General features: G+C 41.5%; 4 protein-coding genes across 5 annotated transcripts in view; 3 read left to right on the top strand and 1 right to left on the bottom strand.

The window, feature by feature from the left end:
- LOC102217120 (protein FAM177A1-like) overlaps nucleotides 1-2,333 on the top strand; it is a 2,941-nt gene extending 608 nt beyond the window's left edge. Inside the window, exons 3-5 of one of the 2 annotated variants that reach the window (XM_005810892.3) lie at nucleotides 1-36; nucleotides 1,059-1,156; nucleotides 1,240-2,333. The exon at nucleotides 1-36 is cut by the window's left edge and continues 31 nt beyond it. In XM_005810892.3, coding sequence (XP_005810949.1) covers nucleotides 1-36; nucleotides 1,059-1,156; nucleotides 1,240-1,458 — 353 coding nt within the window. In that variant the 3' untranslated portion in view covers nucleotides 1,459-2,333. The remainder of the gene's footprint in view (nucleotides 37-1,058; nucleotides 1,157-1,239) is intronic. The other variant, XM_005810891.3, reaches the window with a different exon arrangement.
- Nucleotides 2,334-29,232: 26,899 nt separating this feature from the next.
- Nucleotides 29,233-34,473, top strand: LOC102217550 (proteasome subunit alpha type-6). The gene is made up of 7 exons (XM_005810893.3): nucleotides 29,233-29,415; nucleotides 29,938-30,032; nucleotides 30,130-30,211; nucleotides 32,301-32,456; nucleotides 32,547-32,725; nucleotides 32,972-33,066; nucleotides 34,244-34,473. The coding sequence occupies exons 1-7, from the start codon at nucleotides 29,340-29,342 to the stop codon at nucleotides 34,299-34,301; spliced, it is 741 nt and encodes a 246-aa protein (XP_005810950.1). The 5' UTR covers nucleotides 29,233-29,339; the 3' UTR covers nucleotides 34,302-34,473.
- Nucleotides 34,474-35,490: 1,017 nt separating this feature from the next.
- Nucleotides 35,491-37,844, bottom strand: LOC102217801 (NF-kappa-B inhibitor alpha-like). Its single transcript, XM_005810894.3, has 6 exons — nucleotides 37,561-37,844; nucleotides 36,860-36,965; nucleotides 36,551-36,758; nucleotides 36,373-36,461; nucleotides 36,019-36,279; nucleotides 35,491-35,910 (listed from the first exon to the last, which is right to left on the bottom strand). The coding sequence occupies exons 1-6, from the start codon at nucleotides 37,770-37,772 to the stop codon at nucleotides 35,881-35,883; spliced, it is 906 nt and encodes a 301-aa protein (XP_005810951.1). The 5' UTR covers nucleotides 37,773-37,844; the 3' UTR covers nucleotides 35,491-35,880.
- Nucleotides 37,845-52,969: 15,125 nt separating this feature from the next.
- On the top strand, nucleotides 52,970-60,347 carry LOC102221180 (breast cancer metastasis-suppressor 1-like protein-A). The gene is made up of 10 exons (XM_005816356.3): nucleotides 52,970-53,256; nucleotides 53,466-53,556; nucleotides 53,894-54,021; nucleotides 54,104-54,183; nucleotides 54,292-54,388; nucleotides 54,983-55,072; nucleotides 55,166-55,230; nucleotides 55,305-55,344; nucleotides 55,474-55,603; nucleotides 59,043-60,347. Exons 1-10 carry the CDS (start codon nucleotides 53,121-53,123, stop codon nucleotides 59,158-59,160), a joined length of 975 nt encoding a protein of 324 aa, XP_005816413.1. The 5' UTR covers nucleotides 52,970-53,120; the 3' UTR covers nucleotides 59,161-60,347.
- Nucleotides 60,348-70,634: the final 10,287 nt, after the last annotated feature.

The following is a 70,634-nucleotide window of genomic DNA, read 5'->3' as shown; positions in this document are numbered from 1 at the left end:
TCCACATGTGGAGAGCTGCCACGTCCACCATTTCAGGTTTGCAGTGGCTTTAATACAACTATCCAGTACACATTCCTGTTGAAGAAAGATGTTCCTTTCTTAATTGTTTTTTAATAGATGTATATAATCAGCTTACAACCAAGGCCAGGGGTGGATTTAGGAAGCTGTAGGCCCCTGGGCAAAAGTCAGTTTTGGTGCCATAACCACACCAGCGTTTTAATAGTTTTGGGATTTATTTTGTTTTTGTTTTGTTTGTCTAATTCTAAGTCTTTTGAGTGTGTTTGCTAATTTTTTATGAGTTATTTCACCATATAGTTTTTAGTGGTCATATTAGTAGTTTTAGTTTGTTTCATTCTTTGGGTAATATTCAAGTGCAGAATTCAAAAAGGTCAAAGCATTGTGATTTGGTGTACGCTGATGCTCAACAGAAGATAAAATTTCCAAATAAATGCATTTAATCATTGCTGAACAACCCACTGATTGGCATTTTCTCCCAACTTTTGCTGTCGCCATTTTGCGGACTAGCGTAAATGTCGCTAGGAAGAGTGTGCAGGGCAGTAATTTGCCGATAGCTGACGTAAAACTGTGGATGATCAGTTCTAAAGGCTAATAAGTCGGTTCATGAACACAAAAATGTTTAAGTATGTTTCAGTTATGTAAACGCACAGTATAATTGTATAGTTAGCTCTCTTTTTTTCCCTCTGTTGAATAGTTTTTATATATTTACGTTAACAAAAATGTTTTCTCAATTTCAGTTTTTGTTATTCCGATGCTTTTAGTTAACTACAGCAACCTTGACCCACACAAGTTTCTTTTACACATTCAAGTCACAGTATGTTGATAATTGGCCAGTTAAATACCAACTCGCTGGTATTGGGAAAAGTTAGTTGATTACAGAACGGCTGTAATCAACATGACGGCTTTCTCTTAAAACAAAGTGTACAAAAACATCATCTCTCCTGTGGTGACAATATGGTACCATTGACATTGTTACAGAAGTAAGGACAAAAATGATACTGGCTTGTATTTTGTCAACATTTAGTTGTTTTATATTGCAGCCTGCGACTATCTTGGGGAGAGGATGGCATCCCTGTTCGGAATAACATCGGCAAAGTACCAGTACGCCATTGACGAATACAACAGGATAAAGAAAGAGGTGACGCCGGAGCGCTTTGAGGAAATGCTGTCTTCATTTGTTGTCTCAGCCGTCCTAACAGCACTCCTCCCTGCGTCCTCCAGAAAGAGGAGGAGGCTGAGGAGAACCGACTGTCGGAAGAAGCGGAGCAGACCTTCGACCAGCTAGAGGCGAAGGGCGAGCCAATCGCATCGGCGGAGGCGCAGGAGGAGGAGCAGCAGGCGGCGGCGTCCGCTCGCCCCGACGCGACCCGTCAGCTGGAGAACGAGAGTCCGGTGGGTCCGAACACGATCACCGTCCCGGTTGTCGTCACCGCGACCTAACCCTTCCCGAGAGAGAGGACATTTTAGTGTTTGTTCGTCAGTAAAGAAAAGAACATCACCAAGCTGTTTGGTTTGTGTATAACACGGCTTTTAATGGGCAGATCGGATTGGACAGGTGGGGGCGCGTCAATGTGGGAAATCGGAAACCTTTAAACACATGCAGTCGGGCAGATTTTAGGGAATAAACGCCACTGTAGGTTGCTACAGCAACCCTCCACTCTATGCTATACAGGGAGGACAAAGTGTTGCTCCCCTGTGCCTCAGATTGACCACACAGTGCCTAAACCACCCATACAGCCAGTGCCAGATGTGGGCTGAGCATCTGTTTAACCCTGACCTGATGACCCTGAGGACGGTTTACGTTACCCACCTCAAGGTTTAGCAGCCGCTCGCGTCTACGTCTGTTAGCGCTGATGTCCTGGATCCACCTGGCTGCACCAAAGAGCTGGCCGTTTTAACGTTCCTTCACCTCGTGTCCATATGCATGCTGTATGTAGACGTGTTTTAATATTACATGTTCAGGCTTGTGTTGCACTTACTGTCTGTGGAAGCACTGAGCACATTAAATGGTGGCTACATTTTAGCCACAGGGTAGGCTAACATTTAGCTAAAAAGAAATGGTGACAAGTGGGTGTAAGGGTTGTGTGTTGCTGTTTCATCTGCTTTATTTACTGTGAACATTAAAACAATCTTGTGTAATCTTATGGGTAAACAAATTATGACACTAAGTCTGTTTAAGGACCTACAAAGTTACATTTTTAACCACTTGTAAGCAGTTTTTTACACTTATTTATTTTCTTAACTTATTAAGCTGTTAATTTGAACATTTTCTATTGTTTTTGTAACATGACAATAAACTGTTAACTGATTTTTTTTTTTGTTTACCCATGACTCTCTTTTTAAGTTTTGACAGTTGTCTGCACAACTCCGTGTGTATAAAATTAAAATCTTAAAATGTCTAATATTCAGAAAGAAATGTAAGTAGTCTTTAATGTTTTATTTGTATTTATTAATCAGTGACAGTATCTGAACACATTAATCTTTACAAAAACAGATTCTTTACATCAGATTTAGCTTAGAAGGCAGGGCATAATTTTGGAATATCTGAGAGGTTACATTAATATTGTAAATATTGTCGTGGCAGGATTATTCTACCGTATGTTTGAGTCGCGCGCAGACATCTTCATTGCGTTCTGTTACTCGAGGCTAGCTGCTAATGTATTCATGCTAGCTAGCCAGCTAGCTTTTCTGCGTCTGTCACGGGTTAAGAGCAAATTTTCTCACTGGTTGACGGACCGACGTTTGTTTACGCCACTGGCCCACTTCTGTTGCTAGCGCATACAAAGCTAGGCGCATTATGTGGAAAAAAAAATGCCCCCAAAGAACAACTACTCTAGCTTAGCACTATAAATTTGATTTGCTGAGACCTACAGATACCCTGTTCACATGGAGACGTGGGCTTTATCTTACCAACGTCACTCGTCTCAGCCATGCTTCGCTTGTGTGCTTGTTCAAAGACTTGGTGCTGCTGTGCAGCATGATTGATGTGAGGGCTTGCTTTGTCAGTGGCAACAAAAGAGGCTGTGTCACTGTGTGCGCAGACTGGCCTGAGGTCAGGGACCCTGTCCGCCCGCCGTACAATGAATCCATTCTGAGTGCAGCGTGGGTTTCTGCGTGCCACGACGACCTCCTCAGCAGTCCTAACCTCGCCGCTGTGGACATGCAGCGATGCTTTAACTCCACTCTGCAGTGAGTCACGGTCCAACAATAGGTAGAGTACTGGCTTTGAAAGACGAGCTGGCATCTACAGCTCTTAGGAAGAACTCTCTCCCTTTTCAAACGCATAAACCAGGGAGAACCACATTATTGATAGGTGTGGCTTCTAGCGGTTAGCGCCTCAACCGCTGGCAAATCCCACTGGTTTGCTAACTTTTCAACTTCTACTAAGGACTGACTCCATCTTGTTGAGCCTCCAGTAAAACGTATGAGATATTAAAATTAGTATCCCTGCAGAGTTTCCCGTCTTCATCCCTGCAATGATCCACCAACCTTCCCTTCGAAAACTGACTAAAGTCTTTGCATGTTTGGTTTAGTTATGTGAACAACTGTTCCAGGTTGACGGCGTACAGAATCCAACTTTCTGCTGTGCTTCTCCAAAGTCTTCTTGCTATATACAGTCATATTCATTAAATATGCATTTCTCACCTGTCTTTATGGTAATAGGAAGCAAATGAACAGACGGCAGAAACATTCCTGTTGGACAATCAGCTGCACTATGGCTGATCTTAGGCATTTATCCGATAAGACTGAAAAACATGATGCCATTTTTGCATTTCGTCTCCAGAAAGCAAACACTTCAAAGACACCAAATCTTACCAAGTGTTTCTGGTCTACTTTCTACTGAAAATGGTCAACTTGAAATAAGACAAGCTTCTAAGCTGGATGTTTCAGATTTGTGTTTTTGTTTATGAGCAGCAGTGAAACCTGTGAACGCCATACATCATCCGTGGTTCTGTTAATGAAATCCTTCATGTTTGCTTGGTTTTTGCGTTTCATTACTTTTGAGTTATGTACATATTTATTTTTGTTTCCGCTCTCAAAGTCTGAGGCGCCGTCACTGCGGTCTCAATCTAAGATTTTGTTTTTGCAAATTAATGAACTCTATTTTTTTTTGTATTTTTTGAGGGAGCCTTAATTTTAAAATTTATTTTGAAAATTTTAGCCCCCTGTTGCTTTCATACCCCCAAATAAAATTGATAGGAATTAACTACCTTCTACGACAGAGGATTAGGGACATACTAATAAAAAATAAAGTCATAAAATTGTGAGACTAAAGTTATAAAAAATACCAGGATAAAACTTGACTTGTAGCTTTCAGAAGTCACATCTTTAGTAAATAAATTCAGAGACGTGCCCTGATAGACACTAGATGGCGCCAATGCACCTGCTCTTTTTTCCACTGGACAAAAAAAAAAAGCCCTTCTGAAATAATTGCTTTTTTTTCCTTTCGTCCTTTTGCAGTGCTTGCTGTGAGCCCTAAGCTAGCGATTCCAGATTTTAAATTCTATATCACAAAACCATGGATTATTTTTCTACACACTGAGCACAAAGCAATTTTCTTTTCTTTTTTTTTTTTAGTATTCTGTTCCTTTCTTTATGGAAAATTATATGAAGAAAATTGTACAAAATTAACGTTGAATGTTGCAACATAAGTTTCATGCTGGTGCTTATTATTAGGTCATGTCTTACGCTTTCTGTCATGTCCTGCATGACGTGTGCGGCTGCCTTTCTCAAAAGGCCTTTTACTGGTAAAATAAAAGGTCTAAACCCGTTTAAATACAGGCAATATTTATAACAAACGGGGTAGAATCCACATAAAACTTAAAATTCAGTTTAGTCCAGGTTAATCGATTGTTTTAGTCTAATCTAATACGATTATTCAGCGATACAGAATCAAACCAGCCATAGTTTTATGCTGTCAGATCTTTATTAAGTCCCTCAGATTCAGCAAAGCGACATTTCACAGCAAGTTGTAAAAGAGGCAAGTACCGCAACCAGCCCACAAGAGGGCAGTATCGTCTTAGATAGGAAAACTCACAGTGCTCCACTTCATGCAAGGACTTCAGTGTGTAAATACACCCGCATATATAGTGTTATACTACAAAACAATGATAGCAGTTTGTTTCACTGCTCATCAGTAAACTAAGCATACAATTAAACACGTATAGAAGTCTCTCTTTTTTTTCTGCAGGAAAGGGAAGCTTAAGTCATTCTAGATTCAAAACATTATTAAAAGAAGACATTCAGTTTGCAAATTCTTTAAAAATGTTTGCATTAAAAATCAGATTTGGGTTCTCTAACATCTGTTTCTAAGTCAGTTGATACATATTGTCCTATTCACAGTGAAATTAAAGAGAAAGCAAAAAGCATGGTTATTAAAAGAAACGTACTTTGTGTTGTACTTAATATTTTCCATTGTAGAAAATTTTAATTTGTTAGAAATTTGCAATAATTAAAGAAAAAAAAAAAAAGTCTGCATTTGCATCGGCCATCGGTTGCGGTGGGCCGCATTCACACCGCCCACGTTTAGTCCGCCTTAATCCAACACCGGTTTGTTTGCCTCTAAGGTCCAGTTCGGTTGCGGAGGTGTGAATGTGCATTTGGTTTCTGATGCAGACCGAAAAAGTCAAGTCTGGTTCACCTAAAAACACCAAGGTCTCGGATTGGTTGTAGTGAATTCTGTCGAATGCATATGTGAACGCCAAGCGTACCAGAGATCGTTCCAAAAGCAGCAAGTGTGCTATAGTGCAGGGCATTTTGGGGTAACTACAACCACAACAAACTCGAGGCTCTAGAGCTAATGGAAGAAATGGCTTGTGGTTTTTCACCAACGACATTTCGTGAAGAAGGACGTAGCTCTCAGTGTCGCCTTCAGAGGTTTTCATGTTGTTTTGGTTCTTGGCGCAGCGCCACCACAGATGAGGAGGGGTTTTAATCGTTTGACACAATGTAGTGCGAAAGAGAACCTCGGCAGCTGAAAATGTCACAAATGTTGCAATTTTGGTCTCCAACCGAAGCGAGTCTACGGAAAACACCCAGAGTCAAACGGCCGCACTTTGGACCCCCCTGGTTTAGTCAGGCCTGGAAACCTCTGAGCTATTTCCTTCCACTTCAAGTACAAAGACAAAAACGGCTCCCCTGGAATGGGAGAAACCCCTTGGTGGTCTGTGTATCTGGCCCCACAAAGTGGAAGACCAGAAAGGAAACTGACTGACCAACCGATGCAGCATCCAGGAAGTGTGAGACACACGGCAGTCATCGGACAATCCCTGATTACGAGGGAAAATCCGGAGTCTGAGGATTCACAATGCCGTTCCTTGTGAGTCCTCCGGTCCGTCCCGGAGCTATGGATGCAGGCACGTGCATCCACAATCGCACGGCTACGCATCTGCATGCATTAGAAAGAGTCGTTTTTATCGCCCCCCGGCAACCCCGGTCCGCCTTCAGAGTGTCCACGCGTCGCACTCCAGCTCTCCGCTGCTCGGTGCATACCTGACATTTTTGTTGGTTTTGAACCGTGGGGGCTGGGATTAAGGGTGTTAAGTGAAGCAACGTTTTCACTTCAGATTTAGTCAGAGGTTTTAAAGAGGTCTAACCACAAGCGCTAAAAATGTTCTCCAGCCCACCTGACTAGCATATGTGCTGCTTCGTCTGATCTGTGAATAACAGAGGGGGGATTTCGATAAATTTACTCACTCTAAGCTGCAAAAGCACAAAACCTTGCTAAAGTATTTTTGGTCTAGTTTCTAGTGCAAATGTCCCAGTGCACTTGAAATAAGACAAATTTAACTTACAAGTAACTTTTCAGTAAGATAAGGGAGCTTGTTTTCCTTAACCTTGATGAAAAGGTGCCACTTCCACTGGCAGTTTGTGTCACTTACACAGTGGCTTGCAAAAGTATCCACACCCCTTGAGCTTTTGCATAGTTTGTCACGACCACAAATACAAATATATTTCATTGGAATTTAAGCAGAAAGACAAACACAAAGTGGTATAGAACCGTGATGCAGAAAGAATATTATACATGATTCAAAACGGTTTTTACAACAAAAAGAAGCTGAAAGGTGCAGCAAACTAAGCTTTTCTCTGAGTGCAACCAGTTGTCTTAGGAAGTTGCCTGATGGTTGCTAATGACTAAATAGAGTAGCTTGGCAAAAATGTCTTGTTATAAGTGGAATAATCTGCCAGTGGAACTCGTACATCTTTATCAATATTAAGAATTATCGACTTAAAACAAGCTAATACATCTTGCAGCTAGTTTTGTCTTATTTCGAGCGTCCCAAGATGTTTGCACTAAAAACTAGGCCAGAAACACTTGGTGATATTGAACGTATTTGCTGTGTAGAGTGACTCGGACCTTACTTGGAGACATTCTGCCCCGCGGGGACCTTTCTGCACCCGCCTGGTTACGGGCGTGCGGGAGGGACGCCGGAGGTCGTCGAGGGTCAGCGGCTCTTTAAGAAACAGCTGCCAGAGTGTGAGAGGCGGGGACGTGTGCTAATGGAAAAAGAAGTCAGAGGGGGTTAAAGGAGCAGATAGAAGAAGATGGGTGGTGGGTTGGAGCGCGGTGGGTTGATGAGAACAGCAGCAGCCCCTTTGATGTGGGCCTCGGCTAGGCTGAGAGCGCCTAAGACGACGCAGACTCGCTGAGGGAAGGGGATTTCCAGCACCAGCGCTGCCTGGGCTCAGTCTCACCCCCTTTTAGTCTGCGCTTCCTTTGTGGGCTTAAAAGCACACAGAGTCTCTGCAGCCAGAGGCTCCTCACTCTCTCTAACATCAGGGTATGGAACTAAAATGAGGTTCCACTGGTTGCGTCCAATGCAGGTCTTGGCATTGCAGCATCGGTTTCTGGATTTCAGACGCACCAAATTTCATTGCACAAGTGCAAATGCACCTTTGGTAAATTGATTTCTGTGTGTGTGTGTTTGCATGAATGTGCTTCAACTCATCAGCAACGGTTGCTGCAGAGAGGGAACCTTCGCCGCTTTGCGACAAAACTGCATCAAACATCCTCGAAGCTGAGGGTCCCGGCGGTTTGCGTGCGCACATCTGCGGACATGACGATTTCTCGACTTGATTCTCTCCAAGAAAACCATCAGAGAACAAAGTGAAATTCCGCATGAAGTACAGGGATGGTTTACCGTCAAAACTACTGGGTCAGGAGTCAAACGTGTGAAAACGTCCATCAAACTTCTTCCAACACTCCCGAGTCCGATCGGCGCGTTCCCCAGCGTGACGAGGTGTCACACGGCAGAAGCGATAAGGAAGTGGGCAAAAGGATCATAATGAGGAAATTTGGGATTTATGGTTGAGAAACTCCCCTAGATCTCCAACTCCTTTCAGAAACTCTTTATCAGTTCTGAGAAGTCGACAAGCTGTGACTCAGACGCTATTTATAGATCAACACAAATCAATGATTTTCTACTTTTATCTGATAAAACTTCTCAATTGTACTCTGTTTTATTTCAGTCCAACACAGGAGCCTTCGGTAAAATCTATTTTGGCTTGTGGTCATGAGGGAAGAAGTGGGAATAATTTTGCAAAACACTGCAAAAAAAAAAAACAACAACCCAAAAGTATCTAATGCAGGGTAAGATGAGGTAGGAAAATCTCCAAATGTGCCACAGGATTTCTTTTATTCTAGGTTTGCATGGGGCCTCTACTGGCTCTGTGCATGATATTACACTGTTGTCCTTCAATAGTCGCAGTTTTTTTGTTGTTTTTTTTTTACATGCATGTAAAGTTTGTGATGCACACGATTACAGAATGGCCTCTGCTTCCCAGTTTCAGTTCATTTTGCGCTCACAGTATGCTCACTCTCCACATGTAAACACACATGCAACACAGAGCGAGAAGAAAAAAAAAAAAAAAAAAAGAAGCCCTGCGCTCTCATGTGCGCGCACGCGCACCACACACACACACACACACACACACACGCACATCCTCGCAGTGTGTGCGGTGGAAAGTCCCTGGCACTCACTGCCTCCTATCTCAGATGCTAGCTTGACGCTACAGGTGGCTGCCACACGGCGACTGCAGCGCTGAGACAAACCGTGACCTATGACCCTCCAGCTGAACCAGATGTGCACATTTCCACTGACGCTGGCTCAAGAACGGGAGCTTTGGAAAAAAATGTAAATAAGTGAGGGTGGAAGACGAGCTGTTAGCTTCCTTAGCTCATTTGTGCAGAGCTGCTTTCTACTTTGAACTCAGCCTTTCATTTTCATTTGTCAAGCTACCAAACACAAAAAGATCAAGGGACAGTTTTGAAAGCACACACACACACACACACACACACACACACAAAATAAGTCTTTTCTTGACGACGTGTTCACCCTTTTTGTTATTAAAAAGTTTCTGCAATTATCTTTGAATCCATTTGCACATGAAAAGGCTTGACCTTCATGCAGCCTTTCTTTGTAGCTCACGTCTTTTTTATTGCCACCTTCCTCCTGTTTGCTGCCGTGGTCCGGCTCCACGTTGCCTTTATCTCCGAGTGGTGCAAAAAAACTTTACACAGTCACTAAACCTCCTGTGTCCTTGTCTTGATTAATGCAGGCTTGCCGTTTGCCTAAAGTCCCAATTTGAACCTCTTTCCAGTTCATTTCAGTAAAAAAAAAAAAAAAAAAAAAACTTAACTTATTCTGAAAGGAAGTGAAATGTTGTCGTAACTCTTGCGGGGCTGAAACGATTAATCTGATTCATTGTGATGAATCAATCAAAGAAATTATCGTCAACTAATTTAGAAATCGATTAATCGTTAGCAGCAGCATACCGACTAAAAATAAAAGCATTTGCTTAAGATGAAAACATCTTTCTCTGTAAATATGTTGTACCCAAAACTCCTCAAGTGGTGTAGTTGTTGCTTCACCCGGTTCAAATTCAGTCAAGGGACGCCACGTTGTTGCCTTTTAGGCAATAAAATTCTTTATTTTATTAATTTAGGAAAAGGAATTTCGTTATTTGTTTTAATATATTTTAATGTATTTCTTATATAAGAGAATTAAGTGGTTAGGTAAAAAAAAAATCTGTAAAATGTGGATCTTCTTTGATCTGATTAATCATTTAATGGTTCGAATAATCGATTAATCGATAACCAAAATCATTTAGTTTTGAAATATGACCCAAAAAAGTTTGAGTCTTTTTAACTACAAGTGCCATTGTTTTCTCCTGTTGCATGGTGCAATGCACTGTTGCCCCTCCTCCACTCGTTGCTCCCAGTTTCCTTCATATGCTGCCTGTTTTTGTTTTGCACCATTTTTTGGCCACAGTTTTTATTACCACTCCGGCCCTGGAGGGCATGTACCGACGACATCATTTCTGTCAAACGGCATGAAGTCACCTTACGGAAGCTGGCATGAATCAAAGGAGAAGGAAGTTTGAAAAAGTTGCAGTTTACATTTCCACTTAACTGTTCGTTTTGCACGGGATGCCGGGAAAAAAAAGTGCAACAGCTGCCTCTTTCTGGAAACTTGTGGTGCACCGAAGGGCAGCTAGCTAAAAGCAGGACGCTACGGTTTTCCAACGCTTCGATAAAACAATAAATGTAACCGTTTGGAGATATCGCCAGCAATGACAAGCGCAGTAAAAACAGTCAGTGTGAAAACTGGGAAGGCTCATACATAAATAACAACAGTGGCAGCCTACAGGCTACTTGTTAACAAGCTTAAGGTGCTGTAGTGGTATTAGCTAGCCATCTTTTAGCTAACGTTACCTGCATGGAACAGCTTTACTCAACTCAAGTCGGTGAGTTTGGAGGAAAATCTGTGCAAAGTTCTTTGCGTTTTGCTGCCATGATTCTAACGCACCTGAGCAGCTCTGCACAGCAGCAGCAGGTCTGCGTCGCTGCCGCACAGGTGGAAACCCGGCGCGAGCGTCTTAGCGCCCGTGTTGCGTTAAATTTGGCTCGGAAATACAGGTTGCGATTTGTCAACGACGGATTAAACAGTTTTAACTGCTGAAAAAACTGACAGAGGGCACAGATATGGGAAGTGTGGAAGTCCCTACTGTGTCAAATTGATATAGGAATAACAGAGAGTTGGACACTTTAATGTAAAAACAACAAACAGCTTCCAGGGAGGGGGGGCACGGCTGACTCTGTGGGCGGGCAATGCCCCCTAATGCCCCCCAATGCCGCCCAGTGCCCCCCAATGCCGCCGGGCCTGGCTCCAGTGACAGTTGGAAAGCCGTGGCACGTCTGGTGGAACAGACAACCTGAATAATTCACCGGCTGATATCTGCTTCTTATTCTGGAGTCACTCTCCAGACGAGCAGAACTTAAGAAAAAGAAAAGCTTTTCTGTGTCATGAAATCATCATTTTAGCAGGACAGAATAGATACTGTAAATAAAAAATGAAATATTACACACACATATACTGTATATATATATATGAATGTTTCAGGTTTTTTGTTTTTTACCATGTTACCAAAAGTTTCACTAAAATAAAAAATACTGCCCAAAAGCAAATAAATAAATAAAAACAAAGCAATTTTTAAAAACCTGTATCATAAATTATATGTCTAAAGTGGGAAAACCACACCAATGAACTCATTTTTGTTATAAAACTGGAAATAATACATATTATACGTCATTTATTTTCATGAAGTTGGGAAATTTTTTATAGCAGAAGCTAAATTAATCTGGATTAAATTTGTTTTGCTTTTTTATTTCACAAAACAAACGAAAGAATTTTGCTGTAATTTGTAAAAATAGACATTCAGACATAACCGCAGCCTTACTTGAATCTTTGGGTTAATTCAGGTACAGGCGCTGAAATAAGTTGTGAGATTTTTAAAAAAAAAAAAAAAGTAAAATCATATTTTTGAACTTATCTTGACACTCATCCTTGCTTGGAACAAAAAAAAAAAATGAACAAAGCTTCTGTTGTTTTTTCACAAAACATCAGAACTTCTTGGAAATGAAATTCTAGGAATAATGAAGATGGAAACGGAGCAAAAGCAAACTGTATGTGTGAACAGCATGAATGGAATATGCAAATGAATGATCAAAAAGGGGATGTAAACGTACCACTAAAGTAACCACTAAAAAAATAATGCCATGCCAAACTGATGCAGCGGAAAGAGGAACAAAGGTCCTGCACGAAGAGATGCGACGGCCTGCAGCAGCTCTAAAAATAACCGCAGCTGCCACAAAGGACTGATCAGATGGACTTTGTTTGTGTTTGTTTTTGGTGCCTCCCAACTGGGCGAAGGAGCTTAGTTTAAATCCAGGGTGTGAACTCACATCTTAATCTCCCGCGTTAAGAAGTCGTCATTACGCAACAAAAAAAAAAAACCCACACACACAAAAAAACGGACGCCGTAGCAACAAGTCGGATTAATTGTCTTGAGAAGAATCTGACCAGTCACTGGTCAGATGTTTTTCTTTTGTTCTGCAGGGTGGAGGCCCGCTCTGTTTTTTTTTTGTCAGAATGGCTTATGTAACCGCTGGTCAAGGCAAAAAACAGAAGTGAAACATCCTCTGCAGAATAATGTGTGTGCATGGGCGGAGTGTGGCGCTGCAGAGGACACTGGGCCTAAAAGTACACTTTAGGTACTTTCCTGGGTAAAGAGTAACAGCCACCCCTCCCTCCCATGTGTCTGTCACTCTTCTCTATATCTGACACTCAGCTGGATGTAACCAGAGAGTTGAAAAAAAAGAGGAAAAGATCAAATAAAAAAAGGAAACCCCCCTCCTTCCCCTGCAACAAGCAAATCTGACTGAGGTTATTAAAATTACTACATTAAAGAGCCTCAAAAAAAAAAAGTTTAGTTTTGTTTTTGTTGCTATGGCACGACCACCAACATGAAGGTTTTTACAGGGATTTTATGTGTGACCAACACAACGTAGTGCAAAAAATGTGAACTGAAAGGAATTTTTTTTATTTTTTTTTAAATTGGAAAATCTTGGCCTGCATTTTAAACGATTCATGATTTCATAACCACGTTTGGCGTCTAAATTGGTGTGGGGCCATTTATCGTATCGCTTATCATTTATCGGGATACATTTCTTATCGTGGTAACGATTTTGATTTATCGCTGTCACGATAAATTACAATCAATAATTTTTATTTTTAAAAAAAACTAAAATTGTCCTTAACCATTTGGGTTGTTAGTTTTACTATTTCCTCTGCTGTTTGGTCAATAAAAGTATCAAAAAATTACCAATAAATTTGAAAATAAGGTTACTATCAGCGATACAAATCACACTTCTTGACACGTGACACTCAGCAGCTGGCAGAGCGGCAAAACACCTGGGTGACCCACATCGGTGTGTTGCGCCATTTATAGTAAAAATTGGATAATATGTAAGATGAGATGAAGGCTTTGTACATGTCTAGCACAGAAAATCATTGTCTGTAGCGTCTTAACGTTTAGAAACTTTTTATTCGTCTTTTTTTTTGACACATGCTAATGTGTCACGCGCTCCGTGTTAAATCGCCCCGCGTCCCTTGCTCGCTTAATGTCCGTTCGATGAAGCTCGTAACGCGTTCGGCCGTTTAACGTTTGCGATTTTGGAGCTAAATCTGAACTCCAGAGTGGAATCAAAGGCGAGCCGCTTCCACAAAACGTGAAGAGAATCTGGCGGCGCAACATTTTGGCACATTTACAACAAAACAAAGACCCGTCCGTATTATCTCATTGTGCCAGCAAAGGAAACGTTTCACCTTCCTGCAACGTCATTTTCTATATATGGTAAGGAGGAATGTTTTTACCATCTGGCTCAAAATGGGATTAAAAACGTATTTTTTAATACGGTTAAGAGATAAGACTTAACCGTCTTATCTCTTCCTTTTGGTTTAGGTTGGTTTTGAGGTGAAATAAATTGCAAATAGTCAAAGACAAAGACTTTAAAAGTCAGTAAAATTAGTGATAAGTGCCTTATGAGGGTGTTTGTACATGATATGGGCACAATAAACTGAATAAAAATGTGTTTTCATGAAACTGGGCTCAATCTATGACTAAAATAATTCAACTGAAATCAAATGTAGTTTGTTTTGTAAATTTTGAGTAAATTGTTGCTGCATAAATATATCTTCTACTTAAAAAAACAGAAAGAAATAGTCATCTCCAAAACACCCAGACAAGAGTTACGAGTTACAAAAGGTAAAGTTCAAGTCAAAGGAACGAGGATGAGAGTCTTCAGGGACGTCGCCTATAACAGGCCACATCTAAAGAACAAGGAAGAAACCACCTGCATAAACACAACAGGACTCGGTTTCCCAGAAAGCCGTGGCTGGGCCAGGCGGTGTGTGACCCACAAGGTCATTCTGTCCCAGCGCGAACCGGACAAAGCGAAGAACAACCACGTGTGCCTGTGAAATCCAGGCACCGAGCTGCATCCACGCTCAGGACACCGTCCGCCAGAACATCGCGTCCTAAATCTTGAAATGCAAATAACAAGGAAATTTGCTCGACATCCTGGTGGCGGTGAAACTCCCTGCTTTTGTTGTGCCGCGGCCGGCCCACGCAGCAGCAGAACAATGGGTATTTTTAGCGCCTTTTGTTAAATATACCGCAGCCACCGGCGTTGCATAAAAACAAAACAAAAGTTTTTATTTTGGGGGCCAAGCGGTGACCCGTCTCCAGCTATAGCCTTTCATGAATCACTTGAGGCTAAAAAAAAAAAAAAAAAAAAATCCACGCGTGTTTTTCCTCCTACTTCTTCTTCTTCGTCACACTAATGACGTGTGTGGCGAAACGAACTCGAAGACAGTAATAACAAACACGGGCCTCGCGAGAACCCACTTGTTATGTCTGCGTCTCGCATGCAGAACGACGCGTTTATAGAAAAGATGAAAGATTCAGCTCTTTTCATCTTTGGAAATTTCCTCAACACAAAGTCGGGCCCGGCCTGTTTTTGTCTTGTCGTGACCCACACACACACACACACACACACACACACACACACACACACACACACACACACACACACACACACACACAAAGAGAGAGAGAGAGAGAGAGGCAGCCATTAGAGGGGAGAACAGACGGGAGGTGGTAAAGCGTTCACTCCCCCAAGATGAGGAAAAAACACAAGGAGAGGAACACCGAACGAGGAATTTCCCCAGTAAGTTCAAATGATTGCAGATGTGCTCCTGGCTGGCTGCTACCGCCGCACATCTGGACCACAAAGCTCGCGGGCCTTCGCCTTCTGGCCCTCGCGAGAGCGCTCGCGACCTGCGCCCCCATCCTGGAAAAGCGCTGAGGTCGGGAAACTAAGCTCGCCAGGCGGCCCGTGGGCCCGGCTGCGGCGGATCCGCGGCAGGAGCCGGGGGCCAGACGACAGGAGGCCTGAAAAGACCATTATCTCTCTCCGTTCGGGCGGCTGGGAGGAGAGACTTGGCGCGGGGAAAGTTTGGGGGATTTCACAAAGAGGTAGAGAGGCGGCCTCAAATTAGCCAGGCTACTGAAGGTCAGCATCTGCAGAAGCAATCCTCCGCAATGGGGGCTTCGCATTTTCATTTCTTTAAATCACTTCTCCTATTCGGCGCCTTTACAAAAAATAAAATCAGAACCTGCTACACATTTTTCCTTCCCCCACTACCAGACATTTCAGAGTATTGTTTTGGGGTTTTATGCGACAGACCAATAGAAAAACAAAGATGTTTGCAATATTTTATTGCAGAAAAAAAAAAGAAAAAACGGCATCATGAAAACCAAGAGACACCACAGACCTGAAATACGACAACTCTTTGATATTTTGAGGTGCAAAATGTACTTTTCCTTTGGGATCAATACAGTGTTTTTGATTTGAACTGAATTTGACTAAATAAGAGACGATAAAAGCAGGGTTAGGTTACAAAGCGATCTGCACAGTAGGGATTATTTCCTTTCAGTTTCCTTTAATCTAGCACGCCTAAATTAAATGAAATACAGGCACTTTGCTTTATAATGTCAGTAAGGCCCCTTCCGCACTGCAGCGTTATTTATTTTCTAGAGTGGGAACTTTTTTAGTCATTTGTGCCCCACGTCAATATGGAAACACAGAAAACTGTTTAAATGGTTTTTTTAGGAGTTCCAGAGTGAAACCTTCACCTTCACGTGTTCATATGGACAGCCCGACCGAACATGTTGTTGACGTGTTACATGTCAACATGTGGGTTACATGTCCACATTACAGATTTTTAGTTTTATAATCCAAGAAGAAGCTCGTCTTCCTCATCACTCCGCGCTCCGAAAGACTCCGCTTTGTTTTTCGCCATTCTTGTGTTTGTCGCTGACGTCACCGGGAGGCGTTATGCACTCGCCCCGTAATCTATGGTTATAGCGCCACTTGCTGGTCTGGGGGAGTAAAAATAGCCTTTTGGGTTGTCCTTGGCCTGTTTTCTGTGTGTGGATATAAATATTTCTGGAAACGATCCGTGTGCACGCAGTAGTTTTCAAACCAGTTGTAGAAGAAAATGTTCCCACGTGGATGAGACCTTAGTTATTGAACAGTGTTGGATTGTGTCTAAGAAGAAAACTCTTTACAGTTTTAATTATCAAACTAGTCTGTCATTTATTTTATTGCTACCTTGCAGAAAGTACCTCTGTTGAATTCATAAATAATTTTCAAGTGTCTACCTCAAGCACTTATTTTTTGTACTGTTCAGCGGCCATGATTACTATTTACTGCATGTGTCAAATGTGATACCCTGGTTGTCACAGGTCTAAAGTTGAATGTGGAACTTACAGCCCAAGACAAAATCCCTCCAAATTGTTTTAATTTTAATCAATACCCAAAACGTCGGGCATCTCACAGAGCAACGTTCAATTCAACATTCATCGTGAATAAGAAGCAGAAATGTAGAAGAAGGAGCTCTGGTCGGATGAGTTCAAGATGAAATTCTTTAGCCTGTGTGCAGAACGCTGCAGAAAACAAACACAGCACTTGGCGTTGTTGTTACAATGCTGTGGGATTGTCTTTTGGCAGCAGACCAAGTTGGTCAGAGCTGATGAAAAGATGGCTGGAGGTAAAGAAAGGGGGCAGAAAGAGGATCGCAAAAGATTCCAGTCAGGAGTGAAGGTTCCACTGAGAAACCTTTTTAAAAGAAATGTACCCAAGTTTCTGCCGCCTCACCGTCGCGCGGTGCTTTCCCGAATCCCAACGAAACGCAAATGTGCAAAAGGTTCAAGGGGTATTTCTTGCAAATCCACATAGGTGCAAGTTTTTATTTTTGAGAAGTTGCCACTTGGGTTCCAAAGAAGTTGATTGGAAGGCTTTTAAACAAAAAACCAAAACCTTCATGCCAATATGAATGGGATGGGGGGAATAACCTTCCTTCTTCTGATGAATAGTACAGACCTGGTCTTATTGAGCCTCGGATACAAACAACGGCTTTTCGGCACGTCTCACCTGACACACACACACACACACCCACACACGCGCGCACACACACACACACACTTGTTGTCCTCCTCGTAGAGACATGCGCACCTGACACATTCACTTTTGTTTATGCCGACTCAGAGTCATGCACTCAACAGAGGCCGGAGACACACTGTGCGCAAAAGCATAACACACACACACACACACACACACACACACACACACAGAGTGTGGGAAATTCCCAGCAAAAATTCCACTCTAGCAGTCGTCTTTGAGTTACATTCCTGCTGTTCCTAACATCTCACAGCTGAAATGAAAGTCTGGATTTGCAGCCGCGAAGCGGTTCGGCGGATCCAGCGTGCCCTTGAGCAAGCCGTAAATCTAAATGTCAGTGAACCTTTAATCCGATCACCTTTAAGCTTTTTTTTTTTTTTTTTTAACTCCAGCTGGATTTCCTGCATGAAGGAACAAGCAGGCACAGGACGGGACCGCACAAGGAATTCTTTGAATGCCAAAAAATAAATAAATATACCCAGATGAACTTCAGTTGATGGTGTCGGTAATTGTACTGTGATGTTTACCGATGTGTGTGGGGAGACGGGAGGGGACGGAAACACAGCACGTATATCAACCGTTGGATTGAAACGGGACAGTTTTCCCATTCCAAATTTCCCCCAAATTCCCTGCAATGACTTACCATCCTGAATGTGGCTATTTATTCCCGCGAGCTGTGAAATCAGCCGGTGAGACCGTGTTTTCCATTTTTGGATAACGCAGACGCTCCTCTAATGACTTCAGAAGTGTGTGTACGGGAGGGGGGATTTCAGAGGCGCGCATTAGTGTGCAGAAAATGAGTCACGTTTGCGGCGACGAGGTCCATTCCTTCCTTGACTACGCCACAGGCATGTCACTCAAAACTGCGGCCTTCTCCTTCGCCGGGACCCCGACGCGACGTCCCAAGTGCCCCCCACACTCCCTCCGTTTTGTTTTCCACCGACCCGGTTTGATCTCCCTCTTTCGTCACGGCGTATCTTAAACGGTCCGAGGGTTTGTTGGTTTTGGCCGAGGCTGCATGGTTTGCATTGCTGCGGGGTGTTTCCTTCTCTTTCTCGAGCCTTCGTTAGATTACGGACTTGACTGTTATTACTGAGGTCACGGGGGAGCCTCCCGCTCTGCACCAACCCCTTCACCTTAAAACCGTCTTTGGTTTTCCATTTGCAAAGACTATAATTTGCCTGAGCCAGTGGAAGGGGCTTCCCGTTCTGCAACTTCACAGCTTCTTTTGAAGACTTCCCTCAACAACACCTCCCACCTCAACTCTCCTGAACTGTCCAACACGCCTAACTTGAACTCGCTCTGCACCTCCTTGCAAGTCCTGCTTGCTGTTCAGTGTCCTTTAATCACACGGGAGCTGATCCTTGCAAGACGGTTTGTCATAAGGCTAAAAGTTGATCCTCCCTCATGAGTCATTTGGTTTAAAAACGACTGTGACTAAAAGCAATGCCATGTCGAGTGAGAATCGGCAGAAAAACCCCTTACTTGGCTTGAGAATTTCCTTTTTTAAATATGACAACTGAGGCAATAAATATGCAGCAAATGATCGTCAGAAGTACTCCCACTGCAAACGGCAATGATCAACGATCGATCCATGTGAGGGTATAACTCTCTTTGTCAGGGAGGATAACTTACACACTTCATGGAAAAGACGCAGAAGGATATATTTCTTCTTAGAGTCAAAATATTAACACTTCAGCTTGAGAATGATTGATTGAATTGAAGGTTTATTTAGCTGTGCAATGCAGGAAAGGTACAAAAAAAAAAAAAAAACCTCTTGCAAATTTCTGCAAAATGTCGCAGAAACACTCAGAAAGGAAAGAAAAGGATTCATGCCAACATTTAATATCCTCCACATTCTGGTGCTGATCTTGCACAAAAAAAAAAAATAATAATAATCACATTCTACTTTAGATTATTTAAAATAAATAAATAAAAAAAAGCAGCACACGAGCACAATCTGGCTTTTTGTTGGGTAGGCAAGAAGAGTGACATCATTGCACCAGAATGGTCTGGTTTTCATATTAAAACATAAAAAGCTCACAAGCGAAATGGTTTTCATAAAACTTAGTTTCATTTGACTGGCAACAAGCTGGCCCGTCTAGACGAGGCACAGGTGGCACAAGTCCTACTGAGCGGTTGCCAGAGAGTCCGACGAGTCGGTCTAAATAGTGAGTAAAAAACGTGATGGAGTCACAGTTTGGGTTTGGATTACTCCTCGTATTCTCATCACTCAGCTGCCTGGCAGCTCGGGGTTCAGACATATAGGTGGTCCGTCCCAGATCTTCATGAACCTCCACTGGTTCTGAGAGGAAGTTTAGGTCCTTAACCTGCAGTCATTCAGCAGAATTAAGATGTTTGTTCCCTGTTTCACCTCCAAAACGCTCCAAGTCCTCGTGGCATGGATTCAACAAGGTGTTTGAAACACATTTCGCAGAGATTTTGGTCCATATTGACATTATAACAAGGAGTTGTAGTGAGTAGTAGATAGCTGCGTTTCCATTACAAACGAGCAGAAAGCTTTGTCTACTGTATATTCTGCCAATGTTGTGAAAGCACAATTACACAATCGCTGTGTTTCCATTACATATGAAATTGCAATCATCTGTGAATAAGCTTGTCCACACAGTAAGTCGTTAAAAAATAATGGCAGAGACTAATGCAAACAGTTACATGAGATATATTTATAATTCAGCCGTTGGAGAGACGAGCCCGCTTTTACTTTTACTTGGGCAACTGCAGTCAGCGATTTTACAGAAGAGTTATGGATTCAATGCATTAGAATGACAGATTCTTTTTAACTGTGCGATATTGCGAGAGCTCAGGTGGAGCCAGCTGTACGTCGTCCCAAACAAATAAATAAATCACCCTACTACTACTTCCCGTCGCTTCTGCGTTTTCGCCAGTAGTAACCTTCGGCTGTTGCGAAAGTTGTGTAAAACTTGTTCCGACACGGCTGGAAACCCACCTCATCCCGGCGCAAAACGTTTTCCCAAACATGAGTTTTTTTTCTAAATTGGCATGCTTTCATTAAGCAAATGTATTTTTGCCATTTCAATTTGCGGCAGTTTCATGGAAGAGGAGGAGACTCGTGAACAGGTAACGTCTTTCCAATCTTTTACTGTCTCATTTGGGCGAGTTCAGTTCCCCAGAGTTGGCCTATAAAGAAATCGTTCCACCTTATAGCCGTCTGATGCTGTTGTTCATCTGGCATTCAACATTCCTCGGTTGTAGTGAGTGGTAATTTGATCTACTGCTTTCAATCCATAACAAAATCCTCTGATGCTAAGTTTGAACTCAATCACCATGTTTGGACGCCTAAATGCACTGAGCTGTTGCCATGCGATTTGTTTTGTTACTTTTTGCGTTACCAAAGCCATTGGATGCGTGTTCTCAATAAAATGAAACGGGGGGGGGGGGGGGGGGGGGTACGGATTTGCAAATCAAATCCAGAACCAAGCCAGAGTTACCAGTTTCCACAACGACGTCGACTACAGCATGACAAAAACACAAAGTGCCAAGTCAAACCTTTAATAGCGTAGTTATGCAAATGCTGTTCACACAGCTTGGTTACTTTTGCTAAATGATCTCAGAGGGCCTGAGGGGAAGGAGTAAGGTTGCTGTCATCCTGTTAGTGAAATACCCAGAGAGTATCCCGCGTGTCTGCCTGGCGCTGGTAACCAGAGGGATAAAAGGCTTTACAAAGGTACACATAATGAGGCAGCTCAACATGAGACATCACCTAATGCCACACGGGGTATGAGACATGGCTGACACTCCGAAAAGAACCCGAGAGTTAATGCCTGTCTGAATCCGCCGGGCGCTGCTGTGATTCAGGTTTCCTGCCGGTCCGGAGGGAGGCATATTGACTTTCTCCTGTAGCTGATTTAAAAGAAAGTGCGGTTAAAGTTGTTTTTGTTGGTTAAAGTCACTGTTTGCATTTCAGATCTGGTTCTGCTTTTGTCCCTTTCTTTCTTTTTTTTTTTTAGCACTCAGGTTCTTTCATGGAAGCCTGCAGACAATGGGTCTGGTTACAGGATCTACTGTGACCGAATATATTCATCCTCCAGGACGGCTTTGAGTGATGCTGAGCATAAATGGATGAAAGAACTGCTGGCCAAGCTAACCTACGATGCAGCATTATTACACATTGATCTTGTTCACGTCTTGTCACGATACAAGCAAAACATCCGTGTGCATCTTATTTGGTAGACCGGCACAAAGAAGTGCACAGATGTGGAGTGGAGGAAAAGTGATAAGATAGTTTGTTTTTAACATTTGGGTTGTACAAACTAACGTGGACAAAACTGTTGCTACCCCTCTGTTAATGAGCAAAAAAACTCGCAACTTGAACCAACTTGAAACTGACAAAATTGTTTGTTTTTGATTTTTTGGTGGCATAATTTTAGTTTTACATGCCATTCCAGGTGGGGCACACAAAGACGTTATATATATATGTCTGTATCTATTTTTTTTATGTATTTTTTGGTAAAAACTGAATCACTTTGTGACTGTAAAACCTTATCTTATGTTTCAAGTCGCTTGGGGATTTCGTGGGCCATTTTTCTTTACATGTTACAGGCAAAAACCACGGCTACCCGCCCACCTCTCGACTCTCCACAAACCACACCAGGCCCGGTGTTCACACCTGTTCCAAAATGATTCACTGAGTGTAGCAAAGATAGCAGTCAGATTTACTGGGGGAAAAAAAGAGAAGAAACGGCAGAAAAGAGGAAGGAGTGGCTGTCACATGCTGATGCTAATGATGCGTTTCTCAAAGGTCTCTGCAAGATAACTTCACCCAAAGCGCCGGGCGATGGAAATCTGGTGGCTTAAAGCTGTAAGATAAAACTTAGCCTGAGAGCTAATGTGAATGTGGTATATGGGAAAGATTATTCTACAAGTTTATATTTGCTACTGGAAAAAAGGTTGAAAATGCACATTGAAAAACAGAAGTCTCACGAATGTCCTTCAAGGCTTAAAGGGGGAAACTCATTGTCCAACATGCAGTCTCGTGTAAATTGGGGGTTTATATATATGTCACCTATGTTGCACTTTTAGGTAAGATTTTAAGTTACATTTTATACAATAAAGGGAAGCCAAATGACATAGCATGGCTTTCACAATGCTAATTTTCCTACAAATCTAGTAAGAATTATTTATATTCTTACTTGAGGATTTTTTTATTTTATTTTTTTTCCTTTCAAAATTTTTCTATGATGACAAAATAATTTTGCCTCAACTACGGTACATGCAAATTTTAAGCTAAACATTTCAGGTAAAGCCTCACAGAAATCCTACTTTCACAGAAGTCTGAAAGGTCTAATTCCAAACGTCACAGCTAAAAAAAAAAAAAAAAAAAAAAATATCCCATACGTTGAACTAATCTGGATTAGTTCAAATTAGTTTTGTGTTTAGATTGTTTTCGAAGCGTTTGGTAGTCAGTGTGGCCCGGTCGCATTTTATCCGACTTTGTTGTTGATGTGAGACGTGAATCATGATTATACGCCAGGAGAATCTAGACGAGGTAAATCCATAAGTAAACAATGTCTGAAAATCATAATTATGAACTTAAGAAAGAAGTCTGTGTTATCAAAGCGCATCACATCACATTCCCACCACTCTTTGTCTCTGACTGCACATCCAAACAGACCTTCGCTCCAGAAGTTGCAGTCAATGCTCCAAAGAACGCCCTTGCTATTAGTTGTGCTTTTTTTTAAAAAAAAAAAAAATTAGCTTTCTTTGTCTTATCTTGTGACAATACTGCTCTGTCTCATTGCTGAATAAACTTTCAAACTGATTTATAGCCGTCTACTTCCATTGCTGCTTTTGTAAAGCGGTGTGAAGTGTGTGTTACTCTTCTGCGCATTCGGGTCGCTTCGTGACGACTTTCGCAGCGAAGTCTGATGGAGGTCGAGTTTGATCGGTGGTACGAACCACCACGCAAAAAAAAAAAAAAAAAAAAGTCGGATTTTAGCAAAAGTGTGAACGTAGCTTAATAATAAGTAAGAATATATCCAATTTTTTGTAGCGCTCAAAGATGCTTAAAATTCTGTTGAATTTCGACATATTTTCATCAACTTGATCAGTATCAACTATCCAGCCAGAACGTCTGGTCATGACGTTTAACAGAATGTAATTTGGGACAGAGGCATGAAACTTTATTCATATTTTATGATGCCGTTTGCATTAAGTGAATAAATGGGGGGAAAAATCACAATACATTCAAGCTTGTTTTTGTTGCAATCATTAAAGCTGTGTGTTGTATGATGATTTCTCCCTGGAGAAACAACAGGCAAAGATGAAACATTGAAAGTGATTCATTCAGAGGCGAGGATTGATGAAAGCTTTGCCCAAAGCTACATCCTGCTTTCTGTTTTAGGTCATTTACAGTCAATTTTGCGTGTTAGCACATCCAAGTTTCCTGCAGCTGTACAGTACAATAGTAGAGCAGCACAAAGGCCAAATTAGTCACGACATCAAAGTTACAGCCATGCGAAAGTTTAAAAAAAAAAAAAAAACAAAGCTAGCAGTGAGCTTCTTCAGGCAACATTTTAGTATATATTTATTTCAAGAATGATTTAAAAGTTGAACCAGTTTTCATTTTCAGCTTCTGCTCGGTTCCACACTACAAGCACATCTGACCTCTCCAATCTGCCACTGCTCTGCATGTTGATCTGTGTAAAGTCCCTGGTTGTTTCAGCCCTAATCCTCCACGTTACTACGCCCAAAGTCCCGTCCACACCCAGGTGCTTCGCATCCGTGGAAGAAAACCCGGATGACAACATTCTCTTTCTTTTCCTATTTAGGAACACTAAATGTCCGCGTAATGCCCCGAGGCGCCGCCAACGTTTTGAACTTCAAGACGCTCCTGGCGTGCGGTGTGATCGTTTGATTGGTTTTAACATGCCAACCCGCAAGATAATTCACTAGGAACAAGATGCAAATTCAAAAGAAACTGGTAGTAAACGGAAGCCAGCTCCAGGTGTGAGCGCACGCGTCTTCAGTGGACTTGGCTTTATCGTCTTTGCTCCGCTCAGCACTTTCGTCCTCGGTAGATAAGCAGTTCTTAGAAGCTGCTCACAGTCCGCAGGTTCTTAGAAACCAAACGCGTCATGTGTGCATGAAAACCGACCGAGATGTTGTGTTTTAAAGGTATATTATATATTTGCTTTTAAAAAAAAACCTTTTGTGCAGCCCTTTAACATTTCCATTTTGTCAAACTTCAATGAATTTTATGTGACAGAGAAACACACAAATGTTCATAATTGTGTGTAATTTTGCAACCAAACTCATTGAAAGTGTGACAAGTCTTCCCCCTTTTAACCTTTCTTAATTCTGGTATGAAATAGTAAAACAATCTTGAACTTCAGCTCAGTTCATCATTTTAAAACAGAAGTATATGGAGCAATTGCAAGGATACTAGGACATGGCTGTCCAAGAGAGCATTTATCGGCGAAACATTTGATAAGAGGTTCAGTGCTGAGGTAGAAGAGTCTGAAATATTGCCTGGAAACTCCACAGATTTAGTATTAAAGGGTTTTTTTTTTTCAAACCTGACAGACTCAGTACGATTGGGGGGGGGGGGGGGGGGAATTGCAACATTTGCTAGATTTTTGGCTGCTGCAGTTCTCTTTCACGCTATTTTGTGTAAAAGGATTCCGACCAATTGAAAAACTTGTTTCCCTCCTCGCCTGTGGTGGCGCTGCACTGGAAGAAATGACACAGAAACCTCTGAAGAAGACTTGAGCGCAACTTCCTTCTTCATAAAATGTAAACAAAAATGGAGCGTCGTCAAATTCTGGCGGTCGTAGGATTTCTCTTTCCTCTCTAATGAAAGACCACGAGCCTTTTCTCCCACCAGTGGTAAACTTGCGCGTTTGTTTTGGTTGCATTTACCCAGGATCCTCTGCGCTATGGTCCGCTTCCTGCTTTTGGAGCCGTCTCTGGTGTTCACATATGCGTTCGAACTGCGCCAGCGTTCGCTTCACCCAAACCGAGACCTCGGTCTGCTCTTTTTTTTTGGTTCGCGTCGGAGTTCAGCTGCGCATTCACAGCTCCCCAAACAAACTGGACTTTCGAAGCAAGTGAACTAGAATTTGATGAGAGCGAACTCAATAGTGCTGCCTGTGAAGAAAGAGGTTTGCCACAAGCCATTCAGTGGACACATTCAAGGCCGGATCTACGTGTGGGGCCGCTTCACGTTACAGTCAAGCGACTGAGAAGCTGGAAGCTGAGAGTTCGTGTCCGGGATTTCTTTTCTTTTTTTTTCTGTAAGCAAGCACTTCAAAAAATCCATGGTTTCGACTTTTGAAAGCTTTTCACAACAGTTTCTAGAAAATGAGTCACAACTGCTGCGTTCTATGTCATACCTAAGAGTCCAGTCATGTTTACCTTTCCCCCTCCCTGTTGCCTAACATGTAAACTTCTGAGCTTGGAAAACATTAGCCACCATGGTGGCTTTGCAATGTGACACAGTATTTTCATAAATGGTGGAGATCCCCCCCCCCCCTGAGCACCACCACCACCTGACACGCTCTAGATATGCCTCCCACGCCTTCTCTCAACGCAGCGCGGGTGGGGGTCTTTCTGGTCTCAAGATGTGAACAGCATACAGTACGATCTGATACGTTATGAATGAGACAAAGTAAGAACAGAAGCGGTGAGGGAGAGACAAAGAGTTGAGGTGGGCAAGAGAACAGGAAGGGGGGAGGAAGGTGAGGTATCAGGATGAAGGGGTAATAATTGTGGGGGTGGGGGGAGGCTTTATGTCTCACTTATGAAATATCAAATAAGCTGTTTGTGTTTAAACCCATAAACTAAATCGCCGGAGTTAATAATAGATATTGCATTTATGTAAACTAGTGCCTTGCATTCGTTCCGTATCGATTCAAATCTGAGCAACTCAACACGAAACCATCAAAAGCTGCGTTTCCATTCAAAATAAAGTTGCGCTAATTAAAATGGCAAAAATAAATTATTTTTGTATAATTGGAATCAAGGTAATTTTTCAGGGGTAAAAAAAATAACGTGTTTTTTAAAATTTTGATAAAACAAATTGCGCCAGGATGAGGCGGTTTTTCAGCCGCATCGAAACTCGCGTCACACGAGTCTCGTGATCAACTACGAAGAAAACGACAAGTAGCAGTGGGAGGAGGAGGACGGTTCGTGTTTTTTGGGCTTTTTTTCCTTCTTTTTTTCGGACAGTGTGCATAAAAAGTTGTGTGTCATTCAAACTCTTCTGCAAAATCGGCAACGACAATTTCCACAAAACGTTGCATACTCCAAAGTGTAAGGGGCTTGTCTTCTCCAACGCCCGAATGAGACGCCGACGTCTCCTCTGATGGCTGATGAGAGCTACCACCACGGCTGGATGATGAATAAGTCTCTTATTTAACGGTACACATCCGTCGCGGCCATGATTTTTGATAACTCGTCGTTTGAACAAGCTCATTCAAGTGCGATTTTAATTAAATCCCTTATTTAACTGAAGCAACACATTTGCAAACTTGTGTTTTCTCAACGTTAGAATAGAATAGAATTCAACTTTATTGTCATTGCACTGTCACATGTACAAGCAACGAGATGTAGTTTGCATCTATCCAGAAGTGCTCTACGAGATATAAATATTTATTTACAGATGTACAAGACTATGTATGTATGGACTATAAGGGGTTATAGCAAAGAGATATAGATATTGTGTATAATTTAGCAGGATGGCGACGAAGATCTGTGCACGTTTGCGTTGGAAAAGCAGCTAGTCGTTTGCGATTATAACCCAGTTCTGCACAACGTGTAAAAGAGTCAAACAGGAAGTTGAGACTATAATCAGCAGCCGGGGGACTTTTTGCCTGGAAGTGATCATCAGAACCTTTTAGCCGCGATTATCGGCAGGTGCGTCGCCGAGTCCAGATTCCGCTTCTGCTGATCGCACATCCTGCCACCTCACCAATCCTCCCTCATGAGTCATTATCCGAATAAGTAAGTAACTTATGAAGAGGAAGCCGACATCCTCTATGTGGCTGTGTTATCTACCTGCAGAGGGAAAATCCCTGATGACACACAGAGTGGACATTAGAGCAAAGGAAGAAGGAAATGGGATTTGGGATTTTACCAAGACACAACAAGTGATTTCTCCTCCCTTGCAGATGACCCTTTGACCTTATCTACCCTGACCACTAGCCATCTGCAGTTATCTATAAACTTTCAGTCCATTTATCCATGAATAACTCTAGAACAGAATGAAAACTTCTTCTCATGCCAGCTTTAAAGCACAAGCGCGATTTTTTACAGTATTTGTTTACAACGTTGTCTTGTAGTTGTGCGGGACGTTACTTAGGCCTCAATGTTTTGCGCTCGCAGGAAATTGTAACACGCGCCGCTTCCTCATTTGGGTTCCCACAGACTCTTGCGAATACACGGTTGCATACTTGCACGCCCGACGCATGTGCATGCAAATCGGTATTTTTATTCGACTATCGCAGGCAGCGTCGAGTGAGAAACAATTGAAAAGGACAACGTGTCAATCGACAGTCACCGTGAGGTCGGACTGTTTCTGCATGAGATCAAATGTCAGCGTGTGTGAACCGTGTGACTTTTTTTTCCACTTGTTGGCCCCGAAGTGCTTACTGGAAAAACACCGGGGCTTTTTTTTTTTTTTTTAAAGACCTTTAGCCCCATATGTGTCTTCTGGTCTGAACCACTCTGTTAGTAAATTGTAAAAAGTCACAGCGGTTGCTGCTCACAAACAGGAACTTTTGTTTCCTCTGCAGCAATAAGCACGGCATTGCAACACTGCAGGTCGTTAAGAAGCTGAACTGGGTCGTAAAACACCAAAATGATGTGAGTCGGTTTAAAAATGACTGCACTTCATTTGGGATTTATCTGCTAAAGCAGTTATTTTAACATGACTTTGTGTAGATTGTGTTTCTGAGTGACATTTTGCGAACTTTCCCTTGCAACCTTGCAACTTTACTCCTGCCAGAGACTCACTGAGAGCCATTTCGATTCACTCCATCCTATGCACTCTCTTCTTCACCTTTATGTTGCACTCTCACCTTCACTGTAATCTGTCTTGCTTCTTCTTCTCTCCTCCACCTTTCTTCTACCTCCTACTAAAGATTACAGCATCATCTGCAAACATCATAATCTTTCAGACTGCCCTACTTCATCCAGCCACCTTTCTGTCACCAGTAGTCTTAAAGGGTCAGAATTATGTATATTGCAGGCACCTAGTTCCATTTTATAGCACACTCAGGTAACTGCGTTACCTTCAGTTGTTATAAACATGCTACATATTAAAATATGCCTTGAAAGAAATTTGAATTTGCAATTTAATGCCTTGAAATTGGGCGTCTGTCTTTTAATTTAATGGTCATTGACAAAAGTGACAATAACAAAAAATGAAATCAGGCAAAAGAAACATTTTACAAATTCGTTTCTTTCAATAAAAAAAAAAAACTTACACAGCTTTAACAAAAACTGCAGGTGTGTGTGTGTCTGAGTCTGGTGAATTTTCGGTAAAAACGTGTTTGTTATTCTTTCAATGAAGTTACTCAAGTAAAAAAGTAAAAAGCCTAGTAAAAATATTCCTAAACGTACATTTTTTCAAAAAAAAAAGTTGCACAAGTACATGTAACTAGTTACCACCCAACTCCTGATACCCATAAATATAGTTTATAAAATGAAACTAATTTGTTAACATGCTAAAAATTCCCTTTCATAAGTGTAATCACATTTACACCGTCATTCGTCGGGTTTTTTCCTGCTAGAAACCAATAACGCGCGCCGACTTACTTGAATCGCCATGGTAACACGGCAAGACCTCTCACACCGGATGAAGTTACTCGGCCCCTCAAATCAGTTTCCGGGTGGAAATATTTGTTCATGAAGTGAAGTCTGCTTGCAAATTCATTGGGGGGAAACGAACTTTCCGGACAAAATTTAAGCTCGCAGAATGTCCCGAGGCTCGAGTGCAGGGTTCGACCGACACATCACCATCTTCTCTCCCGAGGGGAGGCTCTATCAAGTCGGTCAGTATCCTGGAGCTGTTCACGTTGGTAGGAGCCGCTTCGTTGGCTCACTTGTTTGCTTGCTAGCTAAATGCTCTGTCATGGTTCGCTGAGGCCGGCTCCCGGCTCGCATTTGACACCCGCCAGAGTGAAAGCAGAGTCGCTTATAAATGTGAAACATAAGGTTAGGATGTCCGTGCTGTTACATTTGCGTTTCCTTTTATGACGCTGATGTGTAACAAAGTAGCGAATGTTAAGAGCGAGCCTGCTTTGCTAGGCTAGTTAGCATAGTTAGCATGACACTTTACATGGCTTATTTACTACAGAGACAGCTTGCATTTGTGTTTAATATTTAATATTTCTAAAGATTTCTAAAGAGTTTATTTTATTGTAGTGTTTTCATTCTGTGAAAAAAACGTGAGGTGTTTATTATACAGTAGTTGAAGATCTGAATTAGCCCTTCGCCTCTGTAGCCAGTCATGGTGCAGTGTTTTCAGCTGTATGACAATCTTTTACTTCATTTTATTTCTTCATCTTTTTCAGAATATGCTTTCAAAGCTATAAACCAGGGTGGCTTAACGTCGGTAGCGGTCCGAGGGAAGGACTGTGCAGTTGTTGTAACACAAAAGAAAGTACCGGTGAGTGGAGGGATGCTTGCAGTTTCCAGGTCGATAAAAGATGTAGCCATGTTGACCATTTTCTTTCTCACTGCTCCGGTCTTCTTTCTTTCGACAGGATAAGCTTCTGGATGCCTCCACAGTGACCCACCTCTTCAGAATAACAGACAACATCGGATGTGTAATGTCTGGGATGACGGGTGAGGAATTGAGCATTAAGGTCTAATACTTGGAGGCAGAAGGTGTATACAATAAGTAAAGCTTAGCTTAGCATGAGTAGCAATGAGTTTTTTAAACCAACAACACACTTTCATATCAATAACCAATTGATATGCACATAACAACCAGTTATGTGCATTGATGTAAAGATGTAGGTACAAAAACTCATTATCTTATCTAATTATCTTTCCATATTCCACCCTTGTTTGTTAAATTTAAGTTAAAAGCAGAAATACTCAACATTTGCTGTATTAGACACACAATTTTACAATATTGTTTAGTTTTGCCCTTTAAAATAAGACTTGGGTTACTCAATTAAACGCATCATTACCTAATACATAAAGCTAGCACATTGGCAAGAAATATGGGGAAAATTGGCACAATTGAAACATAGAATTTTACAAAACCTTACTGAGCTGTTATGTTGGATACAATTGACTTTCTGCGTCAATTGTTTTATTTATGTTGACATGATGTAGGCTTTTCAACATGTAAAGGAAACATATGAGGCAGGTACATATTTTGTTAAATGTGTTTTTATGTCTCCTCTGAGACACGTAGACTAGCAGAGACAAGTAATTATGACTAGACTGTCATGTCTCCTGGTTGTTTAACTGAGAGTTTGTATCTAGTTAGCTGCAGGATTTTTGATGAGTCACTTTCTGCCATTTTTATGGGTTCTGCTGAAATTCCTAATTCTGAACCGTCCCTTTGGATGCGAAACCACAGAAAGGATCATTTTCAATGTGAATGTGAGCTGGTATGACGATAAAATCGTTGAGGCAAAAGTACCGTATTTTCCGCACTATCAGGCGCACCACATTATAAGGCGCACCTTCAATAAATGGCCTATTTTAAAACTTTTTTCATATATAAGGCGCATAGAATAGACGCTACAGTAGAGGCTGGGGTTACGTTATGCATCCATTAGATGGAGCTGCGCTAAAGGGAATGTCAACAAAATAGTCAGATATTTCAGTCAAACTTTATTAATAGATTAGAAACCAGCGTTCTGAAAACTCCGTTCATTCCCAAAATGAATAAACAGCTGTTTGATTATTTTCCCCAAGGTAAAGTAAGTGACGTGGTATTTTCATGACACAGTTTATCTTTTAACAACAGCAAGTTATAACATATAGTGGAGGGGAACTTTTCCTGGATTCAATAAACACGTAAAAAACAGTCTGATTCTGTTACGGTAAATCAAACGTTAGTGCAATCACACTATATATCCACTTCTGTACCATTGATTCGCTCATGTTAAATTCTCTCTCTGCTGCTCTATTCCCGTGTTCTACTGTGTGACTGATCGCCTTGAGCTTAAACTCTGCGTCGTAAGTGTGTCTCGTAATAGGAGCCATTTTGGGGTCTTTACACAAAACCCAGTGTGCACCGCGCGCTTCTTCTACGGGGAAAATGAAGTCGGCGGCTGCTTACCGTAGTTGCGAGACCTGCTGTGGCTCAATATTGGTCCATATATAAGGTGCACCAAATTATAAGGCGCACTGTCGGCTTTTGAGAAAATTGAAGGTTTTTAGGTGCGCCTTATAGTGCGGAAAATACGGTACTCATGGGCCAAGAAAGAAACAAAAAAAAAAAGCATAAAGTCAAGTAGATACGGTTGTCCAAGTTTTTTACATTTATTTATTTATTTGGAGGAAAGGGATATTTTAAGAATTTTGCACGTTTTCTGTTACGTCTAGTTTTTTAATTCTTTTAGGCTTGGTGGAACAAATTTAATCAGTCATTCCAACAGGACTTGGATCGCTTACTTTCAAAACGTTTCTCATATTTAGCTGAGTTTAATAGATTCAATAAAAGTTGATTGATCAAGTGCAGCAAAGTCGACTTTTCGGTAACAGACGTGGTTCTACTTATTATACAAGTTTGCTTGTATAAAGACGGGTACGTGTGTTGTGTTTAACATTTTCCTTTGTAGAAAAATTATGGAAATAACTTTTGACATAAATCCCTGAAACCTATATTAATTTAAACGCATACATTTTTTTTAGCCTGTTTCAAAGTGAAACTGGAAGCGAATCATGTTTTGTTGTCGTCGCCTCCCTACAGCTGACAGCAGGTCTCAGGTCCAGCGAGCTCGCTACGAGGCGGCCAACTGGCAGTACAAGTACGGTTACGAGATCCCGGTGGACATGCTGTGCAAGAGGATCGCCGACATCTCGCAGGTCTACACGCAGAACGCAGAGATGCGACCGCTGGGCTGCTGTGAGTTGACGCCCCGCGTCCCTGCGTGTTTTTGACCCTCAGAAGCTCCGCCCGGGAGTGAACGCGGGTGCGTGTCCGTATGATCGGCAGGTATGATCGTGATCGGCGTGGACGAGGAGTACGGCCCGCAGGTGTACAAGTGCGACCCGGCCGGCTACTACTGCGGCTTCAAGGCCACCGCCGCTGGAGTGAAGCAGACAGAAGCCACCAGCTTCCTGGAGAAGAAAGTAAAAAAGAAACTGGACTGGACCTTCGAGCAAACGATCGAGGTGAGGTTGTTCTGCCGACGTCGCGCAGGTTAATAAGAAAACAACTTGAATGTGAAAGTAGCTTGCGTAACTTGTGGTGGTTTCCTGCCTTCCTCTAGCACATTATATAACCATCATATTCTGTTGATAAGAAGCAGAAAAGCACTAAAGGTGTAATAAATCCACATGACTGTGATAAAATGAAACCTGACACTGCTCTCTCTCCTAAACCTTTTTTTTTGTTGTTGTTTTTTTGCTCCGCCTCAGACGGCCATTTCTTGTCTTTCGACTGTCCTTTCCATTGACTTCAAGCCCTCTGAGCTGGAGGTGGGCGTCGTGACAACACAGGAGCCCAAGTTCAGGTACATTTGCAGCAGATGATTGCTTCTCAGAAGTGAAATCAGAGCGCCTCAGAGGCAAACAGCATTACTGTCAGGCTTCTTTTTTTAAGAGTCTGTATTTTCTCATCAGTCTTGCACAAGTATGAATTCACTAGAGGTGCAAATCTTTCAATGTAGCGATTCTTAGGGTCACGATTTGATTCAGAAACCATTTTTAATCAGAAACCAGTTTTTCTGTTTAAGTTATGTGAAAGGAAAAGACGGGGTAAACAGACCCTTTACTGAAAACATTTCTATAATAACGTTTCATACTGCATCATATTTCTATCAGTTTATATTTAGACAAAAATAGGTTTGTGTATAAAATTCTGTCATTTAAATTCCCAGTGTTAGGTTAGCTTAGCTGCCTGGTCTTTTCTTAAATAAAGAAAAATCTCATTCAAAATATAATCTGACAAAAAAAATTATGCAGACTAAAATTGATTTTTGAGCATTTTGAATCGATTCAGAAATTCCAGGACTAGGTATGGCTTTTTTATTTTACTTTTGTCCAGAAACGTTTCTATATTTTAGTTTTTAGAACTACAAGAAAAGGAATTCATAATTTCACACACACACAAAAAAATATTTAAAAATCTGAATTGTGTGGCGTGCTCCTGTTTTCAATCCCCCTCAATCTTATCCTCCTAAAGTTTGCATTCAGTATTCATAAATGTTTAATTTAATCTCATGACAACTTTTTGACCTTCTGAACTGTGAAAAGTGGCAGTGGCAGCATTATGGTGTGGGGGTGCTGTCCTTCAGTAGGGTCAGGAAAGAGCGATGGAGCTAAATGTGGGTCATGCCTGCAAGAAAACCCTTTAGAGGCCTGATCAGACTTAAGACAAGGGTGGAGAAACAGCCTTTGAACATGAATAAAGGCATATTTATGTCTAAGAACGGCCTAGTCAAAGTCTAGACCTAAATCCATTTGAAAAGTCTTGGAGCTTAAACTGCAGCCAGAGATGTTTCTATGAACAGTTGAAAGCCATGTGTCGTTTTCCTTCTGATTTATGACCATGAGTTACTTTGAGTAGGCCAATCTCGTGAGATTCATGGTTGCAATTCGACAGCGTTCAAGGGTTATAAACGCAACCTGACGTTAGTCTGGGAATCCCACAAACGCCGCCGACCGTCTTTCTGCCGTCGTTTCCTGCAGGATCCTGACAGAGTCTGAAGTAGACACCCACCTCATGTCGTTGGCAGAGCGGGACTGAGCGGGCGCAGAGACGCCACCTGTTTGACTGACGCAGAGCATGATGGGAAGTGCAGTTTTCCCAGATGGAGGCTGGTGTTTATCTTTGTTTGCTGTACATTTATCCTTTCTCTCCCCCTCTCCTCCATATGATTTCATTCAACAATAAAACAAGTTTTTGGAGTAAAACACAATTTTTTTGTCCTATTCATTGTTCAGCATGCAAGCCTGTATTTAATGTTCAGGTTTGTTTGACAGAAGTGGAAATGGTTATGGGAACATGCAACTGGGCTTCCTGTTGTGGCTTTAGTCATATGACTCTGAAGTTATTTTACTACACTGTCACTGATTTGACCTCTTTTTTTTTTTTCTGAAGTACATAGATCACGACAAAAGTAGCTCATTTACAACGAACAGGAAACGTTCAGCTGAAATAGGGGAGAGTTTCTCTTATTAGCTCTGAATGGTTTTGTCTCTAAGTTGACACGTGGGCTTCCTTTTAACTGACAAGGTTCGGGATTCTTATCAATGAACGCATCGAGCTCGGCTCATTCTTTGGCTATTCTGTCACCGGGATTTATCAGAAATTCAAACAATGTGTCAACTTTCACGACATCCGCTTTTCTCCTGTACTCTCTGCGGGTGCATTTTTTTCCATTTTGGTACAGGATTATGAAATTTATCCCAGGAAGCGACCGACACCAGGAACCTACGGGGAATCCAACGTTTAAGATATTCCAGCTTATCTCCAACAGGAAGTCTTGTACTTCCCAGACTTGAACAGTTTCCCTGTTATGATACAGCAGTAAATCGACTCGGCTTTCTTTCCCACTCTTGCAAAAAAAAAAAAAAGGAACATTTCCTTGTTGCCGCGACTACCCAGCGGTGCCAGTTCCGCGGCTGCCGCTCGGAGTGGAATGTGAGCACGCCGTGTTCCTCCAGCCCAGGGACTTTTCAGCGCGGTGACTCAGAGACCCGCTGACCTCGCCCAACAAAGGAAATCCCATACTGTTCCTACCGGGGCTTACTCTGATCTTTTTTCTCTCTTTCTCTTTCTGAGTGACTCGGCCTTGTGGTTTTATTGTGAGAAATGACGCTTCTTACAAAGTTTTGGAAAGACCAGCGAAGAGTCACCCTTCATATGGAGGGAAATTCAACTATTGGCTCAGCTGAGGAAAAACCACGAGTCACAACTGTCCATGTTCATAGACTTTTTTTTTTTTTATTATTTGACTTTTTTCAGGATAATAGTGTTTAAATTCACACTTAGTACAAAAATAGGATCTCTGTATTTACAATATGTTACATAGCTTGCATTTATACAATATATTTATATTTTTACACAGTTGCGGACCATACGGAGGTCTCGCCGTGGTTGTTTTGTTCAGCAATCTTGACCGTACAACCATCTTCGTTCCCCGTTTTGCAGTCTCGGGGGGGGGGGGGGGGGGGGGCAGCACCCGCGTGCCTGAACCGTTGGAGGAGGGAGCGGGACATGGAGAGGGGGAGCTCGACCGGCTTCTGTACCCCGTTGGGAGCCGTTCTTCGGCAAACCCGTTAGCAGCTTGACGTTCGCACCATGAGCGATGAGGGTGCCTTTTCTACTTCCCGAACACTATGTCGTCATAGACCTAAAGAGATGCAAGACAAGAACTCATGAGAAATCCTGCTTTACTTTGGAAGATCCTACTATATGAGAAGTGTTATCTCAGCGGCGCCAATCCGATAAAGACGCTTACCTCATCCTCCAGCAAATCCAGGTCCTCCATGTCGCTGTCGTCTGACTCGCTCTCGGGCAGCGCCCTCAGCTCCAGCGCCGTCCGCTCGTACAACTGGCAGCGGATCTCGTCGTTCTGCCGCCCGTACGTAAGGTGGTACGGCGTGAAGCCTCCGTAGTTCTGGCAGTTGACCTCTGCGCCAAGGTCAAGAAGGCATCGGACTAGCGTGGGGTTCTGCAGATCGACAGCCAAGTGGAGCGCTGTCCGTCCACTGCAGGGTTCCTGGGGGAAAACCGTAAAAGCCAACGGTTAGATCCGTGTTCGGGTAGCGGTTTCGGAAAGACGTTGTGGAGTTTCGTCTGGACCGAGACCTACCTGTTGGTTGATGTTCGCTCCCAGCTGAACGAGGCTTTCCACCAAGGAAACGTAGCCGTTAATGGACGCCAAGTGGAGGCAGTTGTGTCCTGGGAAAGGCGGAAGAGAAGCTCTGTTAGGGACCCGACTTCGAACACGTTCGATCGAGGTGCAACAACTCGCACAGGTCGATGCTTACCACTGTAGTTGGGGACCGACAGGACGGAGGTGAGGTGGCGTTGGCAGTTCTGGGTGATGACGCCGAAGCACGCCATGGAGCCGCGTCTGCAGGCGATGTGGAGAGCCGTGTTGCCGCTGTTGTCGGTCAGCAGCGGGTCAGCGCCGGCTTTCAGGAGACAGTCCACCAACTTGGGCTGCTCGGTGATCACTGCCAGGTGGAGGGCAGTCTGAGGAAGAGGACACAGTTATTTAGGCGATGCATGAGACTTAAGGTGAGGCACATGTCAGGCTTCTGATCAGCTCTAAAGGGGATGATGTTGATTGTTACCTGTCTTTGGTGGTTCTGTTTGTTGAGGAAAGAGTGACATCTGGACAGCTGGATCATCTGAAGGGCATGTTCAGTGGCTTCATGAATGATGGCCAAGTGGAGCAGCCTGTTGAGAGGAGGAGGGGGAGAGGGAGTTTTGTTAAAAGAGAGCTTTTAAAAAAAGAAACTACACACAGGGGGAAGTGGTTTCAGTCATATAAGAGAGAACAAAGGCTGAACAGCGGAGCGTTTCGCAACAGTGGAGTTTTGTCGGGTTATTTCCACCAGTTGTGGCTTGACACATCTGATGCTTTATCAGTTCCTGGCATCGGGCCAGGGACTTTCCTGACTGCGCAGAGCGGACTTTAGCGCCGCCCCAGACTGCGCGCACACCCCGCACTGCAAAAACTCCTCAGTGCCAGTTTACACGCACTTTTTTTGTTGTTGTTGTCCTTTGTTTAAAACTTGCACTGTTTGTGCAAACTTGAACCTTCCCGGTGCGATTTTCTTGTTTGTTTGTTTTTTTTATTTGTTTTGCAGCTTTGATCAAATCGCATCCGCATTTACCAACTTCTCCCCTTTTTGAAGCAATGCGCGCAAATTTCCGGAATTTAGATGTTTGTTTGTTTGTTTTTGCTTCTCTTTTTGTTTTTCCTTTTGCGCAGATTTGCAAAAAAAAAAAAAAAAAAAAAGCAACAAGTACAGTTCAAAACTCCACTTACGTGTCTCCGTCCTCGGTCACCGCGTCCCTCCACGGCTCCCACTCCTCCGTGTTCTCCTCCTTGCATCTCACAGTCAGGTCCTTAAAGTCCTCGATCATCAGGGTTTCGTCCTTTAAGGAGTCCACGCCGCTGTCCAGGCGGTCCTCCAGCATTTTCCCCTGCTTGCTGTCCAAGCTATAATCCATTTGTCCGTGCATTGCGTGAACGGCCATGTTGACGTTGAGAGCGCGCTTATCGGGTCCGCCGCGTCGAGAGGTCAGGGTAGATGTGTCTGCGGAGGGAGACGACGAGCCTTTTTGTGCGCTCTCAGGGGCGGAGCCACAGCGGGGGATTTCCGACTGAGTTAGAAACGGCACAAGGGAAATCACATCGGAGCCGTGCTTTTGAGAGAAAAATCCCCCCCCCAACTCTCCAAAGGAGACTCAGAATGAAAACCTGTAGTTTCCTATTAGACACCTATTTTCTACCTGCTCGGGGGCCACATGTCTTCAATGAGACGCGACGGGCATGAATGAGAGGCAAAGACAGCCCCTGACTGGCTCTTGAAGAATTCCCTTCGCGCTCGGGGGAAATTATGTGTTTCAAGTGGCTGACCGAAATGCAGCGCAGCATCATTTTTCCCTCACTTGCCGAGTTTAAAACGCGGCGACGCGAGACGCCAGGGGGCCCCGAGTTTCCAGACTTTGACAATTCACACCGACAGTGTAGGAATAACCCGAAGCCGCATCGTCTGCCGCTCTGGTTTGCAAAATTAGTTTGGGTCCAGCGGTTGCCGCAATCACCAAAATCACCAAGTGGATTTTTTTTTTTTTTTTTTTTTTTTTTTTTTACAGCAAAAAGGAAGAAAAAAAAAAGTGTGATATTGGGATTGATTCCATGAGCAGTGCATGTTTTGGTAAATGGATTTTCTCCATTTATACGGATGGAGAAAATCCATGTTTCCGAATTTAACATTTTGTGCTGTAGGCCTACATAAAGTTTTTAAATTCAAAAACATGCTTTTGTTTTGTGATCAAATCAGATGATCAAAAAAAGTAATTTTTTGGTCCACCCCCGCTCCCCATAGGCGTAAAAATTATAAAATAATAATAAGAAATGGACCATTTAAGAGATACAAAAATCGTCCTTGTGACATCAGTTTAGTTCAAATCAGATTCACATTGCCATAATGTAAAAAGAACCAAAAAACTTTTCTGTGCAAACACGTGAACATTTTATATATGTGTTCATTTTACATATTTACATATTTATTTTCTAGTCTGGAAAAAAAGACTAGACGTGCATTGGATGGTTTCTGTCTAGAACATGAAAAATTGACACATTTTTTTTTCTTTTCTTTTTCTTGTTTTTTTACTTGTGCGCTTTACCAGAATTTTGTTTAAAAACAAAAAAAAAAAACAACCTTTCAGACATTTCAAAGATTTCACGATGCCATGCACTACACAGGTTCTCGGGGCCTTTGAAAAAAGAGGAAAAATTCCCACAGCATCACAGATCCTCCGCTGTGCTTACAGCAGTGGGCCTGAGGTGCTTTTCAACAAATTCACCTTTTCTTGCAACCCAAAGTCACTTGAAAAATATCTTTAAAAAAGAGAAAATAGAAAGTGTTCATCTTAGTTCCATACAGTTCCAGTTAAATTCTCAGTAGAGCTTAGGAAACTCCATACATTTATATGTATGTGAACTCTCTCATCAGCCTGCACAGTGTTCTTAGTGGTAAAACAAATATGGGTCTTTTGGCTTAAAAAAAAAAAAAGGTCCCTTGTGTCACATCATATATATACCCAAGTGAAACAGGAACTAATAGAGATGGTCCTGGAACCTCTCATCAACTTACTAAAACATGGATTTAAGGGAATATTTAGGAGTATAGTTGTTTCACCTATATTTTCCAATTATTTCTCAGCATGGGGTTCCCCCCCCCCACTGACCTTAACACTCCAATATGTTTGGATTTTTCTGAATTTTCCTGTGTAAAATTATGCTGCTGCAGCAAAAGTGGAATTTACTTTCAGGGGTTGCGAACTGATGTGTCACAGGCAACTTCTGAAAAAGTTCGTCCAGGGGACAAACTGCGTGCTTACATTTCCATGTGTTCCTTTTGTCAAATAGATTTGAAAAAAATAAAATAAAATAAATAAAAAACACACAGTGAAGCTTTAAAGAGACAGAGGATTTCCTCGCTTCTCCTGCTTCTTTGTTCTTGGGAAAGAAAGACAGACAGCTGGTTGCTGGGGGTATTCTCTAGTTAGTGCCACCCTTTTGAAAGCAACAGCTGTTCCACAACGGCGACAGTCTGGAGTTACCCACCTAGTCACGACTTAGTTCCAGCTCAAGGCAAAAACCTGTGCAGGAAAATACTAAAAGTACAAGCCAGAAATTATTTCTTTTGGTAGGAAATTCAAACATGTCCCTGATGTGAATATATATATATATACAGTACAGACCAAAGGTTTGGACACACCTTTTAATCCAATGAGTTTCCTTTATTTTCATGACTATTGACATTGTAGATTCACACTGAAGGCATCAAAACTATGAATAACACATGTGGAAATATGCACTAAACAAAAAAGTGTAAAACAACTGAAAATACCCCTTATATTCTAGTTTCTTCAAAGTAGCAACCTTTTGCTGTGATTACTGCTTTGCACACACTCTGCATTTTCTTGATGAGCTTCAAGAGGTCGTCACCTGAAATGGTTTTCACTTCATAGGTGTACCCTGTCAGGTTATATATATATATATATATATATATATATATATATATATATATATATATATATATATATATATATATATATATATATATATGTGTGTGTGTGTGTGTGTGTGTGTAGTCACAAATGTTTCCCCTCCTGCAGAAGGAAAGCCCTCAGTGTTCTTAGCTCTAGTGCGTGACACAGCTACCTGTCTGGGCTAACCCACATCCCTCTTGACATTTAAGATTAAAAGAAGAAGAAAAATTCCCAGGATCACTTTTTGTTTGCTTTGCGCAAAAAGAGAAAGAAAAAGGTGAGGCTTGGCCGTAAACATAGCAACGGTAACCAAGGAGCGCGATGCAGTCGCACCTCTGTGAGATACACACACACACACACACACACACACACCTTTGCCACACTAACCAGAACGCACGCACACGTCGATACCCGCCCAGAACGGGGCTGTGGTTACCCTGAGATCGCGTCTGACATCAGATGAACGTCAGTTATGTAAGCACGCGCCGTCTCCTCTCTGTCTCCGCTGAATTCCGCACATTCTTGCGCCTCCGCCAACGATCATAATGAGGAATCTGGGGACAAACTGTTCTCTCTCTCTCTCTCTCTCTCTCTCTCTCTCTCTCTCTCTCTCTCTCTCTCTCTCTCTCTCTCTCTCTCTCTCTCTCTCTCTCTCTCTCTCTCTCTCTGCTGTGATTTTTCAGATTGCCTGCTTACATTGTCAGATATTCAGCCCACATGAGAAATACTGGAACTTCCACTTGAAAATGTTTTTTTTTTTTTTTTTTCTTCGTCGTCGTTTTCAAGTGTCCCTGTCCATATCTGCTCTGTTTACCCCGCCGGTTGCCTGGATACAAGCAGCTGAGAGCGCAGGTGCTGAATCAGTTGTGTAAATGTGCTGCGCATTGCCCCCTATCTGCGGACTGGGGAAGTGCCGCGTCAGCATTGGTCAGCTGATGCAGTCGGCTGACCCCGTAAAATACTGTAAAAAATAAAAGAACTTTCCCAATTTTTCCCTCATATGGTCAAAAAACAACCACATGTATACTTGACTGCTTAAATTTTCAGCCACACAAACGGCTTTTTTGTACTTTGAGACTTTCCCATTCACGTGTTGGACTCTTGCAAAAAACAAAAAAAATACTAAAATAAAAAATTGCCTTAGTTCTATGGCACATTCCATAAATATGAAACTTAAACTTTGAAAATGTCCCCCATTCATAATGGATGTGTTACATTTAAGTGAGAAAGGCCAGGGGTGTCAAACTCATTTTCAAATCAAGATCCTGAATGTCCTTAAATTGCTGCTTGTGCCAGAATGTATTGATAAAAACCTGTAAACAAAACAGCTAAAATATGAGTCAATTCTTAAAATTAAATAATATTGAAAATCTTTCCAGTACCTCCAGGATTTTAGAATTGTTTTTGTGAATTTTTTTGCAATAAAAATCAAAGTGTTTTTGGTACTAATTTAGAAATGTTTGCGCTTATGTATGATGGTAAGTGTGACGTTATTACTAACTTGATGTCAAGTTATGGATTATAACTTGACATCAAGTAAAGCAGACGCAGCTGGAAGAGATACTGCCATCTGCAGGTGGGAGTAAACAGTCAATTTCCACGATAATTCGCAAGAAACTGGAGGGGCTGACTGATGTAATTTGGCAGTAAATAAATAAAAACTGCTTTGCTTTGATTGATATAATAATATTTCAGCACAATGTTATCTTGACGGTTCTATTTACGTGTCCCGTCAGTCCAGAGGGCCACGTAAAAACGTACGGCGGGCCGGACATGGCCCGTGGGCCTTGAGTTTGACACACGTGAGATAAGCGGATATAGAAAACGAAGTGGTTCGATTCTGTAGGGGGCAAAAAATGTGCATTCAAATAAATAAATACAAAAATTTTCTTTTATTTCAGTAACAAACATACGGCAACAAGTGAACACACATTATATAGCCTAATTAAAGAGAAACTGATCTTGCAGGTTTTATTTTTGTTATTTATGATGCTTTTTACACACAAAGATTTGCTTATATTTGTAATCAAAATGCAGCTAATATGGCACTAGCATAACTATAAGATATAAACACAGACAACTGCTGCAGTCTACCAAAGACCAGCTCAAATGCTGCAGCAGTTTCCTGACAACAACATTAACCTCATGTTACGCTATGCAGACACTCTGTCTTCACTGACCTGCTCCAACCGATAGCAGGTTGACCTACTTTCTGTTTAATCAGGCTAACAGCTGGGGATACTTATTGGAGTATTGAGCGCTCACAATACTCCAAGTGAAACAGTTGAGTTGTACCTATGGAAATAAATAAACGAAATATAAGATGGTGACATCATCTTAAAAGGAACACACACCCCATCCTGATGCAGTGACATGCAGTAAATTCGGCTTCATCCGTCCCAGTACGCACCCGCCCGACAAAAGGAAGGAGTGTGAATACGAACTCATCCTTGAGAGACATGATGCAACATGATGTCGTACGAAGTCCACGTACCGTGCTTACCCACGTAGCACATGCTTTCCTCATACGCCACAACGGAGCGGCAGTAAATCTGCAGAGGCTTTTCTCAAGAAGAGATGATGACATGCCTCACTGACACGTAGAAATATCACATCATGTATTATGTTAGGATATTTTTGAACACGGCTTGTATTGCTTTACGTTTGGTTATATTTTGTGTTAGCGGTAATCGTACGAAGCTTGGTATCTTTTTGTCAATAACCAAACAACTGCAAGACTCGAGGGGGTGGGGGAAAGAAATTGAAATGTGTTCTTTGATCACTCATTTCGCTCTACTGATTATTGAAGATTATGATGCAGTTACATCGTCCGGTTTCCCTTTTTCTTTTCTCTTCTTCTCTTTTTCCAAAGGTGGTAAACTTGTGAGTGGGCAGGGTGTGTGTGTGAACGTATATCTATTAATACTGAAATTACATTACTGCATCATGGTTCAATGGTGAAACTGAAACGTGTGTAATATCTGGAGAGCACGGACTGTTGTCACTTCAAGGAACACATTGACATTTGTGAAATAAGTGAAAGATTTATTCACCACCCAGCTGTTTATCACCATCCCTTTTTTCACGGGGCGCTAATGTTAGGTGTGAAGATGTAAATGTTTGAAGACAAGGCCGTTGAGATACAGTTAGTTTGATATTTAGATGTTGGAGACTTGATGATTGAGCTTTTTTTTTTTTGCTTAGAAGAATTCCTCTTTTTTGGTTGAGTTTTAGACGTTTTGCTCCTTAGCTTCAGGACTGGACTGAGAACTGCTGACATAATCTGGATTATACGCAAATATTAGATTTAAACTAATATATGCAGCCTCTGGCGTATATGGCATATGCCAGATGCTTTATATATATATACAGTATATATATATATATATATATATATATATATATATATATATATATATATATATATATATATATATATATATAATTTTTTTTTTTTTTTTTTTTTTTTTTTTTTACATGTGTTTTTCTGAAGAATAAAGGAAAAATACATAAAACAACATTAATTATTCAATTTATATCGCAAGGAAAACTGGAATTCAGTGTCTGAGCAGCTTGAAGAACAATTTGTGAATTGTCTCAAATGGATCATACAAAACAGTTTAACCGTGACCTGGAGCTCATTTTCTGTTTTGAGCTTTGCTTCCTTATTAGCAAAGGAAGTGTCTAAAACTAGGCAGACAATATAATTAAAACAAATAGGTTTTTTTTTTTTGTTTTTTTTTTTTAAAAAAAACAACCTTTCCTTGATGCAAATTTTCTAAACTAAGTAGTTAAAGGATTCTTGCATAATCCAATCATCCAATGAGATACGTAACAGTATTTTTTTTTTGTTTTGAACTCCTAGTTTTTCTGAAACTGCTTTAAGGAAGTCATCACAACATGGCTCCTCTATTAACCCTTTAACAACGATCTTACCAGCGTTGCTCCAGAGACGTACCTTCTATAAAATTCTATACATTGTTGCGCTGACATGGCCCACGTTAGTTTAGTCAGATATTTGAAAAAATTATACTTTGTGAATATTTTATTCAAATGTTGTGCTTTAGCCATAGGACCTGTTTTATCCCTCTTCTCAAGAATTACTGAAGCACGTTTTGAACGCGATGACTGTAGCCACCTCCACAATATGTGAGATTTTTTTTTAATTTTTAGTCACATTTCTGAATGTTGCTAAAAACAGCTTCAGCTTCCCAGATGTGTGCATGTCATTCATGACAGATTCCCTCCTTTCAGGAGGAAGCTTTCGCTCCACCTTACAGTAACTGACAGTCAGCCCAAGCCGGTACGTTTCTGGTGTGGGTGCCGTGACACAGCAGTTCAACACCCACATCTTCACAACCTTCACACCCATCTGATAAAGTGAAAGGAAGCAGTGTTTTTTTTTTTTTTTGAGGAACGAAATGTTCCTGCAACACCCTGCCAGCGTGTTGCTTGTATTCAGGGGCGCTTCGGGGGAGTTTTTCAAACGGCTAGCCCAGTGAAAACCACTTAGCATCTTGGAGTAGCAGAGGAAAACAGAAAAGAAAACAAAGATTCAACTGCTTAAATCTGCTCTCATTAGATTAAAAGTATAAATAAAGTGGAATTGGGATGAATGAATGAGTGAAATTTAAAATAGACACTGAAGATGATTATGTACTAAGCAGAAAAGAAGATTATGTTTGTGTAATGCTTCTTAGCAATAAATCTTGCTCCGTTGGAAATCCTGTTTATTCCCCCTTAAACAGGGCCACACTTTATAAACACAATGGATTTTTGGTCTGAGCAGAAGAGTTGAGTTTGTTGGTTTTATCGTAAAAGATGATCCAAATCCTCTCTTAGCTTATTCCGCATTTGACTCTTGTTTGGTGTTACTTGTTATCAGATCATTGAAGTTTGAAGAAAGAGAGCATGGTTTTTTTTTATTATTCATTTATACCTTTAACAAACAGGAGGGGAAAAGCACAAAGTCACAACAGTGTGGCACCCGCTCCACTTCCTGGTCACTACCTTGGTCAGACACTGCTGTGGGGTCCCCAGCGGATCCCCCGGGTGTGCGACGGGGTTTGAGGTGAGTACAGGCAAAGCCATCCGCTGCTCTCCCAAAACATGAGAACCAATGATGAACCCGGCTCTGCTGACATCTTGGAGGATAGATCTGCTTAACAGACAAATAGATTTTCCTTACAAATGTGGGATCATATGTAGGAAAATAAACAGGCTGCTCAGTAGCATAACATGTAGCGTTACAAAGCATTGTTGCGTCATAGAAATTAATAGACTGGGCATGTTGTGCTGTTTATTTTAAATGAATAAGTAAATAAAGACATTTATTGTCTGTTTAGGAGGAAAGTATATGCGGGACATTGGTTCTTGCCCCCTGGCCTCCTCGTGTACGGGGGACAAAACTGACATGATCAAAAAGAAAAGCATATTTTTTGATTCACCTTATAGATGCGTTTTCGTCTTCTAAATTACTTAATCAATTAATTTTCCCCGTGCAAGTATTTCTACTTCCATGTGTTGCTTTTAGCCTCCTGGTTTTACTTTACCGTATGCAAATGAAGAGGGGCGGAGTCTTAAGGCTTCAACTTCTTTACATCAAACTTTACCGGCCTCAACCAAGATGGCGACCTACGATTAGTTTATCAGATAGCTGAAGCTTAGCAACTTTATTCGAATACAATGCTGCAATTCCTGACTTTATTAGTTTTTATGTGGATGCTCAGACGTGTATAATTTTACTATTGTTTTTTAGTTTATGTCCGTTTTCATACTCTTGATCTGGCCCTGCATGTTGACGCTGCACAAATTCATCATAAGTAACAGTTTTTAAAGGTATTGGACCATACACTTACTGTATATCGGATGCTTATTGTGGGTGATCATGTGACCTTTATATTTATGTCCTTCCAAGAAAAAGAAAAAAAAAAATCTGTTATAAAAGACGCTGACTTGAAAGAGGCAGTTCAAACAGGTTTCTGAATGTGTATTCTTCATAATGGACTTTTTTCTTGCTTCCTCCTTTGTGTCTCCTGTTATGGTTTTGAAAGCACAACAGGAGACATCTAAGAGTCGGTGCATAGATCGATACTGTCAAAGTGAGGCTGAGAAGAGAAAACTGCGACATGCTCCCTCTCTGAAGACTCAGTTTCATGCTGAATGTGCAAATGCATATTTTTTCGGGGAAGCGTGGGCGTTATTCGGAGAAGGGGTAATACCCTGGTTTCCGTCCCGAAGCATTCCCACGGTGATAGAAGCTTTTTTTTTTTTTTGCATTTCCACAGACACACACATACAGTTTGTTTGTTTGTTTGTTTGTTTTGTTGATAGAAGCCCTACTGAAGGCTGTCGTCCCTTACCACAATTTTATATGCGATCCACTGGAGCATTTGTAAAACGAGTTGCACGACGCACCACGATAACTTCCTTTACTGCCATAGAGACATGGCTGAAACTGAAACGACAACAGGTAGAGGTGAATGTGTCGAAATGGTAATCTCAATGCAAATTTTTACGCCAAGACAGAGTGTATGTTTTCTTTTAGGCTAAAAAAAAAAAGTCATATCCTCCATATGCAGATATCCATTAAATCTGACAGTCTAAACTTTTCTCTCTTTTTTTTGCCCATTTGCATTCCAACCTTTTAAAATAACCGCCAACATTATGTATTTTATGAATTTAGTCATCCCCCATTACATATTCATCTCTTTATTAAGAAATATGAACATACAAATCTCTAATTTATGTATTTTTATCTCTGGAAAAGAAAGTGGACGATAAAGACGTTATTGCGATGATGTTGTTGTTTTGAGAGCATTTTCACGTAATATAATGGCAACGGCATAATAATGCAAGAACATGTATTCAGAAATCCTTCTACTTTAAATTCTATTGAACATTTAACACTGGAGAAGGAAGACATTTTAAATATCCAGAAATAAATAAACAGAAACAACCAATGAAATTCATCATGAAGTCTCTGTAAACAAAATTGTCCTTAACAAAAGGGCTAGTTGAGACCAAAGCACCAAACTGAAGGCTTTTGTCATCCGGATTTTGGTAGAAAGAGAGATGCAAATGGAAGTTATTGATTGCCATAACACGTTTATCTTCATGCTTCATATATGATAGAGTCTTTCCCTGGAAAGGCGTATTTAGTTTACGTCAAACATGTCCTCCATTCTGGTGTCAAAATATGTAAATTCCAGTCCCTCTTTGTGGTTTTATATCTTTAAGCATCTTGCAGCATAGTTTTCTGGGTGAACCTGCTTGAACAGTCAGACCCGGGCATGTTGACTAATGCAGCGCACCGAACTTAGATGTCTGAGGGGCAAAACTCCTTCAAAAATGCAAAGTAATGATGTGTCTATTATGCACACAGGATGTGATGCCCTTATGTGTAACTTTGGGCATTTTGATATGGAATAAGTGTGGGGGCGTTCTAATTTATTTCTCACCAGAGATGACATGTTCAATTACACGCTACAGCCGATGTCAGTTCGGTCTTCTGCTTAGTTTTTAGTGTTGATTTGCACCAGTCGTCAAAATCTAACCCGCAAAAGCAGAGCCGGCCCAAGGCATATGTGATTTAAACGGCTGCTCAAGGCCCCAACACCACCAGGGGGCCCCCCAGGAGCATATTTTTTATTTTTATTTTGTGGTGATGGATTGAATGCTTGGCACATTTTACACACCTGGTCCAAATTTTAAAAATAAAAGATTTTAAACTTGCCAAACCTGTTGTAATGTCTGCAGATGTTACTTTCAAATAGTTAAATTAATACGTCACAATTAAACACCACTCTGCCTTTCAAAATGATAATTAATTAGAGCAGCCTTGCTTGTTTTTGTTGTTGTTGTTTTTTTTATGTTGCTTTTATGGGGTGAAATATCAATAACCATAATAGCCCCAGCTAATTACAAATGACAAAGGCTCTCCAACATAAAACGTCAGTCTTGTTGCCCTAAGATACCCATGTGATTGAGCCAATATGATAATAATCATTTACAGTGGAACCCTGGTGTTCTCGGGGGTCAGGGACCACAACCGCCCCCGAATAGCTGAAATTCAAAAAGGTTCTCGAGAGACCTCTAAAAACATTCATTAGGGCCTTTTTCAATTGTTCAAACACCTGATATACCTCAATATGCAGTAATACACATAGTGGAAACCCTCTTAGCACTGCTATAGAAGCTTATCTCAGGGGTTCAGCACAACCCACATATGGAGGCCTTGGTTCTCGACGTGACAGTCGCAGGTTCGATTCCCGGCCTGGAGACCTCTGCCGCATATCTTCTCCCTTCTCTTATTTCCTGTCGATTCACTATCAAATAAAGCCCACTAGAGCCAATAAAACCTTTAAAAGAAAGTATCCAGCTTGCAATTTTTGTTTAATCCTTTTGTTATGCTCTACCAAAGACTCTCTGAATACGCCAATTTTCCACGAATAATTTGGAGCCATGTTTCACAGAACAGCTGGTCCTCAAGCAGGTGTCCATTGTAGTTCGTTGGTTAGCTTGGTATTTAACTTGTTAAACAGTTCAAATTCATAATATTGCTTGAGTAAAAGCAGGAAGTAGCCCAGTTTGTAACGGTGAAGTTCGACAAGCACAGCGGAAACAAATTTAAGCCGACCACCTGAACGTTTTTTTGGTTTTTCTTTTCAAATGTGAGGAACATTTGAGGAAGCTCAAGTTCAACTTTAAAATCCAAAACGACTGTTTTACATTTAGACCCTGTGCAGTTATGTTTTCTTTCCTTTTGAAGCCACGGTGTTGGACACTACTGCAGTGCCAGAACATAAATGCAGTTGTTTTGGTGTTGTTCTTGTTCAAACGTCTGTACAGAGCAACCATTTACTCCTGGAAATCTCTGGACTATGTGAGGTATTCATACCTTAAGGATTAAAATTCGAGATTAAATGGATTCAGCCAAGTGGATTTTCTTGATTTCATTGACCTACTTACAGTAGTTCATTATTCTAATGAAAAACCCCAGACATATATGTCCTTTCAGACATACAAACAGTGATAACTGTGGTGTTTTTGCCTTTCTGAACACATGTAGTGACTGGTTCTGTGCAGACTATGTAGTTTTTCTGTGCTCAGAAAAGCCGTGTACTGACCAACCGGGTCAGCAAGCTTCTCTGGTTTTTGCACAGGAACAGGTCAAACCAGAGAGTTCCCCAACTTCAAATTTGGACAATGACACAGCACCTTTTATGAAACACATATTCTATATTATTAAACTGAAAAAAAAGAGAAATGTTTGAGGGGGTGCACACTTCTGCAACTAAGGTTGTTGCCGGGTGTTTTTTCTTAGATTTTCCTTCTCTAACCCTTTTGCTGGAAGAAGTTGTTTTAAACTAAATGATCAAAACGGGCGTGGAAACGTTTTAAATCCACTGTCGTCCGTACAGAGCTGATGCAGATGAGACAAGAGCACAGTTTTAGATTGGAGAAGTAATTAGAGTTTAAAATAGGCTCAGCTGACTATTAGTCAGTCTCGTCTTATTTTTAACCTTTCTCCTATTTTCCTCCTTTATTTGTGGCGCACAAATGACAAATGATGAATGACAGAGTAGGGGGGTGGGAGGGAGTGGTGTGAAAAAAAAAAAACACCAAATGAATCCTCACACTTTCTGATTCCACACTGTAGTGACCTGGTTACATATTTCAATCACCAAAGTTTCCTGACAGGCCCTGCGAAAACGGACAGGGGCTGGCACAGAAATGCTGCGGCGGCGGCGAGGCAAACCACAAAATCTGCTGAGCAGATTCTTACTGCCGTCTCACATTCTTCTTGTTTTGATTCGACGAGGCCCGGGCCTACGTATTCTGGTGCTGTAGGTGTCGCTAGTACCAGGTGGCACAAAGTCCCAGGCTTTAGATCTGATTGTTCTGATTTAATCTGAACTACTTGATCTCAATCTGTTTCTAAAACCCCTCAGTAGAAGTCTGAAAATAAGTTGGTGGCTGGGGGGGTGGGCTACATATTTTGTGCATGAATTTATTTTTTCTCTTTGTTCAGTCCTTTTTACATTATTGATTATTATTATTTTTATTATCTTGAGTTCTTTTGAACTTATCTTACTGTTTACTTTTTGACTTGGAGAATAAACTGCAATCAATAGGAATAATTAGAGCACGCATTGTACCCTTCTAAGTTAAAGATCTTGACCGCCCCCATGTGGTGATAATCTAAACTGCAGGTATTCAGGACCCCCGTTACACAGCGCAAATTTAAACTTTATTAGAATTAAGCATAAAAAAATGTAATGTGTCTATTTAAACCATAAGATAAGATAACATAACATTTTTTTCCACATTGTAGCCCAAAACCTCTTTGTGTTTCAATGGAATTTCATGGAACAAACCCAGAAAGTGGTGGATAATTGTGATGTAGCTGGAAAAAAAACTATTGTTTTCCTTTTATTTATTTATTTTTTGTAACAAAAACTCATTGTTCAATTGTTTTCTGTGTCCCCACCCCCTCTTTATTGTAATTTCCTCAAAAATCCTTTGGAAATTTGCTACATTCGTGAACAAAAAGCAGATCAATTAGAATAAAGCTGTGAGCATTAAGGCAGAGTTGGGCTATAAAACAGTATTCCAAGTTTTAGACATGTCACAAACGTTTAGTCCATCAAACGCTTGTTTCTTTCGCCCATCACTTTCAGAGACAACGCCAACATCTCAGGTCTCCATCAGGCGTCAGTCCGTCCATCACTCTGACCCCGGGGCGCTACGTGCCTCTTCCACTCTCTCTCTCTCTCTCACCTCTGCAGCCGCACCTTTGCTGTGAAGACCTGCCGTCACCATGGTGACTCAACTCCTGTGATTCACTCTCTTTGGTGCTCTACCTTTGTTTTCACCTCCACTGCTTTCAGTTTCCAGCAGGAATACAAACAGATCACAGGCCACACAGCGAAACTCTGAAATTAAAATGATATTCAAAGGAGAAAAATAAAAAGGAGGGTGAGGGGACTTTTTTTAAATCTGCGAGTAAAAAAACATCTTCATATGTCAGATTTACGATGATTTGCATCTGGTTGCCCTCAGGAGAACTGGGGGCTTCTGACTACATAAGCACGCCACGCGTTTGTAAATCTGATTTGTTTCATGATGCTGAAATGCGTGCGTCACTTTTTCCACTTCACAACGACGTCGCTTTTTGTGTTTTTCACCGAAAATACAGAGAAGTGGTTTTAGCTTGACAACAGTTGAATAGAGTATTTTACAAAACGCAGCAGAGAAAAACCCTTAGTTTACATCATAACCCTTATCAGACAAAAACTAAGCAGAAACTCTTAGATTAGAAATTCTTCCTAATCTAAGAAAGAATTTCTTTCTTAGTTTAGAAAGAAATCTAAAAACTATTGAACATATGAAAAACAGGGGATCTACAAAACGGCTTATGAAGCCAAGAAACCAGCAGATAAAAGGCATATAAAAGGTTTTCTCTTACCGAAGTATTAACTCCAAGACACAAAGTCTTAATGTTGCAAAACATATTAATAGCAGTCGTTACAGCCATGATTGAATCCAGAAGGAGAAAGCATTATTTTAAAACCAGCTTTAGCCAGGAAGATTTCTGACAGAGGAGACTGTATTTAAAAAACATTTTTATTATGAAAGCAATAGGTAAATTGCTTAGCTGCAGTGGCATGTGTGCAAGACTCATTATGCAAGACTCTGTTGCTGAAGAAAAACATTAAACACTCGTTTAAAATTCTCAGCAGAAACTTTGGACGAGCCAGTGAAACACCGGCAGAAAGTTGTCAGGTCAGATGAGGCCGTAGCTGATCTCTTTGAGTGTTTTTGTTGTTGTACTGCTTGGAATTTTCCAAGTTCCCAGCGGGAGTTGCACAATTCTCCACAATAACAGTTTGATCTCATAAAAGCGGTACATAGAGTACTGTACAACCTCTTTCGGTGAGCATGCTCCTTTTTGTGTTTGAATTCAGAAAATAAAATGGAGATTTTGTAGATTGTAATTGATTCATAGTCCTTCCAGTTACCACCACCCCATTCCTAGATGCTACTTTTGATTTAGATAGTATAGCATCGCCGACTGAGACCGAATTTGTCTGAGCTGTTTATGACAGTTCAGTTTTCACTATTTTAATTCCACTGCAGCCATGTTGGACACCAAACCTGCTGTAACTCTGATAACCTCTGGATTTCACGGTCAGAATTCCTGCGATTTTATTGTAGTGACGTCAAGCTTGGGAAATCCTATTTCTAAGTATATCCAGTTGCTTGTAATAAAAAAATTATATTAAAAGTTTCACATTTTTGTTTAAATTATACTGAAAAAGACAAACACTTTCATAAAAAAAAAAACTGTACAATTTAGTCTTTCTTTAATAATTATTTAGGTAAAATCTTTGACACTGTTGTCTAAAACATCCAACTATTGCAGGACTCGGCCAATAACAACCATAACAACCATAAACATAAATACGTATAAATATGTATATTCAAGTGTAAGCTAACAACGCCTCCGGCGCGTGCACAAACTGTTAACTGTCAGACTCCGGTGCCTGACGCTACAGGACAAAGGAATAAAAACTACAACTCCCCACCGCTCCGCTGACGTAGCCTACTTCTAATGCCGGCAGCTGATTGGCTGTCATGTGTAGAGTCTGCTGTGATTGGTTGACGGCGCCCATGATCGCGTGTCCAGCTGGGAGAATGCAGAAGAGCGAGGCTGGCTAACCGGCTAGCAGTCTGAGCCGCATTTCCCCTCTTTCCGGGAGGGGGGCTAAGTGTGAAGCCTTTGCCGCGCCGTCAACCCCGGCTGTTCTGATAGCTGCCATGCCGGTCCACTCACGGGAGAAGAAAGAAAGCAACCACGAAGAAATGGAGGTGGACTTTGCGGAGCAAGACGGCAGCAGCACAGACGAGGAGGACACGGTTAGCTCGACCGTGTCTGAAGATGGAGACAGCTCTGGTAAGACGAACAGGCCCTAAACACCAATATACGCCGAAATTAAAATGAAAATGACATAGGTGGGGGGGTTTTTGCATATGTTGCTAAACAGAATATGTTTTTCCAGCTTTAATTTGTAGGAGTCAGTAATTGAAGGTGTAGGTGGGGGTTAATGAGAGAAACAGTTGATGCGAGGTGATGTCAGACTTGTGATGCGTTCACGTTCACAGAGATGGATGATGAGGACTGTGAGAGGAGGAGGATGGAGTGTCTGGATGAGATGACAACACTAGAAAAACAATTCACCGACCTGAAGGAGCAGTAAGTTATTACATATATATACAGCCAGAGCAAATTGAAGATGTTTGTTATCTCTTCATTTCTGTCAAATGGAAGGAAAACGGTAAATTCTGAAAGGTGTGGTGTGACTTGTAATTAATTTCGTTAGTCTGTTGCAGGTAAATGAGTTTAAAAGTAACCTTTAGTGTTAAAGTTTCTAATTTTTAGTGGTTAAAAATATGAAAGCAGTGTAAATTATCTTCCAATTATGCGCTAACTTTTGTTACACAGTCACTTACATTAAAGTTTGTGGATGTAGCATACAAAACAGAAACAAAACATGCACTGATAATAAATCCGCCTGTTTTCTGCCTTTCAGGCTGTACAAGGAGCGCCTCAGCCAGGTGGAGATAAAGCTTCAGGAGGTGATGGCCGGCTGCGCCCAGGAGTACCTGGAGCCTTTGGCCAACCTGCAGGAGAACATGCAGATCCGGACCAAAGTAGCCGGTCAGTCGAGATGGGGGTTTTCCCCCCTTCAGCGGCTTCTAACCTCAAACAGTCTAACCGCATTCATGCTGTATTTCTAAAGGGATCTACAAAGACTTGTGCCTGGAGTCGGTGAAGAACAAATACGAGTGCGAAATCCAAGCTGCTTGCCAGCACTGGGAGGTGAGAGGTCAAAATGCGGTGGAAAGTGGAAAACATGTGTATGTGTCGGCCTTGTGAGGGGTGTTTTGAAGAAATAGTCAAAGTTTTGCCCTCTGTGTGTATTTTCAGAGTGAGAAGCTGCTGCTTTTTGACACCGTGCAGAGCGAGCTGGAAGAGAAGATACGAAGACTGGAGGAGGACAGGCACAGTATTGACATTACCTCAGGTAATAACAAACCACCATCAGAATAGTTGTACTTTATATACATTTATTTTAAATTGGGGAAAAATGCAGAAATCCAACAAGTTATATTTCAGAAAATATTTTTATTTACTTATGGATACTAGTGTGTGACATGCTGTCATAGTATTGTAAGCCAATATTAAGGTTCTGTGCTACCAATACCATTGAGTCTCGTCAAATTTGAAAAATTTGTGAAGCATTTCAGACAACTAGTCCAGGTCAGGAAAGTTTCCTGACAGAAAGAAAGTCCTTATAATGATGCTAATACAGTTGGTGCCTTTCCTCCTCACAGTTTAGCAAACTCCACATGTGTTTGAGCTTTGGATATCCAGTTCTACGTCTCTTACCATCCTCCTCGCTGTGCAGGGTGGAAAGATCAATATTGGTTCTCGTCGATAAGAGTTGGACCTCTGTGTCACCTCTAATTAATACCCTAGGAAAACAAAGATTCCTAGGAAACCTTGACCAATTTAAAATAGAGAAGTAGAGAATGGGAACTGTCTTTCCCCTGCCTTGGTTGCAAACTTCTGTGGTACTAGTCATAAAATTGTTTTATCTTTCCTCTTTGCCCTCCAGAGTTATGGAATGATGGACTGCAGGCTCGGAAAAACAAGAAAAAAGATCCCTTCTGTCCCGTCAAGAAGAAGAAGCCTGTTGTCGTTTCTGATATCCTTTCATCTTTCCCTTCGCTCATCGTTCTCCTCTCAATACTTCTCATGTGAAGACCGTAGCTTTTTCCTTAGCTTTAACTGTTTCTACGGCCTTATATTGTTTACATGCTGCAAGACCTGGATATTCTTGAAGACTGGACGGCCATAAGAAAGGTAACATCCTAAAAGCGGACAAAGATCACAGGCGCGAAGGCTTTCTGATCTCTTCCTTTCTTCCTCCCTCAAAGGCGATGGCGTCCTTGGCGCCGCACCGGGTGAAAGTGGATGGTAAGAGTCTTCCCTCGTCCTTGGCTACAGTCAATACCTGGCAGAGCGCCGACATCGACCCAAGCTTAACGCTGGAAGGCTTCACTCAGTGCTTTGTACTTTTTTTTCCCTTTTTGTTTCGCTGGAAAGTCCCTGCAGTGAAACCTGACAGACATCACCATGTGGCGCGCTCTGAGGAAGGTCGGCTTTTCTACGACAACCAGTGGTACTGCAGGGGACAGACCATCTGCATCAACAGAAAAGACGAGTTTCCAACCAGGTACGATGGGAAGGTGTCGAGTTGGTGAGCAAAAAATAACTAAAACAACAAAATTTGGGGATTTTCGGATTGACAAGAGGTCAGAATACTGCCTGTTGTCTTGTATCAGCCATGTGCCGATATATATCGATCCTCCTCCCAATCATTAAACCAAAGCAACCTTTGTTGTTCTGCTATATGTGATTGAAAGTCAGAGACAGAAGCATAGCTGCAGTAGAAAAGGTGAGACTTGTTCACTCGGCACTGACTATTGAACACGGCTAACCGTACGGGACAAAAACCACGGTTCACACGTTTCATCTGTTGATTGTAAGCATTCAGCTTTTCATGTTAAGAGTTCCTACAGTAGAGTAGCAGGTGAATGAGGAGCTGCTAGTTCCCTGGAAAATGGACAAAAAGTGTGAGTTTCCATTGATAATACAATTGTGCTAATTGGAATTAAATAAATTTGCTTAATGGAAACACAGCAATTTAAAAGAAAACAACCTCACATTTTTTGATAAGATGAGGTGATTTGTTTTTGGCCTTAAGGTAATTGGTGTGTTTTGCAAAACCTCAATGTAAATACTTTTTTGCATCACACAAATCACTTTAGGAACAAACAGATACTGGCAGAACCAACGAAGACGATAAGAGGAATTGATAGGAGGATGAAGGTGTGCCATGTTTTTTTTAATAACTTATTGTGTAAACAAACTTGCTCATGCGCGAGTTAAAAAAAAAAACAATATTATTTGTTGGAAGCATCACAATTGAAAATTGCAGTTTTTCAGCAGTGGAATATCGAAACATTTTTGCCCACATTTGCAGTGAAAATGCAGCTACTTACATTATATTTGATCAGAATGCAAAACATGAGAAATCAATAAATAGTCCCTCCCAAAATTCATGCAAAATCAACAGATCCCGACATTTTTTGTGCTAGTGAAAAATTATTAATTCATTGCAGTTTTTACACAAACTGGCCAAAAATGTTGGGTTAAAGTTATGCTAACTCCCACCTGCAGATGGCAGAATTTCTGACTTCTGCTGCCACAGCCTTACTTTAAATCAAGTTATAGTTCGTGATCGAGTTATTTAGGTTCTTTGAAGAAAAAAAATGTTTCTGTGTCCAGTCTATCTGCTTCTTAGTTTTTCTCATTTTTTCTCCTACAGGTAGATTTTGGAAGGAGTTTAGTAAGGAAAGCATATTATTTATGAAGAAGCACCATAAAATCTGTGATTTTGATTGCAAAAACAATCTCTAAAACAATTGCAAAATCCTGGAGGAACTGAATAAATAAAGGGGATCCTAAATAGCCAGGATGCTCTGGTTAGCTCGTTTGTGGTCGACTACCTTTATGTTTATTTTGACGTGCTAACATTGACTCTAGCCATGTGGGATGTAAAGTGAAGGAAGCTATAAGACTGGCACATTTTTAGATTTTGTTCATCTTCCTCTCTGGAACAGTCATTATCTATATTCAGAGGAACCAGCATCGCGCTGCACTCTCCATAAACCAGGATTTTACACATATCGTAAACTCAGGACCAAATTATTACAGTTTACATTTCGTTCTCTCTTTAGAGAAACTTATTGTTTTCCTAACCATAAACAGCAGAGATCCTTCATTTCTGAGATATCCGGCCAGAATAAACTCCATTCATGCTGCAGAAAATGCAGCTTAATTTTCAGATGGTCATTAACGTGTATATTAATCATGTCTGAATGGTTTGATGCGTACAATAAAGGAGCAAAGCCAGATGAAATACAGCTACAGTTTACAGCACAAACTGTGAAATTAAACTGCAGTAAAATGTTCTTTTGGATTTATGAAACTAGTTATGTAAGATCAACACGTTCCTGCAGAACCTCACAACCTTCTGTTTGAAACCCGGCGTTTTAGCTCTTCGTTCTGCTCAGATTGACACCCGACAACTCTAGAAGTGCTGGTGAGAGCACTGTTAAGACTTCGATATGTGCTCAATGTGTGATTAAATGTGCATTAGGCGAATCCATGTGGAAAATGGAACTGCAGAAAACCCGCGGACTAGAGCCAGGGCATGTCTGAAGCTCTCCGTGGGAGAGAATCTCAGAGCTCTTGGATAAACAAATGGAGAAACGTAATGTGGCCATTTTGAAAACTATTCACTTCCTCACAGACATTCCTCCTTAGATAAACACCCTGTTGTCCAGTTGGATTTCAGGGATCCTTCTTCAGCTTATCTCTCTGTCCAAATATGGTCACATGTGGCTCCAGGAAGATAAAATCAGCAACGCAGAAATTAAACATAAATGTCAAAGGTCATGCCTGCATAAATTTATGATGCACTATGAGGCAGGCTTATGTTCCTCGCAAAAGTAATCGTACGCTATCAACTTTTCCACAGTTTGTCTCATTATTTATCATTTAATTAAAATTTTGTGGGATAGACCAACACAAAGTAGCAAATTCTTGTGAACCGGAAGGAAAAAGATTCATATTTTAAAACTTTTGATTTATTACAACAAGCTTAAGTCATTCAAGCCTGTAGTGGCTAAGATGATTAATCAATTGTTGAAATAATTGTGGACTAATTTAGTCATCGATTAATAGTTAACTGGAGTATACAAGCTTAAACAAATGGTCATCTGCTGAAAAAAAAACAACCCATATTCATAACAGTAATTAAGCCAAAACCATACAAAAAGTTTATACATTTTGCATTTAAGATAAATTCATCTTTGTAAGAATGTTTTAGCCCAAACTGTTCAAGTGGAAAATTCACTCAGTTCAGATTTACTAAAGGATTGCAAATTTTGTCGCATTTTAAGCAATAATATATTTATTTTCTTATTGTGTAATAGTTGTGCTTTTTTATATATTTCTAATAGTTTAAAAAAATACTTAAATTAAAAATCTGTAGAATTGTTATCCGACTGTCAGAATAACTGATTAATCAGTTGCTAAAATAATTTAGTTGCAACCCTTTTTTCTTTTTTTTTTAAGATTCTCATTTGTCAGACACTTTGAAAACCTTGAATAATTTACGTTCAACTTAGTCGTTTGTCTTGTTGTTGTTCTCTCACTTAAAATCACACAGGGCGATGTTACAAAATTTGAGGAAGTTTCAGGGATACATTTTCAAGGCACAATCATAATACTGATAATACATAGAAAAACATTTTTGTTTATTATCTTGGGTAGCAAATATTCCAGAGAATGTGAGTACATTGATGCTTTTTGCAGCTTTGATAACCAGTCAAATTCCCAAACACCATAAAATGTTGGTCTAGATCCAACTTTTTGTTTTTTTCTTCTCCCGTAACCATGGCAAAGTTTCCGGTGGTTGTTTTCCCATGCAAATATCCAACAATGGAGGCTGAGCACTTAATGGGAAAGTGACTGTCTGTGGTATCACATGCTAATGCTTCGGCATGTCCTTATATCTGTGTGTGTGTGTGTGTGTCACCTTGCAGCGCCATCATCACCACCATCAACAACGATGAGGTGTGGTTCAAGCGGCTTGATGGCACCAAGTCCAAGCTGTACATCTCCCAGCTGCAGAAAGGCAAATACACCATCAAGCACTCCTAGAGGAGGCAAGAACAACACTTTAACACCCTCTCCCTCCCCTTTCCTGTATCCATCTCCGCTGTGTCTTTCCTCCATCTTACATCTCTTTCCATCCTACCACACACAGTCTAAACGCTAACACACACCTACCGACGCTCTCCGTACGAGAGGATCGTCCGTGTTCACGCGCGATTCGACACGCCGTTTTCACAAAGCGTCATTTTTCTCTGGAGCGGAGATCAATGCGAAGTGCTGCTAATGAGAAACGAGAGGGGGAGAGGAGAAACTAACTGTGAAGCGCAAAGCTCAGTCGAGTGCCTTTCTGGGTCGGGACGCCGCCGCTGACGGCTGGTGGGAGGGAGGAAGGAGGTCTCGACCTTTCAGCGCAGCTAAGCCTTACTCAGTGCTGCTTTCGCCACCAGGAGGACTGAAGCGGGTCAGTGAGCGTGTGGAAGAAAAACCCTCTGAACTTGAATTTCATGCTCGTAGAGAAATTTAGTTAGAATCTTATTTGGGCAACAAACAGTGTCATAATGTTGAAATCAACTTAGGAACCTTTGTGTTTAATGACCTCTTGATGTTTTTAGTGGAACTTAACACCATTTTCTGTCCTCTAAGCACTACTACCCCTGTATATAGTTGTGTTTTGTGACTCTTCTTTTCGTCTTGTAATGTTGCCAAATGGCTAATGCTAATGGTACCTCCGCTTTGCGATCAAAGAGGTGGAGTTAAAAATTAGGTTGCGTTTCTGTGACCGGATGTGTAAAGCTTAGTGCCATTCTGCTTCACTTGCTTCGTTCTCTTTCCTGTTTTACGTCATCGTCTTTGTTTAAACTAAAAAAATAATCTATAAAGCTCATCTGGTCAGAGAAGGAAAAAATACGGAGGATAAAAAAATGAAAAACATATGATTCATCCATCCCTCCAGCCTTCCTGTGAACATTTATTTGTTTCTTCAGAGCTTTATCTGACTTTGATTTGTCTACATCAAATATTACCTGCCAGCGGTATTGAACTGAGAGGTATTTGTGCATAAATCATAAGAAAAGTTATACAGGAAGCCTAATGTGGCTTTTTCTGACGAAAACTTTTGACACAAAGTCTTGTCATTTTTACTGTTTTTTTTTTCTTTTTTGTTTTTTTTACTTAATTCATCATGATTTCTTGTACATGAAACAATCAAAAATAAAAACCTAAAGTCATGCCTATGCTTGTATTAATCATTGAAGATTGACTAAAGCGGGGACACTCAAAGGTTTACAAATGAGTAAAACAAAGAAAGGGGTGTCTTTACACCCGACGGATCCAAAGCCGTGTCACACGCCACAAAACACCCTCTTAGTTTTTAGTTGTGATAAGGCACAAGGCAGTTGCTTCTATTGGTGTAACGATGCCTAATCTTCATTATCAGCTCATATCCCACGTTCAAGGTGGCCTTGCACTTGAAGAAGATTCTGTGCTTTGCAAAACTCTGCTAGCATCATCTAGCTAAAAGCCTCTTCACTTTTTTCCCCACATTACAACTGAACACAATTTACTTGTGTAATACAGCAGGACAAACTAATGCAAAGTCTAAAGATGCTGCATGGATTTCAAAATGTTTTCCTAATGGTAAAAAGTGTTTGCACTATAATGGATGACTTTTTTCCTTCTGTTTCAACTGCAAGTTTTATCTCCAGCAGCTCTGCAGAAGTCTGGATCCAGACATTTTTATCCATTCCTCTTTCCAAGGACCACAGGATAAGTTATGTTGGTGGGATATAATCTTGCCACAAGATTCTTTTGTCTCTCTGTATATACTGTAGGTTTGTATTTTGTCAGTGATGTGCTTTAAACTAAACAATTTTATGTATTTTTTACTCTCTTAAAATCCCTAACTCTAACCCTTCATTCATCTTCCCATCCACTCTGAACGACTTCTCTGTGCTGAAGAGAATCAATCCCCCAGCATGATTATTTATACAAAAGAGAAAGACAAGATTGAATTACTCTCAAATATTTGGGACTGGTTCTTGCTAGTAGCGCTCTGTAGCACCGACCTGAAGGTAAAAATCTGCAGTTTGTGTCCAGAATGTGTGGAATCTGAAGGGACGTTAGCTGCACCTTTTCCTGACCCTTGACTAGGGGTTGAACCAATTAGTCGACTAGTCGACTCTATGACGTCTCGCGAGTTTTTACATTTCATGTCGACTAGTCGCAGTCATGTGATTGCCGGTGGTGACAGCCTGTGCTGATCTGACAGCACAGTATACGTCACAAGACACAAGAAAAATAAGTTAATACATTAGTTTAAATGATATGTAGATGGATGCATATTTGTGGTTTTACAGTGTTTTTAAAAGGAGATGGAGTTGCAGCTGCAGTCCACTACAAAACACGAGCCGTCTAAAACTCGCCCCCTTCCCGCTAAGGATGTCACTTAGCCGGCTCGCGAGTGTCTTTGTCACGAAAAAATTTAAAATATTTAAATATTAAAAATATTTAGCTGTTCCGGCAACCAGCACTCCCAGCGAGAGGATTTTCTCTCTCGCTGGGAATACCATTACGAGGAAGCGGGCAAGCCTTCATCCGGCTCATGTTGATGCCCTTGTTTTCCTACATGTCAACCAAGAAAAAACCCCAACAACTCTTAGCGAAGAGAATATTGACAGCGAGTGAACTTTATTTACCCCCTCGCCCCCGTGCCACCTCTTTTTATTGTTTTTACATGCCATCTAAAAGATGTGCGTTTCCTTTTGAATGTTGGTTTCCCAGCAACTTATTATTTATCATAAACTATCCCGATGTTTTGTTGTTTCACTTGTTGCTGTTCTGTGTAAATGCCGTATTTTTTCCGTGAAAACGGGTAATAAAGCCTGTACGTTACTCCAAAGCTTTGCGTCTTGCGTTGCTATGACGTCACAACGACTAGTCAACTCGACATCGACTCGACTTTTATCATGTTGACGTTGACTAGAAAATATCTTAAATCGTTCAATCTGCTGAGTCAGCAGAGCTTCCTGCCGCGCATCGGGCGGAGGAGAAGCAGGTGGTTTCGTTGAATTCAGCTGTAACCAAACGGGATCCGTTCATAACAGGTTTGGCTTGTGATGTTCCAAAAGCACCATGTAGTCAGTGTGATCATTTGACTCCTATAGTAACTATCCAGAGATCATCAGCATCAGCCGGTGTTTAGAAAAAAAAAAGTCAGACCCGACTTTGTGCAACAAACTTTTCCCAGCTGCTCACGAAGAATCTCCATAATAGACTTAGTAAAAGCAGGAGAAGGGGAGAGTGTGTGTGTGTGTGTGTGTGTGTGTGTGTGTGGGGGGTCAATATTTGCCGTGAAAATAGCTAATAAAGCCTCCAAGTAGTTGTGAAGGGTTTTTGCGCTTACGTCACTATGACGTCACCGCGACTAGTCGACATCGACTCGACTATTATCATGATGTAGTCGACCTTAAAAAATATGTAGTCGTTCAACCCCTACCCTTGACCCGTACAAGTCCAGGATGGAGGACAGTTGACCGTAATGATCCTCTTGTGCACACCTAGCTACAGTCAGGTCCTACCTGCCTGCCTTGTGGAGGACTATTAAGAGGACTTTCAACATCTTTCTTTCAACAATGCGCACCATTTTGTGTTGGTCTACAACACAAAATCGTAATAAAGTATTTTAAAGTTTGTGGTTGTAATGTGACAAACTTTTGGAAAGGTGCTAAAAATGACCAACTGCAATGATAACTAAGATATATATATATATATATATATATATATATATATATATATATATATATATATATATATATATATATATAGTCTTATGTAATAATGTAGTTTAGCAGAGGACAGAGTCTACAACAGCTCTCAACCCCAGTTCACCCCTGGAGTGTGCTGAATCCTGGCTACACTTCACTCCAACAGAACAAGAAGGTTGTGTGTGTGTGTGTGTGTGTGTGTTTGGCCGCCCCAAACACACACACAGGGTATTTAGACGAAAAATGCTGAGCTCGTCCTGTTGGATATTGGCTCGTTTGGTCTGCTGCGCTGTTCAACCTCTCAGTCACCTCTCCCTGCCAGGAGGCCACTCACTAAATTAGCACCACGTTCAGTTATTGATTCACGTGCTGCTGTCTTGAAATTCAAGAGTCTGTGGCAATTAGTTGAGATTAATCAAGCTCCGTTTTTGAATACCGTAATTTATTTGGACATGCTTTCACTGAGTTGACGCCACGAGATCTGGTTGGTGCCTCGGCTGTGGCCAGAAGGTGGCAGTAGAGCTTCGCCGTTGGAGAGGGGTCCAGCCTCTGCACTGGATGGGAGGAGGGGAGGTGGTTTGTTAATCTGGGGCATCCTGCTGCTGAAGCCTTCCAGCTGATGAGAGAAGGAAAGCAAAAGAGGAGGGATGAAAGCTTGGTTTGATCACAGCTCGCTGGCCACGTTTGCTGCTGCAACGGAGAGAGAGTGAAAGAGGAAAATCCCCATCGCCGCGTCAAAGGAAGAAGCAGAGAAGAGAAAAGCAACCTGCCTCTTCTCAGTCCTTGCAGCCCTGAAGCAGCTTCCCATTCTCTTCTAACTTTGCACAGGAGCATGCTTAAATATAGTCTGCAATGAATACAACACAACCTGGAGCAATAGGAAGGAGCTTGCTTTTCTTTCTTTAACCAGATCTTGCTGGGGTTCTGGATGGTTCTGCCGAGCCTCCTCCTGTGACGAGTCAGATCCTGACGGCTGAGAGAGGCTGGCCGTCTTCAGCTCCATCCATACTTAATGAGCAACCAGAACTGCAGGGCCATTGTGGCGTGTTTACTGCAACACTGGGGCTAATTAGACCGTGAAAGTGTCACAATGTGCTAAATTACTTATATCCCCTTTATTCCTGTGTGCTGTCACGCGCAACTCTGGCCGAGCGAGACCCTGCTTGCTCTGTGTACTAAGGCCAGTGCGTTGGCATGAACCTCTGTGGGGGGTGAAAAGATGGTAAGCATACAGTTATCATCAAAGGCATGAGATGAGCTGCCTATCATGGAGGTGATTTTGTCTGGAGCAGCCAGATGAGACCTGTGTCACTTCTCTGAGGGTGTCGGTGCCCTAGAACTGGCCATTAGTATTCAGTGCACTGCGCCATCTTCACCTTATGCCCTCCAAACATTTCTTGCATCATCTGAGCCTTTGCTAAGGGATGTGTTTATTTTCTTCATCTTTGGGATTCAATATATAAACAAAGCAACTTTCCATCTAGGATACATTAGACATCTATTTTGGTCCCGTGACAGATCCTCAACTGGATTTAAGTTTGGACTCGGGTAAACATCTGCCCCAGGCTCAAGTCTTTTGCAAATCTTTCACAAGTCTTCTTCTAGGAATGCTCTCTATTGAGCTTCATCCATTTTCTTAGAAACTCTTGATCACTTTCCCTTTCTGCTGTGAAGACAATCTTCCCCCCACCGAGATGCCAACACCGGGTTGTAAGATAGCAATACTCTTCCAGGCGAAAAGGTTCTATGGTTGCCTCATCTGACCAAAGTGCCTACTTTTTCTTCTTTAGTTTTTATTTTTACTTAGAAATTGCGGAGTACTTATTACTTTTACTAAATTAGAACATGCTTTGAAAGTCCAGACATTACATTCTCACTTGTACTTTAGCAATCGAGAACAGGGATTAAAACAAACTTAGAATGCAGAAAAACTCGGAACAGGAATGGATTATCAACATTACTAGATTCTTTCTTTTGCTCTTTCCTTTGGTTTGTTATTTTGTTTGTATTTCCTTTTTAGTTTATGTAAAGCACTTTAAATTGCCTTGTTGCTGAAAATGTGCTATATAAATAAAATTACCTTATCTTACCTACCTTAACTTCCACATGTTTGCATTGTCCCCGCATCTCCTCCAGAGTTAGCATGGGTCTGTTGGCTGCTTAAGTTTAGGTTAGCAGCCATGGCTTGGTAGGTCTTGAAGTCATGCTCTTTCCACTTTAACCTGATGGATTCATGAGATATCCAAAGCTTAGGATATTGTAGTACTAACACATCTGCAATTAGCTGTGCTTACATTATATCATTTCAAATGCCTGTCTTGGAATTTGCAGTCCAAATTACTTCCCCAAAGTATGCAAATCTACAATTTTCATTGGGTCTTATCAGAGTTCCTTAGACTTTTTACTTTGTCACTGGTGGTTTTTGATGTGGACAATGTTTCTCATTCTACAACGGATCAGCATAAAAAGAGAGTTCGTCAATCATTAGTTTTCTATTGGTCGTTCCGATGCTCAATTGATTGGTCACGTGTGCCCATTGTTTTGCGCATGTTGCAAAAAGTATAATAGATTACCGATGGTTTATGCTGAAGTTGATATCTAATTCATAGATTGTGGCTCAAGACTTCATTTGAACATATTAAATTAAATATCCAAGCTAGTAAGAGCTGCAGTTGGGGTCAGAGTTAGAAAATGAAACTGTTTGCGGAAGAAAAACAAAGTGTTGACTTTTTTTTATAATGATTAATGTGTTTTCTGTCCTTCTGGATGATGGAAAATGTTATAGAAATGGGGAACAGCACCTAACAGTGTCATATCTGTGATCAAATCAAGCGCATAAACAATTACCTCAGTGAAGAAACTACGGTCGAGTAAAATAATGGAAAGTTGAACGACTTCAATAAAAGTGACAGTACTCCAAGCAGTCGTAGGTGATCTGAGGTGAAAGTGGGCATGACTCACTGATGGATAACCAAATCTTCCCAGAAGCCAGGCTCTGAGAGTTCACAGCAGTGTACACATTTTCTGCCACTATAGGGTCAATCAGGCTTTGGAACAGATACTTGGGCCGGGCATCGGTCCATGGCCCTGACCTGACCTGACTCCACCCCCTGCTGGGGTGACTAGCAAGAGTGCGCTCACACTGAGACAGTTTGTCAGAGCCTAAATCCCGGCACAAAACGATCCCCTGAGAGGTCTGGTCTGAAAATATAATCTGGTCGTCATCAGCTCGGCCTGTCTGCAAGGTAAAATGTCTGCGCTTTTAGAGGCGGAATGATTCAAAGAAGAGAAACTGGTTTGTGTTCCTTTCCTTGTCTGTCACATTGTGCTCTTAAGGTGTATGCATCACTGATCTCTTCTGGTCATGTGGGGCTTGGAAGGAGTTTATTTTTAACCACCCTCCTCTGAATTTGACTGAGGCGGCTCCATCCTATGCCTCATTCCTAGTTTCTACCTCCAGTTGGCACATCTATAGCCATTATCCGTCAAACAGTGGCAACAGAGCAAACATTCTCATCTTTTTTACCACCCAAACAGCTTTTATATACGAGGCGGAAGGATGTTGTGTAAGCTCACAGTGACGTGGCTTCAGGACTTTTCCCCCTCCACCCTCTGCCCCCTTTACTCCACCAGGACACAGAGAAAATAAAAATAGCATCGTCTGTGTCGTGCCTAAGCTTTGGGGTGATGTGCAGCACTTTCTGGGCTGACTTCCGAGCAGACCCCCCTGAGGCTCTACCAGTGGCCGTGCAGAACTATCAAAAAACCCCTCGGCTGTCTGTGTCTGCATGAAGAGGAGTGCAGCAGCAGTGTTCTTGCTCAGAGAAACATCTGTCCAAACATCTGTATGTTGAGTATCCAGTTAAGACTCTGGGAGCACTTTATGAAACGTTTGTAGATCCTTCAGTGGTTCCAGGATTTTTTGAAGACTTTGTCAGATCGTCCAAATCAGAAAAGCCGATAAAAAGATACATGGATTTCTCCAGTTTTTACAAATAAAATATAAGCATTAACTTTCAGCCCCTTTTAAAATAAGGCACCTAAATAAAATCCACTTGAATCAATTTCCTCAACTAACTTGTCGGTCTTGAAAACTACCATATCTGTATAAATACAGATCCTCAGATCTGAGACTCTGTTTACAGGGAAACTATTAGTTCCTGTTTGCAGTTCTCCATGAACCATGTAAGAGAAATACTTTAGAGTGGCGCAGAGCTTCACCTTCCAACAGGACAACAACCCTAACTGAATAGCCAGTGGTACATTGGAGTGACTTAGATCAGGCATTGCCAATGTCCTACAGCTCCTAGATGTGTCCCAGATGTGGTAGTCAAGACCAGAGAGTTCAAATACCTTGGCTCGCCGATCACCTCAGAAGCAAACACTGTCTGATGATCCCAACAAGGCGTGGCTTAAATGGTGACAAGTCACCAGAGTGCTGTGAAATAAGAAGATGCCGAAAACAAGCAAATCCACAGCACAATAGAAATGAAGGTGCTCAGGTGGTCTGACCAGATTCGACCACCTCATGAACAAGGATGCAAGAGGAAGACTCAAAGTAGCTCCCATCACTGCCAAGATGAAGAAGAACCAGCTGTAGTGGTATGGCCACGCCATTCGCAGCAGTGATGAGTCTGTGGCTAAGACACCACTATGCCTTAACCCTATTGGAAAAAGACGATGTTAGCACCCAAAGAAATGCTGGATCACTGGCATTATGCATGACACAAAGACAGAAGACCTAGCCCTGGAGGACACTAGCAACAGGGCCAAGTGGAGACAGAGGACCCTGCACCCCTACAGACTTTAAATAGACAGGAACAGTGTGAGCAAAGAGAGTCTGACTGAGCTTGACCTATTTTGCAAAAAAGCAAGGGTTCCGTCTATAAATGTGGAAAGCTGGTACAGATGTACTTCTTTCCACTTCATAAAGTTCAGACGCAAGTTCTCAACAGCAGTTCTACATTGAGACAATACGAATGCTTCCAGGTGCTGACGATAAAGGTTTAGACCACAGCTTCCTGAGACGGGTGGTCCTTGTCTGCCGCAGCCATCTCTGATGTCTGAAGTTACAGCTCCTCCTTACTCGACAGCCTGAAACTGAGGAGCTCCAACAAGGGTGGTGCTCCTCTGAGTCAGATTTGTTTAGCTGGCCAAACGAGGTGGCAGGATCACCTTCCAACCCCACACCCAACGTCCTCAGACACCGTACAGTATCTCCTCATTATGTCAGGTCTGATATGCAAAGTAACTCCAAGAGCCACTGTTGCATGGCGGTGTCTGACAGGAGCAGCAAGTATGAGACTGTGTGTGTGACCTTGTATTTGATACATTGTAAGGACCACTATTCCAACAAATAGTGGAATAGTGGTCCAAGAAGAGGTGTAGCTCTTCTTGTGGGATCAGTAAGGATCCCACAAGAAGAGTTGCTGTTTTTGGTTTAGGGGTTAGCTTTAGGACAAAGATGTGAATTGAACTTAGGGTTAGGGTTAGGGTTGGACATGGACTGATAATGGTTAGGCATAAATGGAGTTACTAAAATGAATGGAACTCATTACAAAGCCTTCAGTACATATAAAAGTACAGATATGTGTGTGTGTGCCCTTTCCCGTTTCATATCTTCAATGGCCTCCAAGCCAGTGACAAGACAGTGGGTCATGGGTCAAAGACTTTACATGGAGTTTACACCCAGTTCAGCATCATCTCACTGCACCAATAAACAGACACATCTTATCCAGCTCTGGGAGGCTCTTCTTAGTCCCGATCCAATATGGAAATGTAGTCAAATGGTCAACCGGCGCTGGATACTGCCTGGATACAGACACTCTGCACAGTCAGGACATCCCTCCTGTTTCTTCCTCTGAAGCTGTGTTTGTTTACACCTAAAGCACACGTGCGAATAAATCTATGCGGCTACACTTTGTTTAAGCTGAATTTCCACTTGAGTGCTCCTCGGGTCTTTGTCACTCTTTCAGTTTTCATACATCAGGGAAAGTGTGCTTTGCGCTGGAATCAGTGGAGGGAGAAAATCAGCCAGCCATTTGGCCGCAGTCCTAATTGGCAGTGTGTCTGTTGACGGGTTGCTGACGAAGCACAATGTACAGACAGGTCTGGCCTCTCTCTGTTTCTCTTCTCCACTGGGGTTTATAAAAACACGCATCAGAAGAATCTCCTACTAATCTTCAGTAACAAAAAAAACCCCCAAGTGGATCCCTTTGACATTTTGAAGAGGGTGAAAAAAATGGAACAGAGGGTCTAACCAAGGTTGGAGAAAGGCCATCCCTAATGAGGTTGGAGTGTTGGAGTGAGGTTTGGCGTTTATGCTCGGGCCAGTTTCCTGTGTTTGGGTTGACCAAGTTTTTAAAACGTTATGGTTTCAGAACCACTGAAATTAATAGCGTTATTAAAGTCTAAAGAGAAAGAGATTGAGCAACTTTAGTTCTGTCAAGCTAGCCAGCTACGTCTGTTGCTCCAGACGTAGCTGGCTGAAAGAAGGCCAATACAGTTTTCCTTCACTTTCAAAACAAATGTGACTGATGTTGTAAAAATAAAACTCGCCAATTACTGAATAGTAGTTTAATAAACCAGCTGCTTAAGGTGATGGAAACGTTACATTTTCATTATCATATATGCTGATTTTATTGAGACTCTTGAGCAACAGAGAGTTAAAAAAGACTCAATACAAAGTAACACTCCGGCCCCACACACATGAATCAGAACATTACAAATTTCAATGTATTTTATTGGGATTTTTTTTTTACAAATTAAATATTCATACATATTGATTGAGGCAGTTTGAAGCAGTCTAGTACAAACTATGTTTGGGGCACAGCAAACATGGAAGAAGTCACTCTGACACCGATCATACCTCCACCTGGTGGTGGCAGTATCATGGTGTGGGTAGACTTTTTTTGTTGTTTTTAGCTGGTAGTCCATCAAGAACATTTGTTAGAGGCTTTAAATGAGTTAAGACATTCAACTTTGAGCAAGTTGACCCTAATCGTACAGTGAGAGCGACCGTTGAATGGTTTAGAACTTTGCATGACTGTGGTATAATGGCCCAGTCAAAGTCCAGATCGGAATCTCATTAAATATATATGGCTAGACTTGAAAATTGTTTTTCAAAGGTGCTTTCCGACCAATCGGACTGAGCTGGAGCTGTTTTCCAATAAAGAATGGACCAAAATGTCAATGAGCAAATAAATATGCACCAAGACTTTCAGCTGTTGAAGCGAAATGGTAAAGAAGTTGGAGAGAAATGAATACTTTCGTGAGGCTCTGCATCTCCAGTCAGTCCTCCTCCTCTTCTCATCCTTTTTTACAGTCTTGTTATGTAACCAAGACTTTCAGGCTCTTTGTAAAGACACAAACTCTTCATCTTTGTTGCAGAGTAGGTTCATTTGATGGGTTAATCTGTTTAAAGGTGCAACCAGATGTTGTAAGCATGTTGCTGCCTCTTGTGTTGACGCACTAACAAAATTTGCACTCTGGACAACCAACAAAACACAGCAAAAAGTGTGCGACAGGAATCCGTCATTAGTAACAATAATTGTTTGCAAGTGTGACAAATAACGTACTGTGTTCCGGGAGTTGTTAACGCCATGCCTCTTTCAAGGAATGTTCTAAGAAAAATAAATAGAAGACTAATGTTTCAGGCCCACGGGGGGCTCCGCTTTGAGATCAGCTGAAGCGTTAGTAACTCCTCTAAACGGGAGGGACGGGGGGCGAGTTTAAAAGGTGAAACTGGCTCTTGGCTAA

This window comes from Xiphophorus maculatus, chromosome 15 (assembly GCF_002775205.1).
Source record: "Xiphophorus maculatus strain JP 163 A chromosome 15, X_maculatus-5.0-male, whole genome shotgun sequence".
NCBI lineage: Eukaryota > Metazoa > Chordata > Actinopteri > Cyprinodontiformes > Poeciliidae > Xiphophorus > Xiphophorus maculatus.
Note: the sequence above shows the minus strand (reverse complement) of the source record. Positions and strands in the feature narration are given on the sequence as shown.

What these genes read in the sequence shown, in the direction of transcription:
- LOC102217801 (XM_005810894.3), bottom strand. Translation starts at nt 37,772, where the DNA reads ATGGCCGTTCACGCAATGCACGGACAAATGGATTATAGCTTGGACAGC. An exon ending in GAGCGAACATCAACCAACAG is followed by an intron (nt 36,280 to 36,372) that starts GTAGGTCTCGGT and finishes GTTTTCCCCCAG; the next exon opens with GAACCCTGCAGTGGACGGAC. An exon ending in TGGATTTGCTGGAGGATGAG is followed by an intron (nt 35,911 to 36,018) that starts GTAAGCGTCTTT and finishes GCATCTCTTTAG; the next exon opens with GTCTATGACGACATAGTGTT.
- LOC102221180 (XM_005816356.3), top strand. Translation starts at nt 53,121, where the DNA reads ATGCCGGTCCACTCACGGGAGAAGAAAGAAAGCAACCACGAAGAAATG. An exon ending in TGAAGATGGAGACAGCTCTG is followed by an intron (nt 53,257 to 53,465) that starts GTAAGACGAACA and finishes TCACGTTCACAG; the next exon opens with AGATGGATGATGAGGACTGT. An exon ending in GAAGCCTGTTGTCGTTTCTG is followed by an intron (nt 55,073 to 55,165) that starts ATATCCTTTCAT and finishes AACTGTTTCTAC; the next exon opens with GGCCTTATATTGTTTACATG.
- LOC102217550 (XM_005810893.3), top strand. Translation starts at nt 29,340, where the DNA reads ATGTCCCGAGGCTCGAGTGCAGGGTTCGACCGACACATCACCATCTTC. An exon ending in GGGGAGGCTCTATCAAGTCG is followed by an intron (nt 29,416 to 29,937) that starts GTCAGTATCCTG and finishes CATCTTTTTCAG; the next exon opens with AATATGCTTTCAAAGCTATA. An exon ending in TGTAATGTCTGGGATGACGG is followed by an intron (nt 30,212 to 32,300) that starts GTGAGGAATTGA and finishes GCCTCCCTACAG; the next exon opens with CTGACAGCAGGTCTCAGGTC.